We start from the raw sequence: 72,089 nt of genomic DNA, 5'->3' as shown, positions 1-72,089 counted from the left end.
GCCTTCCCAAAGCAAGCGTGCAACCTGGATCCCTAAGGCCCAACAAACTGGTGATCAGGATCTAACAAACTGGTGACGAGGAAAAAGCGAAGATCATAAACTGGCTTCGAGAATAAAAAAAGTTAACAAAATAAATCAAGAGAAACGAAATTGGGCTGCACCTCACACGGTAATTGTAAGTAGAATTTCCATCCCAATCGTCAAAGCAATTCCCTCACAGAAAGCCACAACTCAGAAGAATTGATCCTTTTGATCCAGCAATGGACGATTGGTCTCATTATACTAAACGCTTTGCATTCTTTTTCCAGGTGAACATCATTGAGGGGAAGAGAAGAGGCAAGCGATCCTCTTATCTACTTGTGGAAGTAAAGTCTACAGCTTGATTCAAAGTTTGACAGCACCCAGTGACCCAGATTCAAAATGTTTTGACGAATTGGTGGACCTCGTAAAGGGTCATTACCAGCCAAAGCCCTCAGTAACGATGCAGCGGTTCAAATTTAACTCAAGAAATTGAGCTCCGGGTGAGACAGTTGCTTGTTATGTGGCAAGTTTGAAACAGTTAACAGAGCATTACGAGTTTAATGACATGCTCAGAGATTGTTTAGTGTGTGGTGTGAATGAGGACATGATTCAGAAGAGATTACTTTCTGAAACAAATTTGGGTTTTAAGAAGGCACAAGAGAAAGCACTGGCCATGGAAAGCACAGTAAGGGATTCAAAAGCCATACAGGGAGTGCAAAATGGTGCCATCCTCCACATTGGGTGTGGAGCCCCAGCCAAAAAGGGCTTGAAAATGCAAGACTCTGCCGAGAAGCGGGAAACAGCCACCGCTAGCTGAAAAATAAAAATAAATGACTTAACAGCGAAAACAAGGAATAATTGCAACAGAGGTGGAAACAAACAATCTTATAACAATTAGCAGTTTAAAAAAATCAAATGTTTTTATTGTCATCGAAACAGACACATAATGATGCAGTGCAAGGAAAGAATCAGGCAGACTTCCAGACAAATAAAAACCCCATGAGATCTACTATGCAGAAGAGCCTGAAGTAACAAAGTCAGATACGTATTTGTTATTTATTTTAAAGGTTGGAAAGACAGAAACAATATATGTAACAGTGAAGGTAAATGACAGATCTATTAAAATGGAAGCGGACACAGGAGCTTCCACTACAGTGATTGGTGAACACGCCTTCAAATATCTGAATTATGGTGAATATAAATTAAATTTGGAAGAAACTGATGCCAAATTAAAAACTTACATGGGTGAAGACATCCAAGGCATAAGCAGATTTACTGTCCATTAAGGAAGCCAATCGGTAAAGCTACCCTTGATGGTGGTAGCAGGCAAGGGGCCAAGTCTCCTTGGATGAAACCGGCTAAAGGAGATTAATGGGCTGAAATTTTCTAGCTGGGAGCCAGTAGGTTACCAGAGCTACTACAAAAATGGGCCTCAGTCTTCAAGGACGAACTTGGGAAGATGCAGAGGCTGCAAGCAAAAATTCATGTGGATCCATGCGATTCATGAAGGCAAGACCGGTACCTTATGCACTTCAGTAAAAAGTCAACGCCAAACTGGACAGGGTAGAGAATTGGGCATTATACAACTTGTGCAGTTCTCAGAATGGGCAGCACCAATAGTCACCATTCTTAAACCCGAATTCAAATATGTGGAGACTACAAATGGACAGTTAATAAAGTGGTTAAGCTGGACAGACATCCCATACCAAAAATCAAAGGCCTGAATGCTAAGCTGGCAGGTGGAACCACCTACTCGAAGCTTAATACGAGTCAAGCTTATCAACAATTAGAGTTAGAGAAGGTCTCCTGGGAATTTGTCACAATTAATACACACAAAGCGTTGGACGAATGTACCCGTTTGCCTTTCAGAGTCTCCTCAGCTTGCATCATATTCCAGAGAACAATAGAAAGTTTACTGCAGAGACTGCCTCACATTGTAGTTTATTTAGATGATGTTCTGGTGACAGGACTCACTGAAAAGGAGCATTTGGCAAACTTAGAATAAGAATGGCCCTTGCATTATCTACTCAAGAAGAACCAATGTTGGTCTTGGGAGACACCACAGAAAGAAGCTTTAATAAAGATGAAACAATTGTTGCACTCGTCCAACCTATTAGTACATTATGACCAGAGGAAAGAATTGGTGTTGACACGTGATGCATCTCCCTATGGAGTGGGAGCAGCACTTTCCCATCGAATGCACGATGGCACAGGATGGCCTATAGGATATGTATCAAGAACGCTCACCATAGCGAAAAAGGGATACTCACCGATAGAAAAAGAAGGCCTGCCTATCATCTTTGGTGTCAAGAAATTTCACCAGTACGCACATGGCCAACATTTTACTATCATTTCAAACCACAAACCATTGCTAGGATTGTTCAGCGAGGACAAGGCTATACCACCCAAAGCCTCAGCAAGAATACAATGATGGGCATTGATCCTGGCAGCATATGAGTATACTGTCATCCATAGGCCTGGAAATCAAATGGCAAATGCTAATGCACTGAGTTGCTTGCCCATACAAGGAAAAGATGAGGATGTCCCAATTCCACAAGAACTAGTTTTGCTGTTAAATTTCTTAGATTCATCTCTGGTATGTGCTAGAAGATCAGAGACTTGACAAGTTGAGACCCAATCTTATCCAAAGTACAAGAACAAGTGCTTCATGGTTGGTCACAAGAGCCCATATCTGATTAAATGAAGACATGAAACAACCAGCCAAGATGGTTTCTTATTGTGGGAGCACAAGTGACTGTTTCTCCTACATTGTGCACATCCAAGAATTTCCCGAATGAAGACCAAAGCACGCAGCTATCTATGGTGGTGGCCTGGGATTATTAGAGAAGTAAAGAGCTTAAGTGAAGAATTAGATGTAGTGCCAGCAATTGCAAAGGTTACCTTCAACAGCTCCATTACATCCTTGGGAGTGGCCAGGAAGGCCATGGGTACACATTGACTATGTGAAACCTTTCATGGGGACAATGGTTCTGCTCATTGTTGATGCCCACACAAAATGGCTGGACATATAAGAAGTGAAGTCACCAATGTCTTCTGCTGCAATTGAAAAACTACGTCAAAGTTTTGGCATTCATGGACTACCAGAAGTGGTCGTCTCTGATAATGGCAGTTACGAGTGCTGAGTTTCAATGGTTTATCAGCCTCAATGGTATCACTCATGTAAAAACTTCACCATACCACCTTTCCACAAATAGACTGGCCAAAAGAGCGGTTCAAACATTCAAGGCTGACATGAAGAAATTAACTGGACATTCCATAGCAGCCAAACTAACACACTTTCTTTTCCATTATACACACAACAACAGGTCACACCTGTGGAATTATTGATGAAACGGCATCTCAGGATGAGACTGAACTTAATAATGCCGAGTTTAGGGGGGAAGGTTGAAAGGAGTCAGAGAAGTCAGAAAACTAGGCATGACTGACATAGTCATGATAGGAAATTTACCGTAGGAGAGATGGTATATGTGAAGAACTTTGGAGAAGGACCAAAGTGGTTTGGGTGAAATAAGTGCAGTGATTGGACCGCTATCTTACCACGTGAAGGTGGAAGGCCAAGTCAAGGCATGTGGATCATCTAAGGAAGAAAGTAACAAATCACCAAGAAATGATTCCACAAGTGTACACTACCATGTCAACGTTTCCTGTTGAGAGAACTCAGCCTAATACAGATGTGTCTGATGTGTTGGGCATGCAAGAGTTGAGGAAACAGATTTGCAGGTGCCCACCAAAGAACCTGATGTTTATACAACTCCAGAAAAGGAGGTTCCTGACAAAGCATCCAAAATTGAGGAGCTGAGATCACAGAATCACACAGTGCAGAAGAGGCCCTTCGGCCCATCGAGTCTGCACCAACACGTGAAAAACACCTGACCTACCGACTTAATCCCATTTACCAGCACTTGGCCCATAGCCTAGAACGTTATGAGGTGCTAAGTGCTCATCCAGGTACTTTTTAAAGGATGTGAGTCAACCTGCCTCCACCACCCTTCCAGGCAGCGCATTCCAGACCGTCACCACCCTCTGAGTAAAAAAGTTTTTCCTCACATCCCCCCTGAACCTCCTGCCCTTCACTTTGAACTTGTGTCCCCTTGTGACTGACCCTTCAACTAAGGGGAATAGCTGCTCCCTATCCACCCTGTCCATGCCCTTCATAATCTTGTACACTGCGATCAGGTCGCCCCTCAGTCTTCTCTGCTCCAACGAAAACAACCCAAGTCTATCCAACCTCTCTTCATAACTTAAATGTTTCATCCCAGGCAACATCCTGGTGAATTTCCTCTGCACCCCCTCCAGTGCAATCACACCCTTCCTGTAATGTGGCGACCAGAACTGCACACAGCACTCCAGCTGTGGCATTACCAAGGTTCTATACAACTCCAACATGACCTCCCTACTTTTGTAATCTATGCCTTGATTGATAAAGGTAAGTGTCCCAAATGCCTTTTTCACCACCCCACTAACATGCCCCTCCGCCTTCAGAGATCTATGGACACACACGCCAAGGTCTCTTTGTTCCTCAGAATTTCCTAGTGTCATGCCGTTCATTGAATACTTTCTTGTCAAATTACTCCATCCAAAGTGTATCACCTCACACTTTTCAGGGTTAAATTCCATCTGCCACTAATCTGCCCATTTGACCATCCCAACTATATCTTCCTGTAACCCAAGACACTCAGCCTCACTGTTAACCACCCGGCCAATACTTGCGTCATCCGCAAATTTACTAATCCTAGCCCCCACATAGTCAGCTATGTCATTTATATAAATGACGAATAATAGGGGACCCAGCACAGATCCCTGTGGTATGCCACTGGACATTGGCTTCCAGTCACTAAAGCAGCCTTCTGTCATCAACCTCTGTCTCTTACAACTAAGCCAATTTTGAATCCACCTTATCAAATTACCCTGTATCCCATGTGCATTTGCCTTCTTTATAAGTCTCCCATGTGGGACCTCGTCAAAGGCTTTGCTGAAATCCATATAAACTACATCAACTGCACTACCCTCATCTACACACCTGGTCACCTCCTCAAAAAAATTAAACAAATTTGTTAGGCATGACCTCCCTCTGACAAAGCCATGCTGACTATCCCTGATCAAACCTTGCCGCTCCAAGTGGAGATAGATTCTCTCCTTCAGAATTTTCACCAATAGTTTCCCTACCACTGACGTGAGACTCACTGGTCTGTAGTTCCCTGGTTTATCTCGACAACCCTTCTTAAATAGCGCAACCACATTAGCTGTTCTCCAGTCCTCTGGCACCTCCCCTGTGGCCAGAGAGGAATTAAAAATTTGGGTCAGAGCCTCTGCGATCTCCTCCCTTGCTTCCCTCAGCAGCCTGGGACACAAATCATCCGGACCTGGAGATTTGTCCACTTTTAAGCCTGCCAACACCTCCAATACCTTATCACTCCCTATATCAATTTGCTCAAGAGCCTCGCAGTCTCTCTCCCCAAGTTCCATACCTTCATCCTTATTCTGTTGGTTGAAGACGGATGTGAAGTATTCGTTCAACACTCTACCGATGTCCTCAGGCCCCACCCATTGCCCCCTTGGTCCCTAATGGGCCCTACTCTTTCCCTGGTTATCCTCTTCCTTGATATACTTAGCAGCCAGAGCTTTCTCATATCCCCTCTTTGCTCTCCTAATTGCTTTCTTAAGCACCACCCTGCATGTTCTGTGCTCCACCAATGCCCCTGCTGATTTGTTCCCCTTGTACCTGCTAAAAGCCTCTCTTTTCCTTCTCATCGTATCCTGAATATCTTTGGTCATCCATGGCTCTCTGGGTTTGTTACTCCTTCCTATCACCCTACAGGGAACATGTTGAGCTATCACTAAAATGCTCCCCCACCACCACCTCAGCCACTTGTCTAGCTTCATTCCCCAGAATTAGGTCCAGCACTGCGCCATCCCTTGTTGGACCCTCTACATATTGACCTAAAAGGTTCTCCTGTACACATTTCAAGAAATTCACTCCATCCAAGCCCTTAACACTATGTCTATCCCAATTAATGTTGGGAAAGTTGAAATCCCCTAATATAATTATCCTATTGTTATTGTTTTTACACACCTCCGCAAATTGTGCACACATTTGCTCCTCAATTTCCCACTGACTATCTGGGGGTCTATAATAAACACCTAGCAATGTGGCTGCCCCTTTTTTATTCCTAAGCTCTACCCACAAAGATTTATTCGATGCCCCTTCCAAGATATCATCTCTCCTTACTGCAGTAACTGACTCCTAATAATGCAATGCCTCCTCCTCTTTTACCCCCTCCCCTGTCTCGCCTGAAGATTGTATATCCCGGAATGTTGAGCTGCCAATCCTGCCCTTCCCTCAACCACGTCTCTGTGATGGCTACTGTATCATAATTCCACGTGGCAATCCTCACCCTTAACTCATCTGTTTTGCCTGTAATACTCCTGGTATTAAAGTAGAGGCCTTCTAGCCTTGCCTTACTCCCTTGAAACTTAATGCAGCTGTACTCCATCTGACTTGATTGTTTCACTGTATTATGATGCACCCTGATTCTGCAAACATTCTGTGTCCCCTCCCCCTGCCGAATTAGTTTAAACTCCTCCCAATTTGCACTAGCAAATCCACCCACAAGGATGTCAGTCCCGCTCTGGTTCAGATGTAGACCGCCCCGCTTGTACAGGTCCCACCTTCCCCAGAAACGGTCCCAGTGATCCAGGAATCTAAAACCCTCCCTCCTGCACCAACTCTTAAGCCACGTATTCATCTGTGCTATTCTCCTATTTCTGTGCTCTCTAGCACGTGGAACTGGGAGTAATCCAGAGATTACAACCCGAGAGGTCCTGCTTTTCAGTCCACTGCCTAACTCCCTGAATTCTTGATGCAAGACCTCATCCCTCTTTATACCTATGTCATTGGTACCAACATGTCCCATGATCTCTGCCTCATCACCCTCCCCCTTCAGGATGCCCTGCAGCCGTTCAGTGACATCCCGGACCCTGGCACCAGGGAGGCAACACACCTTCCTGGAGTCATGTTGACAGCCACAGTAGTGCCTATCTGCTCCCCTGACTATAGAATCCCCTATTACTATTGCTCTTCCTCTCTTCCTCCCCTCCTGTATAGACAGGTTGCTTGTGGTGCCAGAAGCTTGGCTTTGTCTGCACTCCATGGAGGAACCAGTGCCCTCATCAGCCTCCAAAATGGAATACTGATTTGCGAATGGGATCCCAGGGGACTCCTGAACTACCTGCCTGTTGGTCTTGGACTGCCTGGTGGTCACCCATTCCCTTCCTTCCTCAAGTCCCTTCAGCTGTGGTGTGACCACCTCGCTAAACGTGCTATCCACGATGCCCTCAGACTCGCGGATGCTCCACAGTGTCCCCAGCCACCATTCCAGCTCTGAAACCCGAGCTTCCAGGAGCTGCAGCTGGACACACATCGTGCACGTATGCTGGTCCGGGTCACTGGAAATGTTCCCAGCTTCCCACATAGAGCAGAGGAGCATACCACAGCTTTGAGCTTTCCTGCCATGACTTATCCCTTTCTACATTCATAAAGGTTCTACATGCATACAGAAACCTTGAGAAAGACTTAATCTGTAAGTTACTTATCTGTGTAAATACATATCCAATTTGAGAAAATTGTACCTGGAAATGTAAATTGTGTTTCTGAGTAAAGGGGGAGGAATGTTGTAATTATGGTTTTATGTAATGTGTAGTATACCTTTAAGAAGTATGGTATAAAGGAAGGTCACATGATCTTACGTAACCAATAGAGGAGTAGCACGGGCTACCTCTATAGTCAGTACTCTGAGTTAGTAGTCAGAAGTATGGAGACAGGGTTTGAGTTGAAAGCACACAAGTGTAGCTACTGAGTACCTTTGTAAATAAACAGACTATGTTCCACCTAAGGACTGTCTGCTGATCAACTCTATCTATTGTACCAATTCGGCCATCCCAAAATAAGTGTGCAACCCGGATCCCTAAGTCCCAACAAACTGGTGATCATAATCCAACATCAGCCTATTGATGGGACTTGCAAGGGAAAATCTTTTACAAAACATTTGAATCCATCTCGCTAGGCACAAGCCAATTCCCTGATAGAATACTCCCAGTTGGACAAGCAGTGGGAACATTACCAGTGCTCTGAACTAGTAAACTGATTTTTTCACCTAATTGTAGCCAGAGAATCACTTGAATGTGGGAGACATCAGGAGTACATTGGAATATTTGAATCAAGAGGTAAAGAAGGCATGAACAAGAGTTTCAGTAGCAGATGAGCTGAGATGGTGGTGAAGTCAGGTGATGTTATGGGGGTGGAAAAAGGTGGTCTTAGTGATGGCGCAAGTTCGTTTCAGGATCAAATGTAACACCAAGGTTGTGAACAGACCAGCTTCATCCCTCTCTCTGGTAAAAGTCTGAAATTGAGTTGATAGCTAAGGAATGGAGTTTGGAGCAGGGACCGAAAATAATGGCTTCAGTCTTCCCAATATTGGAGGGAATTTCTGCTCATCCAGTACTGGATGTCACATAAGCAGTCTGATAATTTAGGTATAGTGGAGGAATTGAAAGAGATGGTGGTGACATAGAGCTGGATGTCATTAGCGTACATGTGTACATTAACACTGTGCCTTTGGGTGATGATGCTGAACGGCAGCATGTAGATGAGAAATAGAATGGGGCCAAGGTTAGATCCTTGGGGGATACCAAAGGTAATGGTGCTGAAGAAGGAAGAGAAGCCATTGCAGGTGATTCTCTGGCTATGATTGGATTGATATGAATCAGGTCACTATTGAGAGTACTGGTAAGGTTCCCACTGCTTGTCCAACTGGGACCACTCTACCCAGTAGGGAATTGGCCTGGGCCAAGTGGGATGAATTCAAATGCTTTGTGCAGTATCAGGATCTAACAAAGGGTTAACGTGGGACTGAGTACAGTAGCGTCCACACAGTGATATAAGGGAACACATGACCCACCCAGGGGTTAGTATAGTGTTGGACAGAATCAAGCATGGAGACAGCTCCTAACTTGGACCTTTACTGTATCTATGTATATAGTTAATAAGTACTTACTGTTGGACTACCTAAGGCTGTGATTACTTTAATAAGACCTACTGAACTATGCCCAATACCTTACAACACCTTGCAAAAGATTTTCCCCTGCAAGACCCATCAATAGGCTGGATCGGCTCGTCAATTATCCCTGACAAAGTGGTGTACTACAATTCTGCTTAACTCCAGTGTCAGATTATCAAGTGTACCACAGTGGATTTACTTAGTGCCAGTCTCACAATGCCAGCCACATCATCTGGAAGCCGAATCAACTCCAAAAGGACCACACTTACTGGGCAGGTTTTCCGCTCCATTGGCGTCAGGTGTATTTGGCAGCACGAGCAGACAATATGGCAAGAAGGCCAAAAATCAGTTTTACGCCATCGTGAAGCCAGCTTGCGATCATCCACTCCACCCATCAATGGCGGGCATCGTTTCCCACGCTACACATCAGGAACCGAATTTCAATTCTTTAGCATCTCATTATAAGCCCTGCCTGCCAAAATCATGCCCCCACACTGGATCATTTGGGTATGCTGGCGTGATTGCATGCTGACATGTTTCACAACTGTACATAAGTGAAGTGCATCTGGCGAGCTGTCCTTCGCTCGGGGCTTTGAGGTTTGTTTTCCTACCTTGCTTCGGTCAGCACTCGCAGTCATCAGCGCCAGGCTTCACAGGCAGTGCCACATCACTTTTAGGGGGCTCATGGGCAAGTCTCCACCTACCAGATCAGCCAAATGTATGTGGCTTTTCAATGGCTGCAGGGCTAGGGCTTGCCTGGGGAAGGGGGATAACTGGCCTCAGGCAAGGGAAGAGGCTGCAGGGCGAGGGCTGTACTGGGGAAGGGGGTATCTCAGGGCATGATTACATGCTGATCTGAGCAAGTGACCTCAAGATGGTGAAGGCTGAGGAGGCAGCCTCCAGAGCAGATGAGGGCAGATGAAGATGTGAGGGTGTGTGTGGGAGAGAGAGTGGTGATGTCCCTTGAGCTAGCAGTGAGCGAGGTGCCAGTGAGTGTTTGATGGCCTTGTGAGTGTGTGTTTAGGAGTGGTAAGATGGTTGCCTGACCATGCAGCATGGATGAGATCATTCATCCTCTTTCTGCAGTGGATGGCCAACCTCTTCTGTGCAGCGTTGGCACTGACCATCACTGCCACCGCTACCCAAGCCGGAGTGGTGAGATTACTGGACCTCCTGCGGTCAGAGCGGATGTGGAAGACATCATGGCGGGCCTCCAAAAGACATTCCAGTGACGGGTCACTGAACTCTCCTTGGCTTTCAGGGCCATGTCTTCACTGGAGCAGTCCTGGGCTGCAAGCTGCAGTTTAGATATGGCACTGGGAGTGAGGAAACGGTGAGGTAACAGTGTTGCGGACGATTCAGAGGCGTGTCTCCTGTGGCTGCATAACTAATGAGGCAGAAAGCAGACAATACAGTGTGAAAACCCGCCATTGCGGCTGGCAGGTAAAACGTCGTTTTTCATGCCTGATTCCACACTGAGTGTAAATCTGGGATGATTCCGCCCACTCTCTCCTCTGCTGCAGTGAAAACAGTAGTTGATAATTAGGCATAAATCACATATTCAATTCCCAGGGCACTCTTTTCCTTGATTTAACTTTAGAACCTGGTAGGTTTCCCTGAAAATCATGGAAATCTAAACATAAAAGCATAATATCCTGAAAATATACAGCCAATTAGTCAGCATCCGTCATAAAAAATGTCAGATATTGATGTTTCAGATATGTAAGTTAACCAACCTTTTCTCTTTACACTCCAACATTTTTTATTTTTCCTTTCAGACTTTCAATATTTGCATTTTTAAATTTAATGTCCTAAATACATTATCTGGACTGACTTATCTTACTAAAGTTGGCCAAAATGGAAGAGGAAAAGCAACAAAAAGGAACTTAATCCCTGAGTTAACAATTACAGCCTGTTCTTTTCTCCCCTTCCAAAAAGTTGTATTTCCCATGCTTTTTAGCACACAGTATCTGCAAAAAAAAGCTCAACTAATCCGATATTGATCTGTTGTAGTCTAAGCAATGAAAAAACCAAACACACAAAATGATTAGTTTCCTCCAAAACACTTAAAATAACTGAAAAGGATGTGGCCTGGGTCCAATTGGAACATGTATAAATAGAATGCTTCCTTTTTTGTTCAAAAATAAATCATTGAAAAGTTGTGCTACTCAGTATCACCAATAGGTTATTTCTCAGAAGCCATCATTATTCTCTTTGTACAATTTTCCTAAATCAGTTATTGATGTGTTTGTTCTTCCCACGTGCCATTAAGACAATTAAATGTGACCCATTTCAAACATGTTTGCCTGTGCTGACATTGTTTCCAATTAAGCAGTGTCTGGTACTTAACATAAGGGCCTCATATTTCAAGAAATGTCACACGTTGGCCACAACCACCGGTCATTAGTCATTGTAGGAACAAGCCAAATACACTTTATAATGAGGAATTCCTCACAGCTGAGGGCTGTCATATACAAAGGGAAAGCATACTGAGCATCCAGCAAATACGATCGCCTGTCTTAATTACCTGTCAACTGCCCAACATATGGTCCATTAAGCCAGGACATTTTTTTTTAAATATAGACATAACACTCCTCCAATATCTAGTGCATAACACTAATTAGGTTTCATGCTTATCAAGGCAATAGATGTCACTGCTGAAAAATGACACATTTTTTAATACTTTTTGCTGCCTACTTAAGCCTTGTGCATTCCTCGATCAGTCGCAATATGAGCTAGATGCAAAGTTTTTTCCATCCTGCTTGCCAGTTATGTACTTCCTTCCCAAACGCATAAAAACCTTGTATGTTTCCTTCATGGCATGACAGAAACTATATCAGAGATTTGCTTATACCAACTAATAACATCATTGACTTTATCAAGCCAGTTATTTGAAATCTGAGCTAGAGAGGTGGCAATGGAAGTACATCACTTAAAGCAAGGTCGATAACGCAAAGAGTTCGACCAGCAATCAGGAAAGGAAAATGGAACAAGGATGAAAAAGAATAAGAGGTATCGGTCAGTAAAGGCACTAAGTAATTTTAGCCTATCCAAATCAATATTACTTAGAATAAAATTGCAGCAAAACTTCATGCAATTCCCCAAAGTGTATGAGGGAAACTATTGAAAAATTATGCAAACTCATTTAATAAAAATAATCTGTCTTAAAACCAACAAAAGACGGAGTGGCACAAGAGGAAGACAACTAAATTTAAGATCTATCACCATTTAGGGGCGGAATTTTCCCAATCCGCCATAGTGGATTTCGTGGCAGGCGGGAGAGGAGAATCCAGCGGCAGACAAAAAGTCAGAAATCCATCAGCATAAAAACAACTTACAACTCTCCTGATGGTGGGTTTATGGCAGGTTGGTTATCCTGCCGACTAGTGGTGTGAACCCCATTTACATTCATTAACCTCTCATGAATGCTCATTAAAACAGCTGCTCGCCGAATCTTGTCAGGCCTTCCAATCTTGCATCATGCCAGCCGGAAATTACTTCAGCCTCAAACCTGTTTGAAAAGGGGTGGCGTGCACAGGTTTGGGCCTCAGTACATTGGTAACTATGAGGTGAGTGCAACATGCATAGACTACCTGCCATACCGCTGCGCTGATCTTGTTGCGATGAACGCCACACTGCTGGGGCTGTAGGGTTGGACTGCTCCTGTTACTGCTCTTAGCCTACATTGTACCAAAGAACACCACTGTGCTGTGATACTCATGCAGGCCTCCACTTTCAAAAACACTTCAACTGGGGCTGGGCTGTGAAGTGAGGGTGAGGTTGATGAACATGAGCTGGGTAATGGGGAGGGAAGGCTGTGGAATGGCAGTGAGAGGGAAGGGTGAACACTATGGGGGCCTTTCTGGGGTAGCTCTCTAATCTATTGTTGCCACAGGAGTGTACAGGACTCTGCTTAGAAAGAAAGGAGGAAGACCTCCTTGCAATGAAAGCCAAAGGCTTCATTAGCAATGTTAAAGGGCTACCCTGAACTCAGTGGCTTTTCATCACAATCACTGCATCTCAAGAGTAACACGTAGGAATGTAGAATTTAGGAATGCAGGCAATAGTGAATGAAGGCTTGTCATGTGTTCACCAGATTTGACACTCCTAATGGGCCAAAGAGCATTGACCATGAGCAACTGATTGGTTATTAATATGCCACATCAGAGATTGGAGCACTGGGCAAAGTTGGGTCACTCATCTCTATTAAACTTTAGCATTCAATGCAGGGTTCAAGATGTGACATGTCTGCAATACCATCTTAGTGTGTGCTAGTGTCTCAGGGACAAGGCGGCATCAGCCACCATGCAAGTAGGTCATGAAAAAATATGGCACCTTACTGTTTCCAAATGTGTCATTTTCTGAGCTTCACTTTCTTGTTCCTTGTATCACTAATGTCTTCAATGTTTCCTTTCAGAGAGAAGGCAAAAGCACATGTGGATCCAGGGCTCAATGCTGCCTTTGTCAGGCTTCTAATGCAATGGAGGAGGCGAAAGAGGAAGAGGCAACTCCATTCGCAGCTCCAACAGGAGGGACATGGTCAAGCACAGCCAGAGCATGAAGAGGAGGGTCAGGAGGAGAGACCCAGACAATTGGGGTGACTCGACAAACCTAAGGTTTATCATCTAAGAGTCTCCTATTTACAAATTAGTGAGAGGCAATGCCATGCACGTCTCCGCTTGTCCCAAGCTCCGGTACATCACATATGCCACATTCTTCATGAAGACTTGACAGTACATGGAGTTGAAGGGTATCCCCTGCCAGTGGCTTTGAAGGTGGCCACAGCACTCAATTTCTTAGCCTCTGGTTCTTTTGAAGGATCAACAGGGGACCTGTGCGGCGTCTCTCAGTCCGCAGCACATGGATGCATAAAGGAGGTCACAGATGCCCTTTACAGGAAGGCCCATCATTATGTCAGGTTTGCTCTGGATGAAGATAGCCAGGCTGCAGGATTCACCGGCTTTGTCGCCATCTCAGGCTTCCCAAGAATAGACTGAACCCACGTGGCTCCACAGGCTCCATGACAGCAGCCCCTAATGTTTATAAACCACAAGGGCTATCATTCCATCAACGTACAAATGGTGTGTGCTCACAGTAGCCTGGGAGTTCCCATGGTTCCTACATCCTGAGTCACTCCCAGGTGCCTGAGATTTTCAAGGGGCCATTACGTTTGCAGGGATGGCTGCTTGAGGATAAGGGGGACCCACTGAAATGCTGCCTGATGACACCAGTGAGTCACCCTCAGAGTCTGTCGGAGGAGAGGTACAACGATGCTCACAGCTCCATATGCTCCCTTATAGAGCGGACCAAAGGGCTACTGAAGATACACTTCAGATGCTTGGACCACTCAGGTGGCTCACTCCAATATACTCCCAACAGGGCTTACCACATCATTGCAGTGTGTTGTGCCCTTCACAATCTGGCAATGCAAAGAGGTAAACCCTTGCCTGAGGATGAACTGGAGGAGAATGAGAGCTCATTGGAGGATGAAGATCCAGATGACCATGAACCTCAGAAGGCTGCTGAGGGTCAGTATGAGCACGATCACGCCATGGAGGAAGGAAGGCGTGGGAGACATGCCTGTGATACGTTAATTGCTGACAGGTTCCAGGAAGAGTAAAGTTAAGTGAGGGAATATGGCCACATCTCTCCTAGCTCTTAATGCCATTTTATTTCTTCTCAGGGGATTTCCAGCTACTTACAGTGAGAACGTGTCCTGCATTCACACTTGCACGTTCTGGTCTCATAAATCGCCAGACCATGATCTTTGCTTTGGTCCATAGGGCCCTGTGAGTGAGCTCACTCTGGGAACTGAGTGTCCACTTAGGAACAAGTGCAATGCGAGAGAAGACTTGAAGCCTTTGCCACCATCTAAAGATGCAAACACTGCTGCGACTGAGATGTGGACATGCCTAAGGATCTCCTTCCCCCGTGCCTGTCTTTTCTTTTGCCACTACTACTGAGGAGACAAAAATGCCACTAGAATATCAATGCTGATGAGTTGCCCTCACTCAATGATGTTCCTTGAGGAGGAAGAGTTAGAAACACATCACACACTTTCAATAAAGATTTAAACACATCTCCCTGACATCACACATGGGTGTGGAGACTAATTCAACTGAGGTTGACATCACAGGAATGCGAATCTCACATTGGGACACTGTCACTGAGTGGGAGGAAGGCTAATGCTCGAAACAGGAGGATTTCGAAGCACGAAATCACAAAGCCTTCAGTTGACAGGAACATTTACATAACCATCAAAAACATTCACAAAAGTGCAATTTCTTTACATGTCTAGCACACTCGTGACCCAAAAGTAACATCACTTTTTCTTAACTTTCCTAACTCTACCACCATGCCTGGGTGCAGCCCCGACATCCACAGCAGAGGCGGAGGCAGCCTGCTGACTGCTACGTTCTGATGTCCGTGATGACCTTGATGGACGTCCTCTTGTGGCCCATGGCCTGGAGGGCCCCAGCCTGATAAGGGTCACCTGCTCAGGGGCAGAAGCTCCCTCGGCAGCCTGAGCAGCTGGAGTGGATGGGGCCATAGACAGAAAGGGCTGTGAGCGGCTGTGCACCCTTGGAGTGTTCTGAGAGGAGGCCCCCGAGGTGTCCGGCTGACACTCATCTCCCTCTGGGTGCCTGAGGGCCCCATCTTGACTCCTGCAGAAGATGGTGCACCTGGAGGGAGGTCAAGGTGCCTCATCCCCATGTCACCTACATCTTGATGGTGCCCACCAGGGTGTGTGGCCATGGAGTGCAGGGCCGAGCACAAATCCAGCAAGATCTGCTGGACCAAGGTCTCCATGGTGGTTGCCAGCCTTCCCATGGAGACTTCGAGGCACTCGCATGTCGGAGTCACGACATCAGACAGAACACGGACTGACTGCTCCATCATTCGCTCTAGTCTGCTGAGTGACTGTCGAATCTCTGCCTGATGTTCCGCCACCTGTCGTTGCAACTCCAGCATTGAGCTGGTGGCTGCTTCCAGAGACTCATCATCTGATTCAGACTGAGCGGGTGGCTGGTCTCCAGCTGCCCTCCGAGTGCCGGAGACCTGGGCTGTCCCTGCCTCTGACTGCTGTGGGGAGGTGTCTGTGAGGTGTTTCCCAGAAAGTGAACTTGGACCTAATCCACAACTGTTCCCCTCCGACATGTGCGTCTCTGAGCTGGCAAAAGGTGCGTATGAGCGCCGTGACAGTTCTTCCAGAGCTTCCTCTTCAGATGTAGTCTGGGGGCTCGCACTGGTCCTCGACTGGCTTGAGGTCCTCAGTCAGTTGGTGCCTAGAATATAGAAAATAGTTTTAGTTAATGAGCATGAACTAGATAAGACTGCATGTGACTCACTGTGAATGTCAGGATTTGATGAAATGATGGATTTGTGATCCGTACTAGGTTGCTGGGAAAGGCCGATCTCCCTTTCCCCAGAGGAGCGATCCCTGTCCTCCCCAGCCAGCTCACCTATTGTGCGCCAACTTGGCCTGTATGAAGAAGAAAGAAAGGCATGTGGTGAGAAGGGATGGAGCAGAGGTTGAGTGAGAAACATGTCCCCTGTGTGTGGTAATCCCTCCCCAGAAGGGTCAGAGAATGGAGTGTGGGAAGCATGATAGACGGGATGGTGGTGATGTGAAAGTCTCGGTGAGAGGATGAGTGTTGATATGTGTCCCCCGCTAATGGTTGCGTGAGGTTCCTGAAGAGAGCAGCCATTTGAGTAAATGATGCCATGATGAGAGTTTCACATTGGAGGAAGTTGAAGGATAACTTATCCTGGCGGAGCGGATGAGATCATTCATCCTTTTCCTGCACTAGATGGCATTTCAGGCATGGTTACCAGCTGTGCTGACCTGCTCCACGATGGCCTCCCAGGCCAGAGAGGTGAGGCTGCTGCACTTCCTGCAGCCATTCCTAGGATCAAGCACATGCCTCTACGCCTACACCCCTCTGATCAAGGCCTGGAGGGCCTGATGGCTGAAGCGGGGTGATGCCTTCTTCTTGAGGCTCTCGGCCTTCTTCTTCATGTTGCAAGACACCTCTGGTGGATTGGAGAGAGTGAAGTTTTGCATTGGACTGGCCTTTAAATATGGTGCCCGGACCTTCGAACCCATCAGCTGACAGCGAGTGGGCAAATCAGCTCCCTACCCCCCACCAGGTGATTCGGACTGATTGCATAATTAATGGCCCTCTAAGCATGGAATTGGGCACAAGTTCCCGCCATTCCAGGCAGTGGAAACCGACCGCCACCGCATTTAGCATTAATGGAAAATTCCACCTTAGGAGTCCGAAGTGACCCATTCTTTGCCATGGAGAGCATGAAAGAGGAAAAAGGGGAAAATTGGACCATCCAACCACCCAGCAGCCATGCAGGCCTATAAGCAGTGAATTATACAGTATTAACAAGAACAACAACTTCCGTTAATATGGCACCTTGAATGTAATAAGAAGTCCCAAAGTGCTTCAAAGGCACATGTTAAACCAAGATACGACATCAAGCCACATAGGAGATATTAGGTCAGATGCCCAAAGGCTTGGTCAATCAGGTATGTTTTAAGAACTGTCTTAAATGAGGAAAGCAAGGTAGAGATATAGAGAGGTGTAGGGAGGGAATTCCAGAACTTAGGCCCTATGCAACTGAAGGTATAGCCACCAATGGTGGAGCTGTTAAAATCAGGGATGATCAAGGGGCCAGAATTAGAGGAGTGCAAGTATTTTGGACGGCTGTGGGACTGAAGGAGATTACAGAGATAGTGAGGTGGAAGGAAATGGAGGGATTTGAAAACAAGGATGATAATTTTAGAACTATGCTGTTGCTTGTACATGAGCCAATGTAAGTCAGCAAGCACAGGGGTGATAGGTGAACAGGACTTGATGCAAGTTAAGACAGAGTTTGGATTATCTCAAGTTTACAGAGAGTAGAATGTGGGATACCAACTAGGAATTGTCAAGTCCAGAGGTAACAAAGGCATGAATGAGAGTTTCAGCAGCAGGTGCGTTGAGAGGGGGGAAAGTTGGGCGATGTTATGGAGGTCGAAATAGGAGATCTTAGTGATGGCACGAATATATGGTTAGAAGCTCAACTTGGGGTTAAATATTATACCAAGGCTGTGAACAGACTGGTTTAGTATCAGATTGTTGCCAGGGACAGTGTTGGAACCAGTAGCTAGGGAATGGAATTTGGAGTGGGGTCCAAAAACAATGGCTTCAGTTTTCCCTATATTTAAATTGAGGAAACTTCTGCTCATCCAGTGCTGGACTTCAGTTAAGCAGTCTGATAATCTATCAATAGTGGGGGAGTCTAAAAAGCTGGTGTTGTGGTTGAATTGTGTGCCCTCAGCAGACATGTGAAAACTAACATTGTGATTTCAGATGATGCCGCTGAGGGGAAGCATCTAGATGAAAAATAGCTGGTGACCCAGGACAGATCCTTGGTGGGCATCAGAGGTACAGGATGCCCTGAGTTTGCATTCTGCATGGCAGAAGAGAGAGAGATCACCCAGAAACAGAACAAGCAAGGTGAGCTACAAGGAAGGGAGAGAGAGAAGGAGAGGCTGGAAGACCAAAAAGACCAAAACTGCAAGAGGACCCATTTGTGCACTCTACAATCCAGATCTTGAAACAGGTAGTATTACCTGCTTTATATTGTAAGTCACCACCCAGATTTAATGACAGTCTATCTGAGAATTTAATCAACTTGGCCTGACTTTGTCCCAATAAAGTCAATTCACAACTAAGTTTTGCTACCAAGTCCATTCCTGCCTTAAAGGAATACAAGGCCACCAAAACCTTGCAGTGTGAAACTGCTTGAGTAGTGTTGGAGCTGCACTCATCCAGGCAAGTGAAGAGTATTCCATCATACTCCTGACTTCTGCTATGTAGATGGTAGAAAGGCTTTGGGGAGTCAGGAAGTGAATCACTTGCTGTAGAATACTGCTCTTTTAGCTGCAGTATTTATATTGTATGCTGGTTGTATGTATGCTGGTCTAGTTTAAGTTTCTGGCCAATAGTGACCCTCAGAATTTTGATGAAAGGGGATTCAATAATGATAATGCCATTAAATGTCAAGGAGAGATAGCTGGATTCTTTCTTTTTGGAGATGGCTATTGTCTGGCACTTGTGTGGCATGAATGCTATTTGCCACTTATCAGCCCAAGTCTGAATTTGACAGGTCTTGCTGCTTGCAGGAATGGGCTGCTTCAATATCTGAGGAGTCATGGATGGAACAGAACACTGTGCAATTATCAATGAACATCCCCACTTCTGACCCTATGATGCAGGGAAGGTCATTGATGAAGCAGCTGAAGATAGCTTGACCTAGGGCACTACCCTGAGGAATTCCTGCAGCATAGTCCTGGGACTGAGATGATTGTCCTCCAATACCATGGCAATTTTCCTTTGTGATCGGTATGCCTTCAGCTAGCACAGCATTTCCCCCCTGATTCCCATTATCTTTAATACGGTGCCACATTCAGTCAAATCTTGCCTTGTGGTTTAGGGCAGTCACTCTTACCTCATGTCTTGAATTCAACTCTTTTGCCCATGTTTAGATCCAAGGCTGTAATGAGGTCAGAAGCCAAATGGTCCTGGTGGGATCAAACTGAACAATGTTGAGCAGGGTATTGTTAAGTAAGCTTTCCTTGATAGCACTGTCAATGACACATTGTCATTTTTCTGATGATCATGAATATGCTGATGAGGCAGTAATTGGCCAGATTCAGTTTGTCCTGCTTTTTGAGAACAAAACGTACCTGGGCAATTTGCCACGTTGTCCTTGTCACAGAAGTTAATCTCACCTTGCCCATAGCGTCTCTATACCTAGAGTAGGTTTTTTTAATTTAACTGAGGAACAATGCATGAGGAAGCTGTGCTTCTCGAGATTCACTGTCACAGATCTTTGTAGATTCTTTGCAAGAAAGCCTACTGCCTACTGGACCAGGAGGTCATGCTCTGCCTGCAGCTGTGAAAGTTACCACAACCCTCATTCCATGGTGCTACAGGGATCATTTCTCACATCTGTCAGTCCGCATTTCATAAGTGAATCAAAAAGATCACCTTTGCCATGGCCAAAGACTACGGGCTAAGACCAAAAGACTGTAAGACATAGGAGCAGAAGTAGGCCATTCGGCCCATCGAGTCTGCTCCACCATTCAATGAGATCTGATAATCCTCAACTCCACTTTCCTGCCTTTTCCCCATAACCCTTGATTCCCTTACTGACTAAAAATCTGTCTATCTCAGCCTTGAATATATTTAATGACCCAGCCTCTACAGCCCTCTGCGGTAAAGTATTCCACAGATTCACTACCCTCTGAGAAGAAATTCCTTCTCATCTCCGTTTTAAATGGGTGACCCCTTACTCTGAGATAATGCCCTTTGCTCCTAGACTCTCCCACAATGGGAAACAACCTCTCAGCATCTACCCTGTTAAACCCCCTAAGAATCTTATGTCTCAATAAGCCTCTCATTCTTCTAAACTCCAATGAGTACAGCCCCATTCTACTTAACCTCTCCTCATAAGAAAATCCTTCCATCCTCAGGATCAACCTAGTGAACCTTCTCTGGACTGCTTCCAATGCCAGTATATCTTTCCTTAGATAAGGGGACCAAAACTGTTCACAGTATTCTAGGTGTTGTCTAACTAGTGCCTTGTAATTTATCAAGACTTCCCTATTTTTATACTCCATTCCCTTTGAAATAAAAGCCAACATTCCATTTGCCTTCTATATCACCTGCTGAACTTGTTTGTTAGCTTTTTGGGATTCATGCACGAGGACCCCAAATCCCTTTGTGCTGCAGCTTTTCTCAGTCTTTCTCCATTTAAATAATATTCAGCTCCTCTATTCTTCCTGCCAAAGTGCATAACCTCACACTTTCCCAGATTATATTCCATCTGCCACGTTTTTGCCCACTCACTTAACCTGTCTATATCCCCCTGTAGATTCTGTGTGTCATCCTTACCACTTGCCTTCCCACCTATTTTTATGTCATCCGCAAACTTGGTGATAGTACATTTACTTCCCTCATCCAAGTGATTAGTATATATTGTAAATAATTGTGGTCCCAGCACTGATCCCTGTGGCACTCCACTAGTTACAGGTTGCCAAACTGAAAGTGCCCCCTGTATCCCAATTCTCTGTCTTCTATTAGTTAGCCAGTCCTCTATCCATGCTATATTTTACGTGCCCTCACTGGGTGTGTTTTGGGCAGTGGCAGCACATAAAATAGGGTGAGTGCACCCCCACCACCTTACCACTCACCTCCATGCTCAGCCCCATAATACCGGGGGTGGGCGGGTCCCAAATTCGACAGCCTGCCCACCATATTCAAATAAGTAATCAAGGGTCAATTAGACTTCTTACTAAGCCAATTGACTCTGATAATACGCTGCTCACGCCATAAAGCATTTGGCGTGGGCAGACAGACGAGTGCAAGCAGCCCGATTTTTTAAACAAAGTTCTTCAACGGTTGGGAAGGAAGTGAGAAATTCAATCTTTGGTGGTGGGCCCTTTGCCAATTTGGGGAGAGATTCCTATAAGATCAACGCCCCCTTCCTTCCTTTCCACCTACAGCTTTAAAATAACTAAGTTATAACTTAGTTAAGGCACCTAAAATCTGGTGTGTGACCTTCCAGCCACCTACCTGCCTTCCCCAACCTGTTTGAAATTTTATAGAGGGCAGGGAAGGCATCAGGGCCACCCTTGGGCCTCTTGAGGCACTTATGCACCCACTTCATGGCCATTTAAGGGCCTCAACCTGCCTCTTCCAGTATTTTATCCGCTTTAGCTGCAGGGTTGTTGTTGAACAAGGTGTTTGAGCAAAGGAGGAACTCCTTTGGGGGGCTGCTGGACCCATCGGAGACATGCCACCCCCAACGTCATCCCCCTTTAACCTCCGCCATCCCCGCAGCCTTTTTGAACCCAGCCCCCACACCTCACACCCTTCACTGAGTCTGACCTGGACTTAACTGGGCTCTTCAGCATGGTGGGAAAACAGGTGGCGCTGCTGGGACGAAAGAACTGCCGGCCTTTCTGATTGGTCGACAATGCTCCAAGGAGGGCATTCTTCCTGAAATAGGAGTGGAAGTCTCGTTTCAAAGCAATTAAATCTGTTCCCAGCGTTAAATTCCTGTGGGACAGCCATTGAGATCGGGGCCAGGCCCACCTGACTTTTTAGCCGGTGGGCGGCAGCAGGGACCATGCACCTCATGAAATTCAGTCCCACAAAAAGACAAAAGCGTGATATCAGGGTAACAATTTGGGCCAGAATTTTATGTCCCACGGGCAGGCACGCTTGACCCGTCCGGCCGCAAAATAGCGTGAGATGATGTCGGGCAAACATACCGACATCATCGCGCACTCATGCAATATCTCGCTCAGTGGGCATGCGCAGCAGTCGGAAGCATGCCCGCCAACAATTAAGTGGGCAATTAAGCCCATTAGGAGGCAATTGAAAGCGATTTTTCATGGCCCGGCATCTTTTACATTTGGCAGATGGGCCAATCGGCCAAGCAGCCTTTACATTTTTGCTCAAACCTCGATCCAGGGCAGGATGAAGTCTCCATGTGGGAATAAAATAAAGAGATATCTGGGGACTGGTTTTTTATGAGGTATGCTTTCAGGTGCTTGATTGTGCTGCATGGACATATTTTGCAGAATTTTTGTTGTATTGTTTATTGTGTGGAGGTCTGCAGCTTCCTGAGGCAGCTGTCAGCCTTCAGGAAGCTCACTGGAAGCGCTCACCAGCACCCACAGTGACGTCAGCGCCCACCCTCTTTCCGCCTCCACCGGCAGTGCAGAGCCTTTCTTAGCGCACGTTTCATGCTGGCTGACCAATTAATGGCCAGCCAGCATGAAATCATGATCAGGGGTCGATTGTGGCCGGAGCCCCGTTTCCCATCCGTTCCCGGGCCCAACGATCATGCACGCCCGATGAGCTAAAGGTTCAGGCCACGGAGCAGCAAAATGCAATTAACACTTCTCAATACCTTCTAATCATTCTGGTACAATGCCTGTTCAAACTCCATGGTTATATTGCCCTCACAGAATCTTCCAATCACTTTATTATCAATAAAAGTTATCAGATTCCCATCCTGATAGGCCTTTTGATCTATAGAGATATGATTGCCTTCAACCAATGTTTAAAAGAGAGTTGTTTTAACTCATCACGTGCTTGCCCCATAGACAGTCCAGGACATCAAATTACTTAAATTGTATGAATTTTTTTCCCCACGGCCACCCTTTCCACTTATGGTTTTTGATATCCTTCCATAACCAAAACCAAGGACCACCAGGATAATCTCAAGCACACAATTGGGCTCCTACAGCAATGGTATCGGTGCTTGGATCAGTTGGAGAGTTCACTCCAGTACAGCCCATAGAAACTCTAGCATGTTGTGCAACATGTATGGCACTACCACAATCTTACCATCCAAAGAAGATTCCACATGCAGTCCACATGGAGGACTAGCAGCAAGAGGACTTTCCCACCTATTATAAGGAAGGCTCAGGTGAAAGTTAAGGCAGTGTAGAAGAGGGTAGGCTAGTAAAACACCTTTTACTGCTGGAGATACCAGGGATAAATTCATGATGCAGCACTTTAACTTACCTACTCACTGCCCTCAAGTATTACATAATTCCCCTTCACATTGATGATCCTTATGACCCCCTTTACATGTCCTTCAACCCTGGAATAAAGTAAACTAGAACCATTGAACCAATGATCATATTTATGACTCCCTGATATTTCAGATTCATAATCTGAAACCACACTGAAGACAAAAATGCAAACTAAATGCATCTTCAAAATGGATTAGAAAAGCTGAGTTCTTTAATGGCTGTGACAACAATGGACTTAACACTATTTGTGACTTTGTTATTTTCACTAATCCCTTTGTAAAGGTGGTGTCCAGTGGCTTTAGCACAGCTGATGGAAGGTTGCCATTGATGAAATAACAACCCTTCAGTTGCCTATAATCAATGACCTGTGGGAACTCAGGCCTTAGACAGTAAACTGGCCCAACTGGCTTTCTGACACAATGGTTGAAGAAGTGGTGAAGGAGCAAAGGCACAACAGGAGTGACATATATGTTGAGCTCCTGCCAGTTCCATGGGGTTATGGTTCAGTGCTCCCACTGACCTATGAGGGAGCAGACCTCAGGACATCAATGATTACTTTAAAGACCCTTTCCATATGGTCAACCAGGCTTTCCAAATTGGTACTCATGTTGGAGCTCAGCCTCTGAGTAACAGCAATTTTAGTTTCCAGCAAAACTGCAGAAGCTGGTGACAGACTGTTACTGTGAGGGCCCAGCTGCAGCATCCATGGACGTGGCCACATTCTCCAAGGTAGGCTGCAGGGTGCTCACGTACTGCTACAGGGCATCATTCAAACTGCAAGCAGATGCCTCCTAACTTTCAGGTATGTTATGGCAACTCCTTGGCAAGCTTTCCAGTGTATTATAGAATTGCAAATGTATCAAAAGGATCTTCCTTTTGACAGCTGAGTCCCTGAATTAAGCAACTCTGTCCTTCTAAGTGGAGCTTGAAGTCAAGCTTGCCTTCCAGAAAGTTTTCTCCTGGGCTGCTCTTTCCATTAGTCTCTGCTTCTGCTCAAAAGTGTTAAGTGCTCTAGCTTACTTTCTAACCCACCCAAGGTGCCCATTGTGCTGATGCTTTGGATGGACTGAGACAGTTCTTCTACCAGAGGATTGTCCTTCTCCGAATCTTCTTTGACATAGTCCAGATCCTTAGAAGGACTTAGAAAAAAAGGGAATGAGAGGGTAGACAAGAGCAGGCATTAATCTTCACTACACAGCATTGCTACTTGAAGGTGCAATTGCTTGAGGTCAATGGAAAGGTACAAGTAACAAGCAGACTCCCTCCTCAAAGTTGCCTCATCCCTTGTCTCACCAACTCTAATGTTCTTCACGCTGGTTGGTGCCACTATGTCCAGGCTGCCTGCTCCAACTGTTTGAGGCCATGAATGCTGCCTGGTTTGCCATTGGTTTCAATCCTCTCCCTTACATTATGAGCCATTTTGTCCTGCAGATAAAGAATGGAGTAAAATTCATTCAAATAAACTGATTTACACTGGTTATCCAGGGACAGACAACAGCACAAGCTGGGTGGGTCATGCAGGCTGTGTAGGCAAAGGCCCACAGTGCTGCCTGACCCAGGAAATCAATGGGAAAAAGTTAGTGAGTGATCATTAAAAAAGGATGTACAGGTGTGTGGGGCTCTTCCCCTATAGTGCATATGCTGAGAATAAGCAAGTTGAAAGCAGAATGGGGAGATGTTCAGTTGAAAGAAAGTGACTGGACTCTGAAGTTGGAAAGGGGGTCCATCAGAAAAGGTCATGGGCTGGATTTTTTGCAAGGTCCCCCAACCCCGTGCCCCCACCCTAGCTAAAAAATCAGAGAGGAGCCCGCCCACGATGCTGAATTGTTTTAAGGTAAGGCTTCCATCCCTAGCTCAGTAGGAAGTCCTGCCTTAGGGAGCTGCTGACCAATCAGATTTGCTGGCAGCTCTGTAGTCCCAGTAGTGCCAGCCAGACACGGTGGCCACTACTGGGACTACAGGCAGTCCCACCATGCCGAGGAGCACAGGTAAGTGAGGGGGGTGTGGGGATTAAGGGGTGGGGGTCAAGTTTAAGCAGTCAGGGGAGGGTTAAAGGAGGGGAATGGCCTGGGGGAGGTGCCTCCAATGGGACCAGGGGCCCCAAAAGGAGGTTTACTCCCTTGCCTGGCAGGGCTTCCTGCATGGCATGGATAACCCACAGCTGTGGGTAAAATACCAGCAATGGCAGGATGAAGCCATTCTCTGGCCATTAATTGGCCACTGAAAGTTCTCAACAGGCCCAAGGGTGAGCAGGCCACCCGATCCCTCCACCGCTTCCCCATAAAATTTCGGACAGGTTGGGAGTGGGTAGGTAAGTAATAGAAAGTCCACCCGTTGAATCTTACATGCCACCACTGCCTTCAAATCTGTCTGAGGAAGAACGTAAAATCCACCCCTGTAATTTGGTACTTGCTACCAGGTGAGACCATTCTGCTCTCAGTGACTGCTGTAAAGGCAGGAAGCATCATGTGAGTGCATGTTTAGCCAGAGGCGGTATAGTGCCCCCTTATGATTCGTGGAAAAGGATTTTGTGCAGGGGAGACAAGGCTTTCAGAGCACTTCAAGAGGCGGGGAGGAGAAGAAGTGTAATTACCACGTATAATGCAGAAGAATAGAGATGTAAAGAGCTGCATTCACCCTTGTTGCTCTGGTCAGGTTAATGAAGTGTTCCTTGCACTGAATCCAGATCTTTAGGTGATGCTCAGAGGGTCCACTCCCTCTCTCCCCTCCCCACAGGCAAGTTATTTTTTGGCAGCTTTATTCCATCTTATAGAAACAGGACATCCTTCTGTACCTTCATCACCTTAACAAGGGCCTCCATGATGTGTCTGAGAGTCTGATAGGCTGCTCCAACTCATGTTCAAAATTAGAATGCCTCCAGCAATGTATATTCAACAGTTATTTAACCAGATGACATTCAAATTTAAAAAGTCATCGGGAGGTCCATAGGAAATCCCAGCATACAAGTGAGCAGGCTGCTACAAGATCATAAGAAATATTCTCATTTTTTCAGAATTCTGCCTATCAAGCCTGCTCCGTCAGTTGATAAGATCATTTGGCGAGCCAGTGCAGACACAATGGGCTGAATGGCCTCCTTCTGCACTATAACAATTCTGTGATCTAATTGTAGTCTTAACTCCACTTTCCTGCCTGTTCCCCAACACTCTTAACTCTCTTGCTGATAAAATCTGTCTAACTCAACCTTGAATATATTCAACCAGCCTCCACTACTCTCTGTGGAAGAGATTCCATAGACTAACAACCCTCTCAGAGAAGAAATTCCTCCTCATCTCTGTCATAAACGAGAGACCCCTTAATTTCAAACTTTTCCCCCTGATTCTAGATTTCCCATGAGAGGAAACATTCTCCCAACATCTACTCTGTCAAGCCCCCTCAGAATGGTATACAATTCAATAGATCACCTCTCATTTTTCTAAACTCCAATGACTGTAGGCCCAACCAGCTCAACTTTTCCTCATAAGGCCTCATAATCCCTTATCCCTGTAATCAGCCTAGTGAACCATAGTTGAATTGCTTCCAATGCAATCTCTCCTTAAGAAAGGAGAGCAAAACTGTACACAGCACTCCAGGTGCAATCTCACCAATGCCCAGTACAGCTGCGCAAGACTTCCCTGCTTTTATACTCCATCCCTCTTATAATAAAGGCTGACATTCTATTTGCCTTCCTAATTACTTGCTGTACCTGCATGCTAACTTCTTGTGATTCATGCACAAAGACACCCAGATCCCTCTGCACTGCAGCATTCTGCAATCTTTCTCCATTTAAATAATGTTCTGCTTTTCTATTCTTCCTGCCAAATTGGACAATCTCACATTTTCCCACACTATACTCCATCGCTAATTTTTTGCCCACTCACTTAACCTACCTATATCCCTTTGCAGACTCTTTGCATCCTTGTCACATCTTGCTCTCCTACCTATCTTTGCATTATCAGAAAATTTGGCTACAATACAATTGGTTCCTTCATCCACATAATTAATATAGCTCGTAAACAGTTGAGGCCCAGCACTGACCCCGGCAGCACTTCACTTGTTACAGTTAGCCAATCTTAAAATGACCCACTTATCCTGACTCTGCTTCCTGTTAGTTAGCCAACCCTCTGATTATGCTAATATATCACCCCCAGCACCATGAAGTCTTACCTTGTGCAGTAACTTTTTGATGTGGCACCTTACCGACTTTTGGAAATCCAAATATGCTGCATTGACTGGATTCCCCTTATCCATGCTGCTTGCTACACCCTCGTAGAATTCTAATAAAATTTGTAAAACACCATTTCCCTTTCACTGAGCTGATTGTATTTCTGTGCCTGATTGTATTATGGCTTTCTAAATGTCCTGCTCCTACCTCCTTGACAATGGATTCTAGCATTTTTACAATGACAGATGTTAGACTAACTGGCCTATAGTTTCCTGCTTTCTGTCTCCCTTCTTTCTTGAATAGCGGTGTTACATTTGCTGTTTTTCAATCCAATGGGATTTTTCCAGAATTTAGGAAGATTACAATAATGCGTCCACTATCTTTGTAGCCACTTCCTTTATGGGCATAGGATGCAGGCCATAATTTTCAGGGGCCTTGTCAGTCTTTAGACCCCATTAGTTTTACAAATACATTTTCTCTACTGATCGCGATTGAAGTTCCTCACTCCCTTTTACCTCCTGATTTTCTATTATTCTTGGGATTTTTTATGTGTCTTCAACTGTGAAGACAGGTACAAAATATTTGTTCAAGGTCACTGCCAGTTCCTTGTATCCTATTATTAATTTCCCAGTCTCACACTCTAAAGACCAATGCTTCCTTTAGCTATCCTCTTCCTTTTTATACACTTCTAGAATCTTTAACTGACTGTTTTGATATTTCTTGCTAGTTTTCTTTCATACTCCAATTTCTTCATTTTTATTACTTTTTTAGTCATCCTTTGCTAGTTTCTAAAATTTTTTCCAATCTTCTGGTCTACCACAAATCTTTTCAGCATTGTACATCTTTTCTTTCAATTTCATACCATCCTTAACTTCCTGAGTTAGCCACAGATAGTGCATCCATTTTATAGCATTTTTTTCAATAGAATATATCTTTGTTGAGAGTTATGAAATATCTCCCTAAATGTCTGCCATTGTTTCTCAACCATCTTACCTATTTTCCCATTCCACTTTAACTCTGTCTTTAGACCATTCTAATTGCCTTTACTTAATTTGAAAACACTAATTTCTCCCTTAAACTGAATGTGAAATTCCATCATGTTATGATCGCTCTTACCTAGGGGTCATTAATTAATGCTATCTTATTACACATTACCAGATCTAGAATAGCCTGTTCTCTGGTTGATTCCATAATGTATTGTTTGAAGAAACTGTCCCAAATAAACTCTATGAACTCATCCTTCAGGCTACTTTTGCCAATTTGATTTGCTTCATCTAAATGAAGTTTAAAATTACCCACAATTATTGTAATACTTTTCTTGATTTATACTCTGTCCTACACTGTAGCTACTGTCAGAGGGCCTATAAACCATTCTGACCAGTGACTTCTTTCCTTTGCTATTTCTTATCTCCTCCCGAACGCTTTCTACATTTTGCCCTCTGAACCAAAATCATTTCTCATTACTTTTCTGATCTCATACTTTATTAATAGAGCCAATCCAGCTCCTTTTCCTTACTTCCTGTCCTTCCAAAATGTCAAATACCCTTGAATATTCATGTCCCAGCCTTGGTCACTTTGCAATATGTCTCTGTAATGACTATCATATTCATTTACTTCTATTTGTACTATCATTAATCCATCTTGTTACGAATGCTGCAGGCATTCGGACAAAGAGTCTTTAATTCTGTCTTTTTACCATTTTTCTCTACTCTGGCCTTTTCTGCAGGTGCACTGTTATGTTTGCATGTTCTGTCCCTTCCTGTCATACTCTGGTTATCATTACTGCATTGCTACTCTGCACCATCCCCTTGTCCTTTCTCTTTAACTTTCCAAACCTCCTCTCACATGAACCCTACCCCTTTATTTAGTTTAAAGCCCTCTCTACAGATCTAGTTATATGATTCACCAGAATACTAGTCCCAGCATAGTTGAGGTGAAGGTCATCCCAACGGTACAGCTCCCTCTTTCCCAGCACCGTTGCCATTGCCCCATGAATCAAAACCATTTTTCCCATACCAACCTTTGAGCTATGCATTCAACTCACTTATCTTATTTACCCTTTGTTAATTTGCTCGTGACTCAGATATTAATTCAGAGATTATTACATTTTACCTGCCTCACTAGTAGTCACACCCTCCTGTCCCTGACTACAGACCAAACAAGAACTACCTAGCCTAAGGGATGTGACTGCCTCCTGGAACAAAGTGTCCTGGTAACAGCCCCCTACCTGATCCTTCAGTATCCGAAGCTCAGGCTCCAGATCAGCAACTCAGAGCTAAAGTTCCTTGAGCTGCAGACAACTTACTGCTGATGTGGTTCCTGTGGATAACACTGGTGCCTCCCTGCACGCACATGTTACAGCTGCAACACATCAGCTCCTCTGCCATCTTTATTGTGTTTAATTTAACTAATAATGTTTTGAGTCTAGAAATATCACTCAACTGTTGTCTGTAGTTAGGCCAAGTAGTTAACTAGTTAAGCTATAAATGTAAGGCAAACATGATATCTACTGCTTGTGTTTAGAAGGATAAAGTCTTAAAAACTCAGCAAGCAATCACTTACCTACCTGCTCACCTAATTAAGCCTTTAACACTCACCAGTCTCTAGAGGATAAAAAGGAAAGATTTTAAAAGAAGCACCTCCTTTCCTCTCTCTCCCAATTCCCACATGCACCAATTTCCCAAGTTAGCACTCATACCTCATCACGCTCAGGCCTTGTGATGCTCTGTGCTCCCGCACTCACTGCACATCACTGTCACAATCAGCTGAGCAGCAGACCAATCAAATGCTACTGAAGCAGAGCAGTTAAAACAATCTGAGCTACAGAAGGATATGCCACCCACCTGAAAAAATGCTGCCAGTTAAAATTCAAATTTATATGTACAACAAACATGATATTTCATTCAACCTTGACATGCCTGAGTTGGTCTAACTTTGACAACTTGAGTAGAACCAACAGCTAGCTGTGAAAGATCCTTTGGTCCCCATAATATATCAATAAAACAAAGTGCTCATGCTGCTTAAACATTAATTATTTCTATTTTCTCTTAGTTCAGCTGGAATGATGAAACCTAATTTTGGAAACACTTCTAAATTTTTTAGAACACTTTGCTTACAACACATTCTAAAGTGGACTGCAATGCTGCACAAATAATCATTTGGTACTGCAAATATGGATATTAGGCTCTTCCAAATCCCTGTAACCTGGTGAACATTCTTAGATATCATCTCCATTGCCTTCACATGAGCTCAATGATCTAATTGCATCCCTCTTTTAAGCTGATAGCAAACATCTCCTGACTATGTCAATAGCACTTGTCTTAATGTGCCACCCATAACACACCAGGTCCACTCATGCTCTACGCATTGCTAAATGCACTTCCATCTGACTCACTATTTCCCCCATTAAATAGGTGTCTCTAGGCTGCTACATGAGAGGGAAAACCTGCTTGTCAGAATGCATGAAGAAGTGCTGATAGAGTGTGGAACAGTGGGTTCAGACTTTTCCTTCTCGTCTCCTTTCTCTTGCTACAAAAACTCTAGCAGAGGACAAAAGGAATAGAGATATAGGAAAGAACTAGTATTTCTATAGCACCTATAGCATCCCAAAGCACTTCACAGCCAACAAATTACTTTTAAAGTAATCTGTAGTTTATAACAGTGCAGCACTTTATTGGTGCAGCCTAGATCATGTATTCCCACATGGAGTGGGGTTTCAACTCACAGCCTCTACTACTCTGCAAATACTATCATTGAATAAAGGCTGACATTTTTTAATAAATATGGAGAAGTGCAATTATCATCTGATTGTCAATACAAGCAATTATGTAAATATTTATGCATTTGTATGTAAAATTATGTACGCTGAATAAATATAAGAGACAAGACAGCAGGAATGTTCTGACCAACCTGCAGCTAGCATCTTCCCTCTTACTTCCTTATCTCCTAATCGTTCTCCTGTCTTTGTGCTCAGCAGTTTGAGAGCTTCTTCCTCATAAGAAGTTAGAGGCTGGGTACTGGGGAGTCCACCACCTGTTCCAGTTCTCTGCTTTCCATTATGGGTTATTTTCTCCTTTAAGAGGAAATTGCACAGTATGAATGCCCGCTGGTTACTGTGACATGTAATAGGACCCAGCTGACAGAAAGAAAATCATTATGAAGGTGAGAACAGGTGCATGGAAAAAGCAAGAAAAGCATCTGAAGCTTTTTGCACATCCATTCAAGTGAGGCTTGAGGGAAGAAAAAGTGTATTAATGGTCTTATAGTTCTTTCGATAAATTGATGGTAAGATACTGAAAACTCCCAAACAATGAACATATTCTGAGAAGATGCCAAAGTCTCTGATTACCTTGGCTATCATGCTGAGATTCACTTGGTGCTCTTTTGCATTGCCAAAGTGGAGCACGGAGATCCCACATACAGGCATCCTTGTTCAGTCTCTTTCAATGCACGCCTGTACTCACTCCCAGATTCCCTCATTTGTCTAATTTGGACCACTAATTCCTCCACCATTGAGTCAGAATTTTGGGGCCTGCATTTCAAGATATTTTGCTTTCTATAATGAGGCTCATGTTAATTTAACTCACCTTGCAGGAAACTGCAAGGATCAGTTCAGCTGTCTGTTTTTTACCCTGGTCCATTTTGCCTTCCATTGACTTCAATGGTTGTGTTAAAATTACCCCAAATATTCAGCTTTCAGTAAAGCTTCATAATTCTGTGTATTACCCTTTAAATTGTTTCAGCCATTTAACTGTTGCCATAGCTACTGATTTCCCCTATACATGTTCCCAGTGGCAAGCAATATTACCGCTGGGAAGCTTCCCACAAAACATAAGTATGGCTGACCCTGTAAAATGGCGTCTCCTCCGTACTTCCAGCAAAATTACAAAAACTGGCACAGTTTTGAGGAAATACCCAGCCAATGTTCACCATGGCAGCAAAAGACAGGGCATATTAGACAGACACAAGAATGGTTATTAAAAAGATTTATAAATGATTAAATGTTAATCATTTATACAAAATAGCATGCTCAAGCGGTAAAGTGCCAAATATTTGACAGCAGCTTAATGAATCATTGCCAATTAGCAGCTTTAGAAAGGAGAGAGAGAGAGGAAGCAAACTGAAAAGGGGAATAGATTGTGCTTTAAAGTGTGAAAGCAGCATATTTTAAAGCTCGGGAATGTATTTGAATGAGAACGAGAGCTGAGTAGAAAGAATTGAAAAATGAAAATTTGTTTGCATTAACTATTAGCAGATCTATGAGATTGATTGACACTGTAGTCAAATAGGTCAGGAGCTGTGCATATTCAATGGATCATTGTAAATATCTGGCACTTAATGACCCTGACCTTCTGAAAGCTAATGTTATCAGTGTAAACAGTAGGCTGTATTTATCAAATTATAGACTTTCTTTCAGTTAATTTATTAAATGCCTTGAAAATTCTATCAATAATTGAGCAAAATGAATAATATTTATATGTAGTTATATAGGTTGCCAACTTTGGTTGAATATACTTCAAGAGGTTTCACCATATAAACTCCAGCCTCTGAACATCCACACCCATCTTCCTGTCAGCATATCGTTCCTCAGCTTTTATCACCCTTCACACCAATCAGAAAAATCTTTGTTACCCAATTGGATATTTCTTTGACTATTAGTCAAACAACCATTTTCCCATTTCTGATGTTTTTATAAGTAAAAACTCAGAGCATTGAAAGGAAATCAAAAAGAAACATGGGGCTGAATCATATTTTGGTGGGTGGGACTCGCACCCAGAAGTAGGTGGATTGCCGACTCCCACCCCCACCATTGCAGTATGCTGTGCAAAATGGCAATAGCCCAATTAATGGCAGCCAGGTGGGTTTTAAGCCCACAACGTAGCTGCATTGTCATTCCCCTGCCAACTCCAGGCTGTGGGGCAAGATGTCTGGTGGCTATATTCATTGGCCGTGACCTGGAAGGAGGTCACAGCCACTCATTTAAACACTGGACAATGTCAGGTGACCCAGGGATTTTCTGAGAGGCAAAGCCAGAAGTAAGTGTTTATTGCCTGCAAGATTATCAGGCATTGTTTGAGATAAGTATTATTATTATTATAACAAATATGTCAAATTATGCAGGGGCTTTGAATTATATGTTTTTGCCAGTGAACACAGATGGCATGAAATCTGATTATCCACATAATATTAAGATCTGAAAATTGAGCAGCTGCTTAGCTATAGCATGTTTTCCTCCATAGATGGCTGAGGCGAGGGAGTAAGTGGCAAGGCAGGGAAGAAAGTCCAGAACTGCCCCACGTTTTGATGATGAAACCGTCCACGCCCACCTCTAGGCTGTGACCACCAGGTGTGAGGTCCTGATGCAGCTGGCAGGAAGAGGAGACCACCCCCAATAACCTGACCTGCCTGAACAGAGGTGGCCACGGGGGTCAGCAGCGTTGGTGCCATGCCTCAAAACTGGAGGCAATGCAGGAAGAGGCTAAATGACCTCTTGAGGTACACAAGGGTGAGGATGTCCTCACTCTCTGTGTAAGTGTGCAAGGAAGGTGCAGGGAAGACTCGAAAATGTTCGAGCCTTGAGAGTATCTCTGAGGTCCAAGGCAGCATTATGCACCAATGACACTTGTCATGGCCCCAGTGCCTCTGTGGAAGTGTTGTTGTGGTTCCTGGATTAGGGAGTGGGGGATGGCCTTAGACTTGAGGAAGGTACACAGCGTAATGTCTGCCTACCATTGTGCAGAGTATGCATTCCTCTCTGAGTTTGGTCACGTGCTGAAATTAAGTTACCTGAGAAAAATCATCATTGCAATGTGACACCACATCTCAGGAAAAGTGGGCCCACATTGCCAGTGACTGGAGGTGGCATCCCTGATCTGGCAATCCTCACGCCGCTGGAGGAGGAGGTTCTGCTGTTGTCCTCGATGGAATGGAGCCAGTCAATTGACAAAGGCCAAACTGGAGGAAGGCCTGGGGCTGGTGAGGTTGCAAGGAGCTTTATCCAGATCTGGGATCTGGACACAGGGGGAGAGGGCTGGGGTGGGGGGGAGGCTGACTGAGGCCTGGCATGTTTACATGAAAAGTACATGTGTGGTTTATGTGTTTAATGGCCAGGAAGCTTCCTGGTAGAAACATTGTCAGTTTGCTACAGCTGTGGTTTAATGGTTATATCTCATAATGCATGCGTTGCTAATGGTATTGAATATTGTGACCTTGCACACCCCATGAAGGCTCTGAAAGGCCAATTAATGCTCTTTCTTCTGCGTGTCCTGTGCAAATGAACCTTCTTTTGCTGACCCCGCCTGCCCTGAGGGATCGACACTAGCCTCCAAGGAGAAAGAAGAAGCATCGATGGGGGCGCAGCATCACATCCTCTCCCCGCAACAAGCAGCAAATACTGGCACCTCAACAGGGAATAGCACATCGGGCACTTCACATTCACACATACAGCTGATCACCTTACATAGTCTGAGAATAGTTGTGTGTGACTCTTTGTGAAATGATTTTTGATTTTGCTTATTTTGCAATAGGTGCTTACTCCACCATAGGAAGTAACACAATGCACATGTCCCAATATTTAAAATTTAAAAATGGAGTCATTCCGATTGCCATAAAACCCACACAGTCAACATATAGATCACAATATTTTTGCACTCAATGTAAGCTTCAGCTGTTCAATGCACCCTAATTTAGTGGGCCTTGACTTTAGCATGGCTCAGGGAACGCTATCCTCTAGCAGAGCCTCACACCAGGAAATGCAAGTGGGAAGCTGAAAGTCAGAAATTTACTCCTTGTTAGTCATTACCTTCAAGTGAGGAGAGACGAGAGAAATTGAAACGAACATAAAATGTTATTCAAATTGGCTTTAAAATTTCAAAAGAAAGCATCAGAAAGAGTTCTAATTGTTGCATATTTAGAAGAATATTGAAGATGGCATTGAATAATAGGCTTGTCATCTTCTTCTGAGCAGCTGGCCGAAAGAATTGAGAGTTATGGATATTCCGTTTTCTGAATTTGATACAAATGTCAGTGGAGTCTGGCCCCCTGAGCACCTACAGACTTTTCCATTTTGAAAGGTCAGCAGATGGTGGATCTATTTTTTTCAGTGGTAGCCACTCAACATCCCAAGGTCAAATCTTTTTTGTCCACAGACAGCATATAAGGAACAATGTTGTCCATGACTTTCTTAGGCATTTTTTTCATAGTATTTTGAATATAACATTTCTGGGTTAGGTAAAACCTTCTGACTTCTTCAATTTGGATAGATGTTGCAGGTTTTTCTTTTCACCACCTGAATCGTAATCTGGTGAAATAGATTGCCCTACCTTTATTGAGCCCATCCAATTTTCATTCCATTGAAACCAATAAGACCAGGCATACCAAACAGACAAAGCGCAGTTGTGGGAACCAGCTGGGACTCTAGTCCTGCACTCCCCAGGAGGAGGCAAATTTTTAAGATGTATTTTGAATCCCGTGCAAAGGGGGTTTGAGAGGACGCCCACCTCTCTCTTCATTCTTCAGGAAAGGACCCTGAAACTCTCCAGAACCGGCAATTCAGGATTTCCTCTATCCATTGTGTGAATTTTAAGATTGCATTCCATTGTTCTGGTTTCCCCAAGTGGAAATAGTTTCTCTATATTTACTTGAACAAATCATTTTATCATTTGGAACATCTCCATTAGATTACCTCTCAACCTTCTAAAATCAAGAGAATACAAGCCAAGTTTATGCAACGTGGCTCATAATTGAACATAACTGATCCCTTAAGCCCCTCCTATATCACCTTAGTGAATCAGCGCTGTATCAAGGCCAATATATCATTCCTGAAACGAGGCACCCGAAACTGAATGCAGTACTCCTGGAGGGGTCTGACAACAGCTCTCTAAAACTGAAGCATCACTTCTCTCCTTTTTATTTCAACCCTCTTAAGATAAAGGTCAGCTTTTGATTAACCATTTGGTTTACCTTTTATACCTGTGCACTAGGTTTTAATGGTTTGTGCACATAACATAACCAAGTCCCTTTGCTCCTCCAGAGAACCTAGTTGCTCACCATTAAAAAATGCTTTGTCAGATCTAAATATATGACTTCACACTTCTCCACATAGAATTCCATCTGCCACAGTTTTGTACACTCACTTAGGGTCTTTGGCCATCAGCTCCAGAGTGCCAGGAGAATGTGCTGTGGATGCAAGTTTAGGTGAAAAACGGCATTTGCTCCACTCCCACCTATTTCTGGCATGTTCCTCTATGTTGTTAAGGGCTTTAGAGTGGACATTCAGTGCTTGTTCCAGAGGCACACAGAGTAGGCAGATCATGATGTCTTTCAGCATCCAACGGATGACCTGCTATTTTGGATCTTGCTGCTGTAATTAATACCCTCTCTTAAAATATAGCTGTGCATGCATTCAGCTGCACCGATACAATTTAAAAGCATCATCATTCCACTTGCAGATTGGTTGTTTTTTGCTATCTACATGCTCTTGCTTAGTTAGTTTAATTACTGTGTTGAAAGAGTTTTGATGTTTGGAAAGGGTTGTATGGTGCTGAAAGGCTATTGAGTGCATCACTTACTCCCAGTCATGGGATCTATAGTTGATATGCCCCTTAGGCTGCAGCATCAGAAGGAGATGGAGCAGCAGCAGCAGCAGAGAAAACAAGCTGCTTGCAAAAGAAGGAAGCAAAGGGCTCTCAGCAGGAGGGTCTTACCCACCTAGGGCCTTCATGGAGCACTTCTCCTGACTGCACTTCAGCTAGGGTAAGTGTGTTCAACAGCTAAGTTTTACTAAAGAGGTGATCACAGAACTGTGCCACCTTTTGCAATAATATATGCAGCCTCAGATCAAGGTTAAGACAGTGCCACCAGTGCTCATCAAGTTGACTAGCTTTTTGCCAGTGGATCCTTCCAGGCTGGATCAGACAACTTAGCAAACTTCTCCCAGTTCATTGTCCATTGCTGCATTTGGGAAGTCACAGAGGCTCTGCACATCAGGAGAGGACACTTCATTGTCTTCTCTCTAAACAGAGAGAAGCAGGAGGAGTGGGAATATGGTTTTGTTAGAATAGCAACCTTCCCCATGATTATTCGCTACATGCCTAGCTGATGGCTCCCCTCCACAAACCCATCACACATGGCTAGTATTAATACAATCAGGAACTTCTGCTGCAGTGAGGAACTTCATCAAGAAGACCAACAGTGGGGTGAACCAATGGTCCTGCTGCCTGGACTGCTTGGGAGGAACTCTCTGGCACGCGCCAAAGTGAGTGTCCTGATTCATGGTGGTCTGCTGCATCCACCACAAGCTGGCCATCATGAGGGTGAAGCCCTGCCACCAAGCTCAGTGACCACTTGAGAAAGAGGAGGAAGACAAGGAAGAAAAAGAAGGGAGGAGGCAGCTGACAAAGCCATGTTCCAGATAGGCTGTCCATGACTGCAATATCAGGTTCTGGTTCCCCTGAATGAAACTCCTGTGGTTCTCCACCTTACCATTCCTTTGTGACGGACCATCAGTGCATCCTCTTGGCTAAAGCTAAAATAAAGAAACCACAGAATAAATCATTTTATTCCAAACTGATCCAACAACACCTCCAGCACTGCATAATGCCTGTCTTGCAGGTGGTTTTGTTTGGCTTAGTGTTCTTATGGTAGTACTGGTTTGCTGCTGCTGCTACCTTGTCCTGCATAAAAGAGAGAATTGTGTCAGTGAGTGTGATGCAATGTGTTTGGGTGATGTGCTTGTCACATTTGCATACCTGGCAGTGTGTGCAAGCTGTGAGGTGCGACTGTGTGACTTGCAGCTGTGTTCTGAGCATAAGGGTGAGGTGAAGCATATGAATGTGAGGCTTTAATCATGCTTGATAGAGATTATTTGTATGTAAGTGAACAGGTGTAGTGAATGAAGCAGTGTGAGAGGAGCAGTTGCTAGGATATGGCTTGTGAAATGCATTTATTAACCTCACTCGTGTGAGGTCGATAAGCTTCTTTGAAGCACTGCATCCAAGACCTCGGCATCAGACTGGTGACACTGGTCACAGCTACCTGCTACTACTGCCTTCTGAGCACTATCTGGAGGGTCGCCTGGACCCCTGGGGAAAGAGCACCTCTCTCCTCTGGTAGACACCAAAACCTGGATGCCACTCTCTGGACTGTTGTACCATCTCTGTTCCTTCCTAAAGGTCTTGAAATCTTGACCTAGCAGTTTCAGCACCTGATGCTGGCACACTGCTCCTCTCCTTTATGGCTGTCTGGTTTTAAGTAACGCAGGTTGGCTTGGAATAGTGCTGCCCTTGTATGAACTTGGGCTCCTTGTTGAAGCATGCAGTCACTCAGTCGTGCGTTCTATGCTGGTGCACAATGCATTCCTAGAAATGAGCAACCAGCACAAAGGTTCTGAGCTGCCTGCTTCACTTTGAACAGGTGCATTGCAATCCTGGCATCTGTAATTGGTGGCTGACCAATTTAGCAACTTCTATGTCCTTTGGTACTTGCTGCTCCCATCTACGGTGCCTATGGCAATCTGGAAGTAGCTGCAGCTAAATATATCAGAGCTGCAGAGATGTTGACTGGAACAGTTGGATGCAGGTATTCATGCAGGATGTGACATAACCTTATCATTGTTTTCCGAGAGAATTATAAACTGTTTTGTGCACCTCTCCACACTGAAATGCCAGGTGACGAATCCTCTTTGCTTCCTTAATCGTAGAAACATAGAAAGATTTATAGCACAGAGAGAGGCCATTTGGCCCATCATGTCTGTGTCGGGCAAAAAAAAGCTTTCTAACCTAATCCCACTGGCTACAGCACTTCAAGTGCATATCCCAGTGTTTTTTTTAAATGCAATGAGGTTGATGCCCCCACCACCCTTCCAGGCAGTGGATCATCACATCCATCATCCTCCAAGTGGAAATATTACTCCTCAACTCTCCTCTACCAATTACTTTAAATCTTTCCCCCTTCATTAATGACCTCACTGCTAATAGAAATAGGTCCTCCTTATCAACTCTACCTATAATAATTTTAAGCACTCAATTGAATCAGCCTCCTCTACTACAAAGAAAATGACCTCAGCATATCCAATCTTTCCTTATGAAAATTCTCCATTGTTGGCAACATCTTGGTAAATCTCCTCTGTACCCTCTCTAGTGTAAACACATCCTTCCTGTAATGTGGTGACCAGAACTGTATGCAGTACTCTAGCTGTGCTACTAGTGTTTTATGCTCTTCTAGCATAACCTCCCTGCTCTTTATACTCCATATCTCAGTTAATAAAGGAAAGTATCCTATATACCTTCTTAGTTACCTGTCCTGCTACTTTCTGTGGGCATCTACTCCATAGTCCCTCCACTCCTCCACATTTAAAAAAATCCTTTCATTTATTGTGTATTCCTTTGCCTTGTTTTCCCCAAATGCAATTACCTCGCACTTCTCCATTTGACATTTTTCTGCCCACCTGACCAGCCCATTGATACCTTCCTCCAATCTACATTATCAAACGCACAGCCAATTTTTGTATCAACTGCAAACATCTTAGTCATGCCCCCTATGTTTAAGACTGAATCATTGATATAGCGCCCAACACTGAGCCCTGTGGAACCCCACTGGAAAGCTGCCCAGTTCCGAAAACTTCTACTTACTCTCTCTTCAGTTGCAGCTTCCTTTGCTTCTTCCTCCCATTCTTTAAAAAAATCCACAAAGCTACTACAGGAAACAGCTCTGTCCAGCTTTACATGGGGGCAACTTTGAATCCCTCTAAATAGCATTTCAAGTGACTGCCTTAGAATTGCACAGCCCATGGTTGATGGGAAAGATCAGAGAGTTGGGTGTTTGATTTGGGAAATAACATTGGCATCATAATGATGGTACTTGACCTAAATTTGAAATTATTCATGCAGCTTTCACCTGCTTAAGACAAGAGCTTTGGTCACCAGGGTTAATCTAACTTCAAGCACATCAGATAAAGGGACGACAATGTGAAGGGGGACGGGAAATACAGGACTGAAGGTGCTGTATCTGAATGCACGCAGTATACGAAATGAGGTAAATGAGCTTGTGGCGCAGATTGAAATTGGCAGGTATGATGTGGTGGGCATTGGGGAGACATGGCTGCTGGGGGATCAGGACTGGGAGCTAAATATCCAAGGATATACATCCTATCGAAAAGATAGGCAGGTTGGCAGAGGGGGTGGGATTGCTTTGTTAGTAAGAAATGAAATTAAATCGATAGCAAGAAATGACGTAGTGTCAGATGATGTCGAATCTCTGTGGGTAGAGCTGAGGAACCGCAAAGGTCAAAAAACCATAATGGGAGTTATGTACAGGCCTCTGAACAGTAGTCAGGATGTGGGGCACAAGATACACCAGGAGATAGAAAAGGCATGTAAGAAAGGCAAGGTTACAGTGATCATGGGGGATTTCAATATGCAGGTAGACTGGGAAAATCAGGTTGGTAGTGGATCCCAAGAAAAGGAATTTGTGGAATGTCTACGAGATGGCTTTTTGGAGCAGCTTGTGGTGGAGCCCACGAGGGAACAGGCAATTCTAGATTTAGTGATGTGTAATGAGGCAGATTTGATAAGGGAGCTTAAGGTGAAGGAACGCGTAGGAGGAAGTGACCATAATATGATCGAATTTACCCTGCAATTTGAGAGGAAAAAGCTGGAATCAGATGTAATAGTATTAAAGTTGAATAAAGGTAACTACAGAGGCATGAGGGAGGAGCTGGCTAGAATTGACTGGGAGATGAGCCTAGTAGGAAAGACAGTGGAACAGCAATGGCAGGAGTTTCTGGGAGTAATTTGGGAGACACAGCAAAAATTCATCCCTAGGAAGAAGAAGCATACTAAAGGAAGGACAAGGCAACCATGGCTGACAAGGGAAGTCAGGGACAGCATAAAAGCTAAAGAGAAAGCATACAATGCGGCGAAGAGCAGTGGGAAGCCAGGGGATTGGGAAGCCTACAAAGACCAACAGAGGACAACTAAAAAAGAAATAAGGAGGGAGAAGATTAAATATGAGGGTAAACTAGCCAGTAATATAAAAGAAGATTGCAAGAGTTTTTTTAGATATATAAAGGGTAAGAGAGAGGGAAAAGTGGACATTGGGCCACTGGAAAATGATGCTGGAGAAGTAATAATGGGGAACAAAGAAGTGGCGGAGGAACTGAATAGGTACTTTGCGTCAGTCTTCATGGAGGAAGACATGAGTAACATCCCCAAAATTCAAGAGAGTCAGGGGGCAGAGGTGAGTATGGTGGCCATTACCAAGGAGAAGGTGCTAGGAAAACTGAAAGGTCTGGAGGTGGATAAATGACCTGGACCAGATGGATTACACCCCAGAGTTCTGAAGGAGATAGCTGAAGAGATAGTGGAGGCGTTAGTGGTGATCTTTCAGGAATCACTGGAGTCAGGGAGGGTCCCAGAGGACTGGAAAATCGCTAATGTAACCCCCCTGTTTAAGAAGGGAGTGAGGCAAAAGATGGGAAATTACAGGCCGATTAGCCTGACCTCAGTCATTGGTAAGATTTTAGAGTCCATTATTAAGGATGAGATTTCAGAATACTTGGAAGTGCATGGTAAATTAGGGCAAAGTCAGCATGGTTTCATCAAGGGGAGGTCATGCCTGACAAATCTGTTAGAATTCTTTGAGGAGGTAACGAGCAGGTTAGACAAAGGAAAGCCAATGGATGTTATCTACTTGGACTTTCAGAAGACCTTTGTCAAGGTGCCGCACAGGAGGCTGCTCAGTAAGATAAGAGTCCATGGTGTTAGAAGCAAGGTACTAGCATGGATAGAAGATTGGCTGTCTGGCAGGAGGCAGAGAGTGGGGATAAGGGAGTCCTTCTCAGGATGCGGCTGGTGACTAGTGAAGTTCCGCAAGGGTCAGTGTTGGGACCACAATATTTCACTTTATAGGTTAATGACCTAGATGAAGAAACTGAGGGCATCCTGGCTAAGTTTGCAGATGATACAAAGATAGGTGGAGGAACAGGTAGTATTAAGGAGGCGGGGAGGCTGCAGAAGGGTTTAGACAGTTTAGGAGAATGGGCAAAGAAGTGGCAAATGTGGGGAAGTGTGAGGTCATGCACTTTGGTAGGTAGAATAGAGACATAAACTATTTTCTAAATGGGGAGAGAATTCAGAAATCTGGAGTGCAAAGTGACTTGGGAGTCCTAGTCCAGGATTCTCTTAAGGTTAACTTGCAGGTTGAGTCGGTAGTTAGGAAGGCAAATGCAATGTTGGCATTTATTTCGAGAGGACTAGAATATAAAAGCAGAGATGTGCTGCTGAGGCTTTATAAGGCTCTGGTCAGACCACATTTAGAATATTGTGAGCAACTTTGGGCCCCGTATCTCAGGAAGGATGTGCTGGCCCTGGAGAGGGTCCAGAGGAGGTTCATGAGAATGATCCCAGGAATGAAAGGCTTAACATATGAGGAACGTTTGAGGACTCTGAGTCTATACTCGATGGAGTTTAGAAGGATGAGGGGGGATCTGATTGAAACTTACAGAATACTGAAAGGCCTGGATAGAGTGGACGTGGGGAAGATGTTTCCATTAGTAGGAGAAACTAGGACCCGAGGGCACAGCCTCAGAGTAAAGGGAAGACCTTTTAGAACAGAGATGAGGAGAAACTTCTTTAGCCAGAGAGTGGTGAATCTATGGAATTCATTGTCACAGAAGGCTGTGGAGGTCAGGTCATTGAGTGTATTTAAGACTGAGATAGATAGGTTCTTGATTGGTAAGGGGATCAAAGGTTACGGGGAGAAGACGTGAGAATGGGGTTGAGAAACTTATCAGCCGTGATTGAATGACAGAGCAGACTCGATGGGCCGAATGGCCTAATTTCTGCTCCTATGTCTTATGGCCTTATGGTCTAATCCTTGTAGGTAAAGCTGGCCAGCTGTAAAAACAGCAGCAGGTGAGCAGGATGAACAGCAGTTTTATTTTCCATCCATTGTTATCCTGTTTTTGAGCATCAATGTGGTAGTAAAGGATAAAAATTTCCCCCAGTATTTATGGACTGGAATTCACATGCACCCACCGACTGTGTTTTCGGCGGGGTGGGGGATGGGGGTCATGTAAAATATGCCGCATTGCTAGCCCACCATGTTTCCGCTCACCCCCGAGCTGACCCCCATAATACGCTAGGTGTCAAAATTGACAGCCCACCCAGAATATTTAAACAATTAATTAAAGGTCAATTAGGCTTGTTAGCAAGCCTATTTACCAGGATAATATGCTGCCCATACCATAATACTGTTTGTGTGGCCAGGTGCAGGCAGACCATTTTTTGTGATATCGAAGAAAAAGGGCGGGAAGGAAGTGGGGCACTTCATTTGTGGTGTGTCCTGTATGCATCAGGGACAACACCCCAAGATGTCACTAAAATAAAAGTTAAATTCTGTGGATTCTGGAAATCTGAAATAAGAATCGAAAATGTGGGAAAAACTCAGCATCTGCAGAAAGAGAAGCAGAGTTAACTTTTTGAGTCCAATATGACTTTTCTTGAAAGCTTACCTGGTTCTGGCAGCACCCACTATCTGCTGCTGCCAGGACTGCTACAGCTGCCAGCCAGTCAGATGGACCAACAGCTCCAGAGGGCAGGACTTCATCCCACTAAGGGAGGAAGTCCCCTCTTACCTCGTTTAGCTTGCCCCAAGTGTGTCATGGCTGCGGAGCAGACTTCCTCGGGGTGTTGGTTACCAGCCACCTTTCCCTCAAGGCAGGGGCAAGTAATCTGGCCCCAACCCCAACCCATAAAATCCAGTAATATGTTGCCCATATTTGCCTTCCTGCTTTTGTGTTAACATTCACATCAGAAACTTTGAGTCAAAGGATTGAGACTTGTTGCTTCTCAAAGGGAAGTGGCACTAAAGGCTAGAGCATCAGGCATGTGCTAGCCTTATTCATATCAAAAAAGGTGTATGCAGCCCTTATCTCATGACAGCCTGACATGTCGTCACAGCCTGAACCGCATAGCTGGAGCATGTCTTAGTAGACATTGGATGGTTCACATATTGCTTCTTGGTCTTTAAATGAAGAGTTTGCTTATTAATTGAATTAATAAATGATGAAATTGTTGGGTAATTATACAGCAAGGTTCCACAGTCAAGTCAAATGGCTATTTTTCACAGACTTTCACTGGGTTTGTGCAGTGAGTGGCCCATTTTCTGACTCTCCAAAGCCTTTCCACCACCTTCAAGTTACAAGTTCGGAGGGTGATAAATCCTTCACTTGCTTGAATGGATGCAGTTGCAACAACACTGAAGAAATTCAAAGCAGTCTGATCAACATTCACTAGCTTTATACCATTTGGCTCCATCATTGGCACGCTGTGGTTTCAGTGCATATTATCAACATGTTACAATGCAGCAAGTCTCTCAGGTTTCTTTAGCAGCACTTCATAAGCCCATAGCTCCATCGGCTAGAAAGACAAGAACATTCTCCTTTTTTCTTTTTAGGCAGTCCCTCAGGACTGAGAATTACTTGATTGCATTCAGCTTTGATGGGCTCAGAGATTACTGAGAAGCTCAACGTGCAATCTGCAGACTCTGCCACATATGAGGCAGGTGGTGCTTGAACGATTGGATGGGTGGGTTTTTGGAAGTTTGTATGCTCTCTCCAATGCCTCAACTTTACCCCTGCGTGTTCCTGACGAAGTTTCTCAATGTGTTTTGTGCCTTCCTGAGTGAACCTTCTCCATTTTGGGCAGTGACAGGCCAGGGTCTCCCTTAGTCATCAGGAATGTTTGACCTCTTCAGAGATGCTTTGAGGACATCCCTAAAGGGCTTCTGCTGTTTTCCTGAAATCTCTTGCCATGACCAAGTTCTAAGTAGAGAAATTGCTGCAGAAGTCTAGTGTCAGGTTTGGGAACAACATGTCCTGTCCAGCGAAGCTAATTTTGATTGATTGACACCTCAATGCTGGACATGTTGGTTTGGGAGAGGGTGCTGCTATTGGACCAGCTTTCTTGTCACCGGATTTGGAGGAGCTTGTGAAGGTATCACTAGTGGAACTTCTCCAATACATTGTGGTGCCTGCTGTAGGTTTCCCAAATCTCCAAAGCATATAGGAGCCCAGGAATCATTGCTGCCCACTAAACCATGACTTTAATCTTAGGATTGAGATCCTGGTCCTCAAATATTCTTTTCCAATTCAGTCAAAGGATGAGCTGGCATGTTGAAGATGATGATGAATTTCATCATCTGAGTCTGCCTTCACCAAGAGGAAGCTCCCAAACTATGGAAAACGGTCCACATCTTCCAGGATCTCGCTGTTGGTCTTAATCAATGAGCGGAGGCATTGCGCTGTAGGAACTGGTTGGAAAAGGACCTTAGAGGACGGTAAGTACATGGGAACCCCACCACCTCCATTTTCCCTTCCAGTCGCATATCATCCTAGTCTGGAGTTACCTAAAATTGTCACCTAAAATCCTGGAACTCTCTTTCTAGCAGTATTTTAGCACGTTCACTATATGGGCTATAGCAGTTCAAGAAAGTGTACCGGCATCACATTTTCAAAGGCAATTAGGGATAGGCAATAAATGCTCGCCTTGTTATCGATGACCACATTCACATTTCAAAGAATGATAAAAATTACAAAAATGCAGCATCAATTCACTTATTATTTAACAAATTATAACAAAGATAAGGAGGCATTGATTAGAAATAAGGTGCAAGTGAAACCCTAAAATAATGCAGTTATTCATATGCAATTGGTTAATGATTCCCAATGGTACACCTTTGGCTAGAATAATTTGACAAAATTCCATAATTCACTTATACAGCTTATAATTGATTATTTTCAAGACTATCCAGCATGTCAAATTAAACCAGGTTAAAAATATCTGATATACGTGCACCTAATTTAAGTAGGATTTTTAATGAGATAATGCAATAAGGTTAAGTCCATGTGGAGTGATGGATTAGATGATGTTAATACTGCATGTTCATGTAAATAAGGTCCCACATCACATTCTCTGTGAGCTAAGAGTTCACATTATTCATTACCATTCTTGTCAGTTAGCTGTCATCAAGGATGTTTGTTTTTGGCATGAAATGATGTGTATATGTGTGTGTGTGTGTGTGTGTGTGTTTACTAAAGAGTTAACCACTGTCCAAAATCTTTGTTATTCTAAAAAAGGTTGAAATCTAATTAGCTCCCAAATGAGTATTATTCAGTGTTTGCTACATTGAAGCAAAAAGTGTATGAGTTATCTATAAAAAAAGGTCATCTCAGAAAATTTCTTAAAATTAGATTATTTTCTTTAAAAATAACAAAAACTCACTCTGTTCAATAGTTATGAAGCACTTGGTGAAGAATGGTCTGAATTACCCCTGGCCCACGGGGAGGTGGGGCTTTAGAGCAGCAGCACGAGGAAATTTGGAAAGTTAGACTTCAGGTCAGCTCCCTGGTGCGTTCCCGCCTCTGAGTGCTTTTCCCAGAGGCAGACTAACAGTTTCAATGGCAACCTGCACAGCAACAGATACAAGGATGGTAATGAACCACTTCTCTGCAATTCCCCACACCCCAAGAGATTTTCCCAACAGTGCATAGGCACCCACCCCCTCTGCCATGTCAGGAGTCCAAAAATTGATAAGAGGCAACAGGTAGCCGCTGCAATTCACTTGAGGGTTTAATTTTATTTGTTGGCAGTAATTCATGTAAGATCTATCCCCAGTTAGCAGACAAGACCTTGCAACCAGTTCTTGGGAGACTGATGTCTCTGCTAAAGCTTGCCCTGCTGCAATGGCAGCTGCTTCTCTCCCACTAAGGTGTCTCCATGGCACCGGTGCTGCTCCCAGTGGTAGCCAGGCATCGGCCACATGGAGAAGCCACATCACTTACCTTGCAATTGGACCTCGCGATGCTGGAACCCCGCCGTTGTCCCGGAGCCAGCTTCTTAATTGGCTGCCTCCAGAAATTTCCTGTCAGTTAACCCAGCATGGTCACTTCTGGATTCCCAACTCAAAATTTTCCCAAAGTCAGGGTTGCAACCCACCAGGGAAATTTCAGCCCAATGTCTGTGGATTGTTATTTGTAATTAAAACACAATTTTTTGAATGCTTTTCTAATGTTATGATATGGACCAACCAGAATAGTCTCAGTCTAAGCATGTTAACCTTAATGACATCATTTCAACATAATTTACTTGGAGAGAATAGGTTCAAAGAAGTTTAAAAAATGAAATGAAATCTATTAGGACCCATCGTACTCAAGTTCTAAACTATCTACACACAGTCCTTCATTTTTAATATGCAATCATGGAAGATTTCTCAAAAATTCCTTATATTCTCTTGAATGAATACAAAGGTCTTGCAGAGATCTTCTTGAAGTTTAAAGAAAACTGTTCTGAATAATATTAATGCATTCATGATTCACATCATTGATTTCTTCAAACATTTAACCATCAGTCATCAAATAGTCTTGCTACCTCTTTCCCCACTGGCACAAGATGTGCCCTGGAAGCCTTATTCTGCATGTAGTTCTATGTAGAATATTTAGTTGCTATTTGATTATTATCATTCCATTTCTTTTTATTCCTATAGATAGAAGAAGAATCTCAATTAGATTTACCAATGAGGTTGCTCATTTTCTAGGAATGTATGTCTGAAGAATTGAAACCTTACAGAATGTTCTCATGCTGGCTCATGGGATAAATGCGCTCTATAGCGTGGTACTGAACCATATAGAATCAAGTTAGTCTGATAATTTCGGCTAAGATGAGAGTGAGGGTATTTTTGTCTCAGTGACTCTGGGCTGGGGAGAGGAAAATCAACCAAGGTTTGAGTTCTATGTCAGTATCCAGTAGTTCCAATTGGAAAAAGCTCATTTGTGGATTGAAAAACAGGGTCAAGCTTGTCTGTGATGCTGTGTTTGGTCAATTAACCTGCAGATACCAAGGGATATAAATTGGTTAGTCCTCAAAAACAGGCACAGGTAGCACAATATACAATTACCGTATTTTTTAAAAGCATATCTTGACACACACTTTTTCCCTTTGGGGAATAGTTGGGAGGTAGTGGAATGATTCCCAGATTGATTGAACTGGGTCATGAACATTCCTTCCTTGGAATAGTCCTAGCATAGGTTTTAAACTCACAAGTTCTGGCCCAAAGTAGGAATGCTACCACTGTACCACAAGACCATCATCCCATTACTTATTCGATGCAATGCAGACAGCACTTCATGCTACCGGCTCACTATCATGATAGCTGTTGCAGCCACCATTAATCAAGCTGTTCATTGGCCGTACATATCAGCAGGGTGCCCAATATTGTTGCTTGCTACAACTACTTAAAACTGCATTGCTTAGTACTGGTTCACACCTCTTAAAGGGAAGGTGCCTTGTGGCTGCTGGAGCAGCTGACATCGTTCAGGTCTGCACTGGAGTGCTGCTTGGGCCTGCATTAGAGTGTTTAAGTTGGCATTTGGTGAGAGAGGGACTTTTAAAGGTTAATTTCTATCTAAAGTCTATCCTTTCTTTAATTTAGCAATTAACGAAAAGTTGCTGTTTGGGTTAGAAGTAGCTGAGTCTTAGTCCAGCTATAAAACAGGGGTTATACAGGCTCTGCTTGCTACTGCAGCTGGTTAATTAGATAACTGGTTTAAACAGGTTTTCAGAAGCTACATTGAGAGAGCATGAAAGCAGGTCATCTACAGTGCTGCTTTTGTCTGCCCCGGAATGCTGCTTTGGGGTGCATTAGAATGCTTAAGCTGGAGTTTAGTGAGAGAGGGAGTTCGGTGAAGAGGGAAGGAGGTGATCCTTTCATTTTCTACCTTTCCTCAGGAAGAAGAGCAATAGCCTTGATAAGTAGGACCTGGTGAGTATTTCTTCTGCACTTAATATTCTCTAAACTAGAGGAAGTAAAAGTAAAGGAAATAATTCAAGAATAAGTCATGGCAGGGCAGCTCGGCCAAGTGGAAGGCTTCTACTGTGCAATGTGGGAAATCATAGACACTTCTTGTGTCCAGAGCTACCACATGTGCAGGTATTGTCTCCAACTGCAGCTATTTGAAATGCATGTTTCAGAGCTGGAGCTGCAGCTTGATTCACTGTGGAGCATCCAGAGGGTGAGATATTCGTGGATAGCACAAACAGTGAGGTGGTCACACCGCAGGTAAAGAGTGGACAGTCAGAAAGGGAATGGGTGATCTCCAGACAGAGTAAAAACACTAGACAGGTACTGCAGGAGGCTACTGGGTACAGATTTTACATTTTGGATACTGCTGGGGGACATGGTTTCTCATGGGAATGCAGCAACAGCCAAGCCATGGTACCACTAGTGGCTCAGCTGCACAGGGGGAGAGGAACAAGAATGGGAGAGCAATAGTAATAGGGGATTCTATTATAAAGGGAGTGGATAGACAGTTCTGTGGCCGCAGACATGACACCAGGATGGTTTATTATCTCCCTGGTGCCAGGGTCAAGGATGTCACTGAGCGGCTGGAGGACATTCTGAAGTGGAAGGGTGAGCAGCCAGAGGTCATGGTCCATTTTGGTACCAATGACATTGTAAAAAGATAGATGAGGCCCTGAAAGCAGAATAAAGGATACTTGGAAATAAAAAGCAGGATCTCAAAGGTAGTAATCTCAGGATCACCTCCAATGCCACGTGCTTGCAAGATCAGGAATAGGGGAATAGACCAGATGAATACATGGCTGGAGAGATGGTGTAGGAGGGAAAGATTTAGATTTCTGAGCCATTGAGACCTATCCTGGGGAAGAAGGGACCTGCAGAAGCTGGACAGGTTTCACCCCAACAGGACTGGGACCAATATCCTCACAGGAATATTTGCTAGTGCTGTGGGAGGGCTTTTAAACTAGACTGGCATTAGGATGGGAACCTGAATGGGGAGACACAAGAGAGGGAAACAAAGGTAAGAATGAAAGACAGAAGAATAGAAAGCAAAAGTGGAAGGCAGAGGAAACAAAGGCTGGCAGCAAATAGGGCCATAGTACAAACAAAATGTGTAAAAATGTTAAAAAGATGTCTCAAGTCACTGTATGCATGGAGCATTTGCAATAAGATAGACAATTTAACTGTGCAAATACATGTAAATGGGTATGATATGATTACAATTATGGGAACATGGCTGCAGGGTGCCAAGGCAGGGAACTGAATATCCAAGGGTACTCAAAATTTAGGGAAGACTGGCAAAAAGGAAAAGGAGATGGGGTGGCGATGTTAGTTAAGGATGAAATCAGTGCAAGAATGAGAGAGGATATTTGCTTAGAAAATCCAGATTTAGAATCAGTCTGTGCAGAGCTAAGAAGCAACAAGGGGCTGAAAACTTTAGTGGGAGTTGTCTATACCTCCAAACAGTAGTGGTAAGGTAGGAGATGATATTAAATAGGAAATTAGAGATGCATGTAACAGGGGTGCTGCAATAATCATGGGTGACTTTAACCTACATATAGACTGGGCAAACCAAATTAGCAATAATACTGTGGCAGCTGAATTCCTGGAGTGTGTACAAGATGGTTTTTTAGACCAGTACATTGAGGAATTGACTAGGGAACAGACTATCCTAGATTTGGTTTTGAGCAATGAGATGGGGTTAATTAATAATCTTGTTGTGTGGGATCCTTTAGGGAACAGTGCCTTGCAACAGTTATACATTCCTTTCTAGCACAAAAACACAACAGGAAAAGAGGCCCAACCATGGCTAACAAAATAAATTAAGGATAGTATTAGATCCAAAGAGGAGTCACATAAAGTTGCTAGAAAAAGTAGCAAACCTGAGGATTGGGAGCAGTTTAGAATTCAGCAGAGGAGGACCAAGATATTGATTAAGAGGGGAAAAATAGAGTATGAGAGTAAACTTGCAAGGAACAAAAAAGAAGACTGCAAAACTTCTATAAGTATGTAAAAAGAAAAAGATTAGTGAAGACAAATGTAGGTCCCTTAAAGTCCTAGAGGAGAATTTTTAATAGAGAACAAGGAAATTACAGAGCAATTAAGCAATTACTTTAGTTCTGTCTTCATAGAGGAAGACGCAAATAACTTTCCAGAAATACTAGGAAATCGAGGGTCTAGTGAGAAGGAGATATTAGAGGAAATTAGTATTAGTAAAAAAAAATTGCTGGAGAAATTAATGGGACTGAAAGCCAATAAATTCCCTGGCCTTATCTACATACAAACATATGAAAATATGAAATAGGAGCAGAAGTAGGCCACTCGACCCGTTAAGCCTACTCCGCCATTTCAATAAGACCATGGCTGATCTGTTTGTGCTTTGCGTTCCACACACCCATATACCCCCAATAACCTTTGATTCCCTTGGCTAACAAGAATCTATCTACTTCTGGCTTAAAAATATACAGTGACCCCGCCTCCACCACCTTCTCAGGCAGAGAGCTCCAAAGTCGCACAACACTCTGAGAGAAAAAAATTCTCCTCATCTCTGTCCTATAAGGGTGACCCCTAATTTTAAAACAGTGCCCCCTAGTTCTGGACTCACCCACAAGAGGAAACATCCTTTCCATGTCCACCTTGTCAAGACCATTCAGGATCTTATATACTTCAGTCAAGTACATCCAGGGGTACTAAAGGAGGTGGCCATGGTATTAGGAAATAGAGATAGTTTAAGTAAGTTAGATTTGTATTTGTGGATGTTAGGAATGAGTTTTAGCTTTAATGTTTACGTTTGATTTTATTTCTGCATTTGTGTGTTAAGAAAAGGAGAAGTTGAGCTTTAGTTTCACTTAAAAAGATGCCTGCACTTTAGTGAAGATTTTATGACTCTCGAAGGGAGTAAACCAACACAAGAGTGGAAAAAAATTGTACTGTTGCCTAGCAACAGGGATCCCGCGAGAGGGACCCACAGAGGCAGAAAAGTCATTTCAGTTTAGTTGAAAGCAGTTTCAGTTCAGTTGTAGCCAGGATTCCAGTGAGACTGGACAGCAGAAGGGCAGATAGCAAGTCCCAAAATAAAGTTGAAGCCAGCTGCCAAGAGAGGCTCGAAAGGAGAGGAAGCTGCAGAAGCAGGTTCCAGAAACTCAAGAAGCAAGTCCCCAAATCCAGGGGAGTGGAACAAGAGGACAGTCTAGCCAAAGGAAGGGCAGGGCTCGATAGTAACATCAGCTGGGGTCATAACAATGGAAATTGTGGATACATTGATTGTCATCTTCCAAAATTCTGTAGATTCTAGAACAGTCCCAGCAGATTGGAGGGTGGCAAATGTAACCCCACTATTTTAAAAAGGAGGGAGGGAGAAAAGAGAGAATTGCAGACTGGTTAACCTAACTTCAATAGTAGGGAAAATGTTAGAGTCTGTTATAAAGGATGTGATAACAGGGCACCTAAACCATATCAATAGGATTAGACAAAGTCAACATGGATTTACGAAAGGCAAGTCATGTTTTTTGAGGACATAACTAATAGATTAGATAAGGGAGAACCAGTGGATGTAGCGTATTTGGATTTTCAGAAAGCTTTTGATAAAGTCCCATATAATGTGCTTACCAAGAGTTACGTGTGATTGTCTGGTATAGATGCGGACATCAAGAAGTTAGTCAAGCACTGTCAACAGTGGCAACTGCAACATAAGTTGCCAACCGCAGCCCCATCACACCCTTGGGAACGGCCTGGCGACCATGGGTGTGGATCCATTTAGACTACATGGGTTCATTCCCAGGCACAATGTCTCTGCTCATAATCAACACACACTCAAAATGGATGGAAATGTTTGAGGAGAATTCGCCAACGTCGCATGCTACCATCGAAAGGTTACGCCAATGCTTTTCGACTCCTGGTGGATTGCCCAAAGTTATTGGGCGGAATTTTCAGAGCCCACTGGCGTGATAGGTGGCATACATGGAAAATATGGCACGACCTGCTTCATGACGGCGTGAAGGCAGGTCACAATCGTCCGCTCAGCCTACCAAAGCCGGGATGAGCTTCCCGTCATTGGTCGGCGGGGAGCTAATTATAATACATCAGCCTATAATTAAAAGGCCATCCCACCAGGCTCTTGGAACCCCGCTGGATCGTCCGTCCATGTCGGCGGGAAAGCACGCCGACGTGTTTCACAACAACACAGAGGCGACATGCACTTGGTGGCCTTCACTTTGGGCGAACTGAGGTGACTGAGCAGCAGCGTTCTCCACAGCTCACCCATTGTTTACAGGCCTCAGGGGCGCAGGTTGGGGGGGGAGTGGGGACAACTGATGCCTGACCCCGGAGATGACTGTTGAGTCGGGGGCGGGGGGGGGCGGTGGTGGGGGCGTCCAGGGGCAAGTGCTTGCCAGCCTCAGAGGCGACCATTGTCAGTGCTGGGGGTTGTCAAGTGCTGCTCTGGAGCTGCATCCCGCGCACAAGCAATCGAAGTGGGTGGAAGTTTAAGCGAGGGAAGTGGCCATGCATTTGGGCCACCTGCATAAACGACCATGCCTCTGCAACTGAGACAGATCAGGCGCAGCCGCGGTGATAGGATTGGGGTTGGGCTCCTAGCCTGCCTGCCCATGCAAGCATCACGGAGGTATGAAAGGGCCACCAAGTGCTTCAGACCTTGCCCCCACCCCTGGCACGGACTTCGAGTCTGCCACCACTTTATTGGACCATGGAGCAGTTGCACTGCACACGTTGTACAATCTCCTCGCCAACGCTGACCATGTAGCTGTCACTGTTGGAGGTGCTCACAGCCCTTTGCAATCTCAGCATCCTGGTTTGGACCAGTGTCCCCCATATTGCAGGTTGACAGGGCAGCCATGCAGTGCACTCATCCCTGGCCATCCGAGGGGTGGCCAGCATTCTCCGGAAAGCATTAAGGACCAGTCACACAGGGCCAGGAAAGGTGCTAAGTACAGCCATGATAACCACGTCTCTCTCTCTCTCTCTCTTTCGTGCTGCAGGAGGACCACGTCAGGATCATGGATCTTGGTGACCTAGCTGTTTGCCTGATGGCCGACAGAAACCATAGAAGACGGAGGAAAGAGCGACTGAGGCACCTGGCCGCACAAAGACAGGAGCAGCAACCTCATGAAGAAGGGGCAGCAGGGGCTCCTGCACATGCTGCCCAGGAGTGACAACAAGCCATGGCTGGTCGGCTCCCAGCGACACCCAGGGTCTATTGACGCTGCCTGCCGTTCCTGCAGATGACTGAGAACCAGTGTCACTGCGATTGCCATGTCTGTGGACCTGGTGGCTCATATCTGCCACTTACTGCAGGACTTGGTGTGAAGGGGACATGGAGGGCATCCACTGCCAGTGGCTGTGAGAGTGACCGAGGTGCTCAATTTCTATGCCAGTGGTTCCCTTCAGGGCTCCACAGATGACCTCTGTGGGATTTCACAATCCGCCACCCACAACTGCATCCATGAGGTCACGGATGCCATCTTCTCCATGGCACACAACTTTGTGCATTTTGCCCAGGACCAGGCCAGCCAGGATGCAAGGGCCATTGGATTCGCCCTGATCTCGGGATTCCCACAGGTGCAGGGTGCGATTAACTGCACTTATGCGGTGTTCAGGTCTCCATCGCTATACTCAGTGGACTTCATCAACAGCAAGGGCTTCCACTCACTGACTGTGCAGCTGCTTTGCAACCACATCCTGCAGGTATGCGCATGGTTTCCAGGGAGTGTGAACAACGCCTACATCCTGAGTCACTCGCAGATCCCTGCAGTCTTCCAGGGTCTGCAGAGGCTGCAGGGTTGGCTCCTTGGGGGGCAAGGGCTACCCGCAGAGGCCATGGCTGATGACACCCGTGTGGCAGCCTCAGACAGCAGAGCGACGCTATAATGAGGCCTATGCTGCAGCTCGCAGCTTGGTGGAGCAGACCATCGGGATGCTGAAGATGCGGTTCCGGTGCCTGGACCGATCTGGTGTAGCCCTGCAATACAGTCTACGGAGGGTGTATTGCATCGTCGTTGTCTGCTGCGCGCTTTACAACCAGGCGCTGCAACGGGGAGAGGAGCTGGCTGAGGAGGAGATGGAGGAGCTGCACGTCTGCTCTGATGAGGAGGATGCCAACGGGGATGAGGGGGAGGGGGTCCTCGGTGGTGACGGTGGTGGGGATGAGGCCCTCGCACTGGCTAGACAAGGCAGGCGCACTCGGGAGGCCCTCATAGCTGCCAGATTTGTGGAACATGATGACAACATACAGTGAGGACAATCCATAAATCTTCACATAGCCTCTGAGAATGTCTGGCTCCTGTCTGGCCGAGGGCAGCTCACTTGCGCTCTGTGATCAGGGCCATCTCGGAGACGCAGCCATGAAACTTTAAATGCATCTGATGCTGTGTCCGCCTTCAGCACCTCAGCCCTTCAGGAGCTGGTGCACAGCATCACTGGTTGCAGATGCTGGTGCGATGGAGGCCAGCCCCACCTTAAAGGTGCTGAGAGCACATAGAGAGAATGAGAGAACTCTGTGGTTCCTGCCCACTACATTCTGGCAGCAATGACCAGCACTGTCGAGGTGCAGGCATCAGTAATGTTTCCAGGGAGTGTGAGGCTGGACCATCACTGTGGTCTGAAGGCTGCACAGGGAAGAGGCCCTGGACTGAGACACCTGCCTTTTATCTTGTGCAGAAAGGTTTCACATCTGAGAGACAAGAATACTGCTCATCAGAACAAGGAGCCACAGGCCTTGCAATCTGAGGAGTGCAGCGGACATCCCTTCCTGTTGTTCCCGATCTTGCCTTTGCAGCTCCAGCAACTGTAACATGACCGAGTCCAGAGGCTCGTCATCTGACTTGGACTCAGCAACGTTCTGGCCTCCAGCAGTCCTCCGAGTGCCAGCGACCTGGGAAGCCCCTACCTTCACCTGCTGTGGATCAGACAGTGCGATGTGCTCACCAGATTGTGATCCTGAGGCTACTGTAAAACTAGATCCCACCGAGGTGGGTGTCTCTGCGCTGGTGGAGGGTGTGGGTGAGTGCTATGATGGGACTTCAGGGAGGGTGCCTTCAGGTTTCTCTTCAGAGGTTCCTTTGGAGCTTGATTGGAGGCCTTGGGTCATGGACACTGTCGGCTGTTTGGCAGATGTATCTGCGAAAGCAAGGGGGGATAATTAGTGCATGGTAATGGCCTGTGAAAGAGGGCACAGCACTCACAGCATGGTTGTCTGATGGATGTTGCACAGCTCGATCCTCTCTTAGTAGAGCAGCGCCGACCTCACCATCAGCACAGGACCGGTCCCGGTCATTGCCGGCCAGCTGGATGGCTCTGTTTTCGAATTCTGTCAGAACTTTGATCTCCGGCACCCCTCCACCTGTCTGCGACCTTTCCTTCCTGTTGTGTGCCAGTTTGTTCTGCCTGGATAGAGATGGGGAGAGTGTATCAGGACTCCTGCCGTGCCAGGTGATAAGTATGCCTGGCCTGTGTGGGTGGTCAGTGGTCCCGTGGACAGGATGAGGACAATGACAGTGTGTGCAAGAGAGTGAATGGTGATGTCCCTTGCACTGGCAGTGAGTGAGGGTCCTGTGAGTTTGTGATGGGTTTGCGTGTGTGAGTTCAGAATGATGAAAAGAGTGACTTACCATGGCAGAACAGAGGAGATCATTCATCCTTTTGTGACACTGGGTGGCTGTCCTCCTCTGCAGGGCGTTTGCGCTGACCACCGCTGCCACCGCCTCCCAAGCCGAGTTGGTGACTTTGCTGCCCATCCTGCAGCCAGGACAGGGATAGAGCATATCCTGGCGGGCCTCCGTGACATCCAGCAGTCGCTTGAGGGGATCCATCGTTGAAGCGGGGGGCTGCAGTCTTTTTTCCTTTGCTGGCCATGTCTCCCGGCCAGCGGTGGTGAACTGGTGGTGATGTGCGCTTTGCTGGTGGCCGCCTTTTAAAGATAGCAGCTGGCATGATGCAACAGCGGAGTGATGGCAGGCGGGCGAAAGAGAGCCCGCCCGCCATTGAAACGGCGTGTTTCGCGGGAGTGAGTAAATAATGAGGCGGGCTCAAGAGGATACGGCGTGAAAACCCTCCATTTTTACCCATCCACGACCACACTTAGTGCAATTCTGGGAAAATTCCGCCCATTGTATCAGACAATGGAGTCTCATTTACAAGTTACTGAATTTCAAACTTCACCAATCTAAACGCCATTAAATACATCCGAACTGCGCCTTACACCCAGCATCAGCGGACTAGCTGAGGGAGCCATCCAAACTTTCAAGTCAGGACTAAGGAAGTTGTCGGGAGGAGCCTTGGAAACTCAAAATCTCACCCTTGCTTCTTAGCACAACTCTACATGCAACAACGGGAGTTCCAGCAACAGAACTACTTATGAAGCGTCATCTCAGGACAAGACTGAGACTCGTATTTCCAAATTTGCCATGGAGGGGAGAGAAGAACCAAGGTGATCAGAAAGCAAGCCACGATTTACATAGTAGAGCCCAGGAATTTATAGCAGATGAAGCCATATATGTAAGCAACTTCAGTAGCGGTCCAAGTTGGATCCCAGGAATTATTGCCTGTGAGACCGGACCCCTTTCATACTAGGTAGACGTGGAAAGCCAGATCATTCGTAAATACGTGGATCACCTGAGGAGCAGGGAAATGCTTCCACAGTCAGTGTTTCCACCAAGGAATGTTATCCAACCTGTAAGCACTGAAGTACCTGATCAACCTGTTATAAGCATAACAGATGTCTCCGTGGACCAAATAGTGATGAACTGCCTGTGCCAAAAGAGGTATCCATTATCACAGTCCCTGTTAGTGTCGATCCTGTAGGAGAGCCTCAGGCTATAGAATTACGCCGCTCTACCGGGAATAGAAAATCCCCTCAACAACTGAGTTATTGAATGAGTAATTTGCATCTGTATTTATAAAGGAAGAAGATGCTGCTCAGGCCAAGGTGAAAGAGGAGGTAACTGGTAGCATGAAAAGGATTTCCAATTGAGAAGGAGGAGGTGTTAGAAAGGCTATCTTTACTTAAAATAGATAAGGTACCAGGACTGGATAAGATACATTCAAGGATACTCAGGGAAGTGAGAGTGGAAATTGCAGAAGCGCTAGTGATAATCTTCCAGCCTTCCTTAGACACAGGGGAGGTGCCAGAGGACTGGAGAATTTCAAATGTTACACCCTTGTTCAAAAAGGGGTGCAAGATATAGCCAGCAACTACAGGCCAATCAGTTTAACCTCAGCGGTAGGGAAACTTGTGAAAACTATAGTTAGGGATAAAATTTATAGTCACTTTGCCAAGTGCAGGGTAATTAAGGAAAGCCAGCATGAATTCATGAAGGGAAAATCATGTTTAAATAACTTGCTGGAGTTTTTTGAGGAGGTAACAGAAAAGGTTAATAAGGGAAACACTGTTGATATGGTGTATATGGATTTTCAAAAGGCATTTGATACAGTGTTACACATAGGCCTGTGAGCAAAATTCTAGGTCATGCGATAAAAGGGAGAGTAGGCACTTGGATAAGAAATTGGCTGAGTGACAGGAAACAGAGAGTAGTGATAAATGGTTGTTTTTTAGATTGGAGGAATGTTTGTAGTGGAGTTCCCCAGGGGTCAATATTGGGACCCTTGCTCTTCCTGATATATTAATGACCTAGACTGCGGTGTGCAGGGCATGATTTCAAAATTTGTAGATGATATGAAGATTGGAAATGTTTTCACCTGTGATGAGCAGAGTCTTGAACTTCAAAAGGACATAGACATGTTGATGGATTGGGCAGACCAGTGGCATGTGAAGTTCAATGCAGAGAATTGATTCATTTTAGCAGGAAAAATATGGTGAAACAGTATAAAATAAAGGGAGAGCCTCTAAAGGATGTACAGGAACAGAGGGACCTCAGTGTATACATACATAGGCCACTGAAGATGGCAGGGCATGTTGAGAGAGCAGTTAATAAAGCAGATAGTATCTTAGGATTTGTTAGTAGGGGCATTGAGTACAAGAGTAAGGAGGCCATGTTGAACTAGTATAAGACACTAATTAGGCCTCATCTGGGGTAATGCATCCAGTTCTGGGTGCCATACATGAGGAAGGATGTGACTGTATTGGAGAGAGTACAGAGGAGATTCACAAGAATGATTCCAGGGATAAAGAACTGTAGCTATGAGGATAGATTGGAGAGATTGGGACTCTTCTTTGGAGAAAAGAAGGCTGAGAGAAGACTTGATAGAGGTCTTCAAGATCCCGAGGTGTATCGATAGGGTAAACAGAAACTGTTCCCACTCAAGAGAACATCAAGAACTAGAGGGCACAGATTCAAAATAATTGGCAAAAGGAGTAAATGGGATGTGAGGAATTTTTTTCACCCAGAGTGTGGTTGGAATCTGAAACAAACTTTCTGAAAGGGTGGTAAAGGTAGGTTCAATCAAGGTATTCAAAAGGGAATTGGATTGCTATCTGAAAAGAGAGTATGTGCAATAAGGCAAGGAAGTGGGACTAGGTGGAATGCTCTTTCAGAAAGCCAGTGCAGACTCGATGGGCTGAATGTTCTCCTTCTGCACTGTAAAGATACAGTGATACTGTGATAGATTCTGCTGCGGAGGACTCAGAAGAAGACTTTGAGCTAGGTTACAAAAAAAAAGACTGATGCATGCACACCACGAAATGCTTGGCACACTGAAGAAAGCTTGCACTCAATGTCATGGACCATGGAGGTGTATAGCACCAACCTAGCACAGGGCTTTGGGCAGAGTTTGGAATCCCACCTTTCCAAGGCTGGAAGTGGTGGCCAACTTCACACTTGTGGGCCCAACCACGAGGCAGCACCTGATTGCTGATGTCTCCATTTTCATTGCAGAAAAGCAGTGAGTCCAACACTGCCAATTTGCCGGTGTCCTTACTGTTGCCTTTAAGCCAGCAGCCCAGACTGCTGGCACCACTGCTGAGATACTGCAGCCCGAAGCTCAGCTTTCTAGGCCCAGGGCTGCATAAGGTCATCCTCCAAGATCATCTGCAGTCTCCTCCGCCGAAAGTCAGCAGTCTTTCATCAACCATGCTCTAGCCACTGGGGCAGCAATGCATAGGAGCACTAGGACAGGCACTGGGGAATGCAGAAGGGTGATTAGTTTACTTTTGTACCCAATGTGGCATGATTTAATTAATTAATTTGCTCTGGAATATATATTTTATGTTGGCATTTAGTTTTGCATTGTGGTCAAGAGGAAAATGTGATAGTCAGTGTCAAAGGGAAGGAGTGTAGGACTGTTGGTGAGTGGGGAACTCGGGGGGGTTGAGGTTATTGGTGTCACACATGGATTAGCTCTTCTACTGCCTGGTCACAAAGGGACAATCTACCTTATAACCTGTCTCCCTCCTCATCTTTTCCACTTCCTCTTTCTCTACCTCTTTACCCAGAGAACTATGAACAGTTCTGGGTACCACAACTTAAGAAGGGCAAATAGGTCTTGGAGTGTAGATTTAACAGAATGATGCCTGGACTGAAAGTGTTAAATTATAAGGAGAGATTATACAAACTAGCATTCCCTGGAATTTAGGGGTGAGTTGATGAAAGTTTTCAAGATATTAAAGGGAACAGCTATACAGATAGAGAGGAAACTATTTCCACTAGCTGGGGAATCTAGGGCTTCTAGCATATTATAAAATTAGAGCCAGGCTTTTCATGACTGAACTAAGGAAACACTTTTACACACAAAAGATGGTAGAAGTTTGGAACTCTCTTCCACAAAAGGCAATTGATGCTAGATCAATTGTTAATTTTAAACCTGAGGTTGATATGTTTTCATTAACCATAAGTATTAAGGGATATGGGGCAAAAATACATATCTGGTATTAGGTCACAGATCAGCCATGATCTGATTAAATGATGGAAACAGACTGGAGAGGCTGCATGACCTACTCTATTCCTATGTTCTTCTTTCACTTCCCACTCCCCCTTCTCCTCCTCGTGCTGCTGCTTTTCAGCTTCTCATCTGATTAGCGGTGGCAATCCCTCATAATGGTAAGGTTGTGTAACACGTAGGGCATTGCTATAAACCTTGAGACCCACTCAGTCAAGGTTTCTACAGGCAGCAGAATCTGTTGCTTCAACACGCTGATGGTCTGCTCCATCACAATTCTTGTGGCAGCATGGCTCTCATCGTATGTATGCTACGCACGTATGCGTAGGTTGCGAGTCAGAGTCATGAACCAGATCACCCAGTAGGTGACCTTTGGTTTGGCATGGTGTCAGAAATGGAGCTAACAAAGCAGACTGCCATAGGTTAAATGCACCAAGACTACTGCCAGGTTATGGGCATTGACCTGCCTGATGCACTATCTATTGTCAGATACCAGCTGAATGTTGAGGGAGTGGAATTCCTTTTAGTTCCAGTACATGGCAGGGATGACTTGAAATCCTAGCAGAGCAATGTGCCTTCAGTCAATGGCACCCTTCAATGTGGGTAACCCTGCAAACTTGCATGCATGTTCTGCTTGCTTCTCTCTAGCAAGTGGGAATGAAATTAAGTTATCTCTCTTTAAACAGAGAACTGCAGTGCAACAGTGGGCTGCAAATTGCAAGACATTGCTAACATCCCCAGCGCCGACTAGAATGATACAGTCTCAAAGTTCATAGCCATGGTCACTTTCACAGCCACTGGCAATGTGGTCTTTGCCCGACTCTGAGCTTGCAGTTGTGGCTACAGCAGTTGGCAGATTTCAGTGTCGAGCACATTAGTAAAGCAGAGACACGTCAAACATTTGACATCGCTGAGGTTCGGGTAGGAGAATTGCTCCCTGAACTCACGAGGTGGATGCGACACTTCACCCCCTCCTCCTCCTCCTCCATCTCCTAGCAGCTTGTCCTATTCTGTATGCTTCTCTTCATTCTTCCAGTCATGTTCAATTCCAAGAGGAAGGCCTACTAGCGCACTGAGAGCAGCTGGTCTGTACAGAAGCCTTGAAGTAGCAAAAAGCCATTCAGCACCTGGCGTACCGCTCCCTGTAGACTTTTGAAACTTGAAACAGCTGTGGAAACATTTAGAATTGTAGCAACGGCCAAAATAAATCAGCCAGTAACTAGCCTGTAAATAGTTGATGATTCCTTTAAATAGCATTTATGGGGGATCCTTCATACAGTTGAACTGGTGTTCAGCTGTGCAAGGTTAAGAGAGACCATAAGTTAGAGTGCACAGTTCCAATATGATAGCACTGGCTTCAAATGTATATTTCACGCTGATTGGTGTTATGACCTGCCTGCTTTACATATTTGTGGCGGATGTTAAGTGCATGCCTGCTAACCCATTTACCAGATGGCACCCTGCATGCTTTACGTTAGAACTATGCCACCGATACAACATTGGAACCTTAAAAGCACTCGTAGCACCCAAAATCCTAGTGCCACAAAGCCTAAGTTTTCACCCTAACTGCTTCGGCTGATGCATGAAAGGAAATCAGTTGGAAGCAATACTGACAGTCTGTTTCTGCATCAGAACATATCTCAGGACCTTTGAAGAGAGGATTGGTAAGAATATTTGCAAATCTAAGAATTCTGAATCGGCTCCAATGTTCTAGTTAGTTGTTGAAATTCTTGTTTATTTGATCGCCAAGAACAATTATATCAAGACATTATAAAAATAAAGTAAGTGTATTCTCTGTTGAGTGCCATGAACTATATTTTATTTGTAGCCAAAATGAAACTGGCACAGATTTTTGATTCCTCTACAGCTTTAACCAGGATTGGGGTCCTTCTGCTTTCACTCACTGCTGCATTTTGCATTTCAAAAAGAAAATAGTAATTCAAATGAACCAAGGAAAAGAGAAACTGGCCTAAAAACTGGGCCTCATTGCACCTGACTTATGGGCACAATGAGGCCAGTTTTACCTAACCGACCCAGCAACAAATTTGTATGATTAGATCATCCGTCCATTTCATACCTCGCCTGCTTTTTGTTTTACATCGACTTCTATGTAAAGTAAAATTGGAGACATAAAACTCCACAACTTCACAAATTTACCACTGGGGTGGGGGGGGGCGGGAGGGCAAGTTAAAATTACCCCAAATTAATACAATTGAAAGGAAAATACTGAAAAATGGGGTGTATGATATCACCATTTTATTTGCAAGCGCCTGCCTAAACAAACCAGAAATGATGGTAAAGAATGTAGAAGACAGAGAACCAGTGGGCAGGATTTTACGTCCCGTGGGCGGGCGCACGCCTGAACTGATCAGGAATAAACTTGTGCGCAATGACGTCGGGCACCAGTTTGTGCATTCACGCACTCACGCGATGCACCCTTCAACAATTAAGAGGCCTATTAAGGCCATTAGACTAGCAATTGACTTGTATTTTTCACTGCCCGTCCAACCTTTGCCCTTTTTAGGAAACCTCATCCGCGAGCGGGATGAGGTTTCCAACAGTAACCAAAAACAAAATTAAAATTTTTAAACATCATTTTTAATATGCCCTGTTCATGTGACTGAGTCACATGTGGGGACATGTTTCCCTTATTTTTAAAATCTTTATTTTTAATTGTAAAATTCTTCAGCTGCCTGAGGCAGCTCTGTGCCTTCAGGGAGCTTTCAGTGCGTGCTCCCCCAGGCATGCACAGACTTTAGCTCTCGCGCTCCTCCCGCCCCCAACCCAGCAGTGCTGAGGTGCTCAGCACGCGTTTCACGCTGGCTGGACATTAATTGACCAGCCAGCATGAAATCGTGGTCGGGGCCCGATTACGGGCAGCGGTCCATTTCGGAGCCATTCCCAGGCCCTCCCGCCACACCCACCCAACAAAGGGAAAATCCTGCCCAGTGTTATAGGCTCCAATCCTGTTTCAAACACTGTTGGATGGATCTCAGAGTAAAATCTAGCTTTTGGAGGCAGTAGACAAATTTTACATGTGGGCTGGCCTTCAGATTCAAATTTTCAGACTCAGTTTGCCTGAAGCTGATGTTAATAAATCAATTGATTTGTTTGCGAAGAGTCACATAGTGATTAAAATGCAAAGTCATAATTATGTCAGTCCTCAAAGTCAAAATTATATGCAGAATGGTTCTTCAAAATTCAATCAAAATTTAAATATGAAGGGTGACACTTAAAATAATATTTATTAATAATGTATAAGTTAAGGTTGTAGACGCAACCTAATTACACTTATTTGTCTGGAAGGGCTTATCGATGAATAGATCAAGCCACAATTTTCCATAAGTTTACTGAAGCACTTTCATATAATTATTTTGAAGAAACAGGTTCACTGTCTGTTGCAAAAATCAAACTGATGTAAAGAATTATATGTAACTCTGTCCTTTTTTTTAAAACATTGTTGTTTTTAACAGTGTTGTTCAGTATTATCTGTGGTGTTCTAAGTAATCAGAGTCTAACTTAACATTAAACCAACAGGCTTCAGTTGTGTTTGACAGTTCAGTTGCCTCATCCACTTAGCCCTCTCATCCTCCAAGTATTTCACTATCAATGCTTTGGGTGGGATTTTTCCTTTCATGCACTACATGTGGTGGCGAGCATGAAAAGTGGTGTTTATTCCATCAGGCACAATGGCGGGTTTCCGTGCCTTATTGTCCACTCCCTGCCTCGTTAATTATGCATCAGCCAGAAACACATCGGATCGTGGCGGGGGGCCTCTTATTCACCCACCCTGCCGTGACCTCAGTGGATCTTCACTCTGGGAGCCATATTTAAACCGCATCCATTCACAGCCTTCTCAATGTTTGCAACCCAGGACTGCTTCACAGAAGACACGGCTCCCGAAGGGAAGAAGCATCTGCTCCAAAATTTAGTTACACCTTGCTGGCCCCCTGCTGGATGCCATTGTGGCCTGCTAGGATGTCCTCTACCCCGTCATCCCTGGAGGAGGTCCACCGATCTCACCACCCTGATTTAGGAGGCAGTGGCATCGGCGGTCAGCGCTAACACCGCACAGAAGAGTCAGCTATCCAGTGCAGAAAGAGGATGAATGATCTCATCCGTTCCACCAGGGTGAGTCAACCATCTCATCACTCTCAACTCACACATTCACAAGCTCATCAGACATTCACAGAATGACACTCCACAGGGAACTCACACACTGCCAACTCAAGGGACATCACCACTCACTCTCTCACACCCACATCTTCACATCTCCACCTGGGCTCATATCCTGTATAGCTCAGGTCCTCATCCCATGCATGGCTCCACTGACCACCCACACAAGCCAGGCATCCTTATCATCTGCCTTGGCATGCATCCTGCTCACACTCTCCACTTGTCTTTATGCAGGACAAGCTCACACACAATCAGAGGGAGAGATCCCAGTCCAGAGGTGGAGTGGCAGAAAATAAGGCCCTCACTCCCCATGAGAAGCATGTTATCACACTGGCTGGAGAGGATCAGGACCAAGCTGGTGAGGTCGGCAGCGTATACCCAAGTGAGGACCCTGCACCAGCTCATCCCTCAGACAACCATACTGTGAGTGCATTGTCGTGTCTTCCAGTTGCCCGCCATGCACTAATTATCTCCACTTTCTTTCATAGGCACCTCTGGAAAGTGCCCAAGGGCATCAACAAGCCAGGGGCTCAGCTCCAGCCCCGATGATACCTCAGAAGAGAAACCTGAGCAGAGCACCATAGAAGACCCATCACAGCACTCACCCACACCCTCCAGCACCACAGGGACAAGGACCTCAGTGGGACCTAGTTCTAGAACAGCCTCGGGATTACAATCTGGTGAGCATAGCACAGAACCTGGTCCACAGCAGTCGAAGGCAGGGACATCCAAGGTAGACGGCACTCGGTGGACCTCTGGATACCAAGATTCTGCTGAGTTCAAGTAAGATAATGAGCCTCCGGACTCAATCTTAACTCAATTGGTTGAACTGCAGCAACAATGCCAGGAGCATCAGGAAAGGTTGTCAGCTGCATTCCTCAGATTTCAATGATGGAGGAGTCTATCTGCATTCAGTCTGAGTAATAGCACTGGCATGCCAACGCACCTAGGTCAACACTGGTAGGATGACAGCTGCCATGTAGACCTTGGTCCAGGAATGAAACTGAATGGACCACCCGGCATCAAACTAGGCACCAGAACTGAAAACGGCAAACTCAGCCCTGTTGACCCTGCAAAGTCCTCCTTACTAACATCTGTGGGCTAGTGCCAAAATTGGGAGAGCTGTCTCACAGACTAGTCAAGCAACAGCCTGACATAGTCACCCTCACAGAATCATATCTTACAGATAATGTCCCAGATACCACCATCACCATCCCTGGGTATGTGGGTATGTCCTGTCCCATCAGCAGGACAGACCCAGCAGAGATGGCGGCACAGTGGTGCACAATCGGGAGGGAGTTGGCCTCGGTGCCCTCAACATTGACTCTGGACCCCATGAAGTCTCATAGCATCAGATCAAACATGGGCAAGGAAACCTCCTGCTGATTACCATGTGTCGTCCTCCCTCAGCTGATGAATCAGTGCTCCTCCATGTTGAACACCACTTGGAGGAAGCACTGAGGGTGGCAAGGGCACAGAATGAATTCTGGGTGGGGGACTTCACTGTCCATCACCAAGAATGGCTCGATAGCACCACTACTGACCAAACTGGTTGAGTCCTAAAGGACATAGCTGCTAGGCTGGGTCTGCAGCAGGTGGTGAGGGAACCAACAGGAGGGAAAAACATACTTGACCTCACCCTCATCAACCTTCACATTGAGGATACCACCGTGCTAAATGGGATAGATTTTGAACAGATCTAGCAACTCAAGACTGGGTACCCATGAGGCGCTGTGGGCCATCAGCAGCAGCAGAATTGTACTCGAACACAAGCTGTAACATCATGGCCTGGCATATCCCCCACTCTACCATTACCATCAAGCCGGGGGGGTCAACCCTGGTTCAATGAAGAGTGCAAGAGGGCATGCCAGGAGCAACACCAGGCATACCTAAAAATGAGGTATCAACCTGGTGAGGCTATAACATAGGACTACTTGCATGACAAATAGCATAAGCAGCAACTGATAGACAGAGCTAAGCAATCCCACAACCAATGGACCAGATCTAAGCTCTGCAGTCCTGCCACATCCAGTCGTGAATGGTGATGGACAATTTAAAAACTCACTGGAGGAGGAGGCTCCACAAATATCCCCCTTCTCAATGATGGGGGAGTCCAGCACTTCAGTGCAAAAGATAAGACTGAAGTATTTGCTACAATCTTCAGCCAGAAGTACTGAATGGATGATCCTTCTCAGCCTCCTCTGGAATTCCCCAGCATCACTGATTTCAGTTTTCAGCCAATTTGATTCGCTCCACGTGATATCAAGAAATGACTGAAGGCACTGGATACTGCAAAGACTATGGGCCCTGGCAATAGTCCAGCCATAGCACTGAAGACTTGTGCTATAGAACTTGCCGCACCCCTAGCCAAGCTGTTCCAGTACAGCTACAACACTGGCATCTGCCTGGCTATGTGGAAAATTGCCCAGGTATGTCCTGTACACAAAAAGCAAGACAAATCCAACCCGGCCAATTAACGCCCCATCAGTCTACTCTTGATCACCAGTAAAATAATGGAAGGGGTCATCAACAGTGCTATCAAGTGGCACTTGCTGAACAATAACCTGCTCGCTGATACCCAGTTTGTATTCCATCAGGGCCACTCAGCTCCTGACCTCATTACAGCCTTGGTTCAAACATGGACAAAAGAGCTGAACTCCCAAGGTGAGGTAAGAGTGACTGCCCTTGATATCAAGGCAGCATTTGACTGAGTGTGGCATCAAGGAACCCTAGCAAAACTGGAGTCAATGGGAATCATGGGGAAAACTCTCCACTGGTTGGAGTCTAACCTAGCACAAAGGAAGATGGTTGTGGTTGTTGGAGGTCAGTCATCTCAGCTCTAGGACATCACTGCAGGAGTTCCTCAGGGTAGTGTCCTAGGCCCAACCATCTTCAGCTGCTTCATCAATAACCTTTCTTCCATCATAAGGCCAGAAGTGGGGTTGTTCGCTGATGATTGCACAATGTTCAGCACCATTTGCGACTCCTCAGATACTAAAGCAGTATCCAATTGCAGCAAGACCTGGACAATATCAAGGCTTGGGCTGACAAGTGGCAAGTGACATTTGCACCACACAGTGCCAGGCAATTACCATCTCCAACAAGACAGAATCCAACAATTTCCCCCTTACATTCAATGGCATTACCATTGCTGTATTCACCACAACATCCTGGGGGTTACCATTGACCAGAATCTGAATTGGACTAGCCATATAAATACTGTGGCTACGAGAGCAGGTCAGAGGTTAGGAATCATGTGATGATTAACCCACCTTCTGACTCCCTAAAGCCTGTCCACCATCTACAAGGCACAAGTCAGGAGTGTGATGGAATACTCCCCACTTGCCTGGATGAGTGCAGCTCCCACAACATTCAAGAAGCTTGACACCAACCAGGACATAGCAGCCGACTTGATTGGCACCACATCCACAAACATTCACTCCCTCTACCACCGACGCGCAGGAGTAACAGTGTGTACCATCCACAAGATGCATTGCAGGAATTCTCCAAGGCTTCTTCAACAGCACCTTCCAAACCCACAACCACTACCACCTAGAAGGACAAGGGCAACAGATAGATGGGAAAACCACCACCCAGAAGTTCCCCTTTAAGTCACTCACCATCCTCACTTGGAAATATATCACTGTTCCTTCACTGTCGCTGGTCAAAATCCTGGAACTCCCTTCCTGACAGCACTGTGGGTGTACCTACACCACATGGACTGTAGCAGTTCAAGAAGGCAGCTCACTACCACTTTCTCAAAGGCAACTACGGATGGTTAATAAATGCTGGTCCAGCCAGCGAAGCCCACATCCCTTGAATGAAACGATATAGGATCTGCACTGCACCAGGAGCTGCACTTCATCAGTGTAGGCATTGGTAACATCCATCAGTGGCTACATGAGAGGGAGGCGGGGCACCTAAATCTCACTCGAGCTGCCGCTTCTCCTCAATGAGTCAGCCAGAAACCCTCGGACACCCATAGGGAGAAGGGGCAGCAGCTGAACACTCTGGGGCCATCCACCCATGTGACTCCAGGACTGTCCAGCCAATTCCAATCCCACTGTTTGTGACCCCATCAGCTCCAGCTTCACAGGCCGAGAAGGGCACACCTGCTCCACCATAGGAGACCCAAAGCAAGCTGGGGCCCTCTAAGTCTCAGCACTCCAGAGGATGCCCACCAAATTCTCACAGGCAACAGGCCATAGCAGTCAGCAGCAAAAACAGTAAATGATAGAAAAACTCAGCAGGTTTGAAAGCATCCATGGAGAGAGAAAAACAAAGTTAACGTTTCAAGTCTGTATGACCCTTCTTCAGAGCTGAAATTCAAAGCTGAAAATAGTCAGCAGGTTGCCTCCAGCTCTGCTGTGGATGTTAGGGATGCACCAAGCCGTAGCAGTAGGGTTAGGAAAATTAAGAAATATTAGGAGCACGATAGCAGCATGGGTGTTAAGCATAGGTATATATTGTGTAACTCGAATTGCACCCATTTCGCTTCTCCTCCTGTATATGCCTCTTCTTTATGATGAGCTGTGTTGTTGTCAATCAGGTGTGATACCATGGTGTCCGCCCACCCACCCGCCCCCCCATTTATTACAGATGTCGCTATCATGTGCCTCTGGTCGATGTGTGCTTCCATATCACTACATTGTGTGCCCATTCTCAGATCATTTCCAGCATCAGTGATGCCTCTTCCTTAATGTGAACTGCTTGTAGAATGAACCCCATTCACATACTTCACTGGGTCATGTCATGTTCATTCTTGGCTGTGTAAGATTGAGGGTGAGGTGTTCACCTGTCTCATCTGCAATATTGAAAGATAAAGGCGTAGTGTCCAAGGAGAGATGTCTTAGTGCATGGAAAAGGGTCATATATCCAGGAACTCCATGTACTCGCTGTCATGCGGTAGCTTTTTCAATCTATGAGTCCATACTCAGAACTCATGTGTGCTCCTGCCTGCCTAGCCGAGTGTACATCTACTAAGCTCACCAATAAGTGTGAGCACCTTGCCACCTCAATGTGCCGAACCACTGTCCTTCACAGCCACATTATTGTCCTAGTGCTCGAACCTACAACCTTGAGCGTTTCTCACCCTGCAGTTGTCTGTATTGCGGCCATAAGGCTCTCATCACAATGTAGGAATGCAGCACTGTGTCATAAGTTCTGCGTAGCGTCTTCTCACCTAAACACTCGCTGAGGTCAGTAATGGTAAATCCAAATGGTGATGTCTGGTGGTCAATGGAGCCTTTGAGCATTCTCTGGAAGTGCATATAGTAGCTTTAGAAAATGCTGAAGGAGCAATGGGATAGGAGTGAGGATGTAGCGAAGCTAAAATGTGCTCTTTATTATCAACGCAGTGTGACCTTAAGGGCTCCATGGGGGAGAATTTTTAGCTCGTCGGACAGGCGCGCGCCCGACCCGACCAAGAGTAAAATGATGCACGATGACGTCGGGCGAGCATCGGAGTTGGCAGTGCGCCCGCCGACAATTAAAAGGCCCATTAAGGCCATTAAAAAGTTAATTGAGAGAAATTTTTCGCTGCCCGTCCAACCTTACAGTTGACGGGCAGGTGAAAAGAACAAGTGGCCTTTGCATTTTTCCCACAGATGGGATGAGGTTTCCAACAGCAAATAAAAATAAAATCAGAATTTTAAAATTTAATTCATAACATGTCCCTGTTCATGTGACAGAGTCACATGAGGGAACATCTTTTATAACATTTTTAAAATCTTTATTTCTTTGTTTTGAAAAATATTCATTCCTTTAGTCAGCTCTGTGCCTCAGGGAGATCTCCAAGCATGCATGCATGAAATTCGCGCTCACCCTCCTCCCCCCCCCCCCACACAGTTTCACACTGGGAGTGCCTTAATTGGCCCACCGGCATGAAATCACGCTCCGGCCCATATCGCGGGTGGCGGTTGACTCCCAACCACCCCCGCCCGACAAGGGAAATATCCTCCCCAGGGTGTCTTGATATTTTGGAGTTCACAAGGGCCAGGGCTGGCCATGAGAGTAGACTGTCTGTGTTAAAGAGGAGGCATTTTAAGGTCTGGCAGGCAAGTGTGTGAACATCGTCTTCCTCAGGTGGTCCTCATCCATGGAAAGGGCAGAATAAACGTAGGCGTCCCTAACTGAGAGTGCCAGATATGAATGTGATGGAGAAGAAGGTGACACAGAGGACTGAGTGATCTCAAAATGGATTGACACCTGCGGAACACCCTCGGGTGCCTTGACCCAAGTGCTACCTATCTGTATCGCCATCGAGGTCACACAGAATGCATTTCCCCATTGTTGGAGATGGATCTCCTTGAGAAACTTTGTCAGACTGAAGGCATGCAGCCGT

The sequence above is a fragment of the Cetorhinus maximus genome, chromosome 4 (genome assembly GCF_964194155.1).
Source record: "Cetorhinus maximus chromosome 4, sCetMax3.hap1.1, whole genome shotgun sequence".
Lineage (NCBI taxonomy): Eukaryota > Metazoa > Chordata > Chondrichthyes > Lamniformes > Cetorhinidae > Cetorhinus > Cetorhinus maximus.
This window is presented reverse-complemented; position numbering follows the sequence as displayed.